This window comes from Mytilus edulis, chromosome 6 (genome assembly GCF_963676685.1).
Source record: "Mytilus edulis chromosome 6, xbMytEdul2.2, whole genome shotgun sequence".
NCBI classification, from domain to species: Eukaryota; Metazoa; Mollusca; class Bivalvia; order Mytilida; family Mytilidae; genus Mytilus; species Mytilus edulis.
In genome coordinates, this window is record NC_092349.1 from 23,844,358 (window position 1) to 23,903,717 (window position 59,360).

At 31.5% G+C, this 59,360-nt stretch overlaps 2 protein-coding genes across 2 annotated transcripts; one reads left to right on the forward strand and one right to left on the reverse strand.

Annotated features, from left to right (window-relative positions):
* Positions 1-7,282: 7,282 nt before the first annotated feature.
* LOC139526288 (serine/threonine-protein phosphatase 6 regulatory ankyrin repeat subunit B-like) lies at positions 7,283-14,729 on the forward strand. The gene is made up of 3 exons (XM_071321418.1): positions 7,283-7,286; positions 9,123-9,167; positions 10,627-14,729. The coding sequence occupies exons 1-3, from the start codon at positions 7,283-7,285 to the stop codon at positions 14,727-14,729; spliced, it is 4,152 nt and encodes a 1,383-aa protein (XP_071177519.1).
* An 11,867-nt stretch (positions 14,730-26,596) lies between these two features.
* Positions 26,597-30,783, reverse strand: LOC139527378 (uncharacterized). Its single transcript, XM_071322792.1, has 3 exons — positions 30,499-30,783; positions 28,261-28,403; positions 26,597-27,224 (listed from the first exon to the last, which is right to left on the reverse strand). The coding sequence occupies exons 1-3, from the start codon at positions 30,773-30,775 to the stop codon at positions 26,772-26,774; spliced, it is 873 nt and encodes a 290-aa protein (XP_071178893.1). The 5' UTR covers positions 30,776-30,783; the 3' UTR covers positions 26,597-26,771.
* Positions 30,784-59,360: the final 28,577 nt, after the last annotated feature.

The window sequence follows — 59,360 nt, forward strand, 5'->3', positions numbered from 1 at the left end:
CAAATATATTTTTTTTTTTTAACTTTTTATTTTTTTATTTCCAACAATTACAACATATACATGATATACATACAATATAATACATATAAGATAAATACAATGTCATTTTTATAAATAAATCTTAATTGGAAATATTTTACATTTTCTATTGAAAAGATAAAGAAATAAAAAAGAATAAAAAAATGTAAAATGAAATAGAAAATAAATAAATAAATAAAGAAGGAATAACAAAAACAAAAAAAAAACAAAAAATAAAAACAAAACTCAAAGGGATTATCCAGTTACATCCCTATCTTTATTTCTAATATCACATAATTATGCTGAAAAAAAAATTGAAAATTTACGAGACATAACATGGCAATAATATTTTCTTTAAAAAAGATTATAAATAAGTTGTCATAAGTAATTGTAACAACAACAAAAAAGACATTAGCCGGTATACAATAATAGTTTTTCAAAAACATTCCATACATTGTCAAATTCAGTTATCTTTTTATTTTTTACAGCTATCATACTCTCTAATTTATACATGTCTTTCAGTTTCAATATAATTGCTTGCAATGAGAGATTCTTTTTAAAGCATGTAGAATTATACATATATTGTTTAATATAAAGAAAAATCATGTTATATGGGTTGTTGGGAAATATCTTGGATAAGTCTCCAAAAAGAAAGTTTAATTTATTCATTGGGAGACTTATTCCACCGGAAAGGAACCAGTTATCAACATCCTGTAGAAAATCTTGTACAGTATTGCAATTCCAAAATAGGTGTTCTATAGACTCATTATCTGATTTACAAAATGTACAAAAAGGATCATCAGTCAATTTTATTTTAACTAAATACTGATTTGTGGCAATAATGCAATGGTTAATCCTATATTGCAGCCACTGTAATTTACTATTTTTAGTAACAGCAAAAGGCAGTCTGAAAATCTTTTTCCAGTTCAAGTTCTGTTCACCTAAAATTTTAACCCACTTAAGCTGTCCAGTAGGAATAACATTATTTTTTGTCAGTACAGAATACATATCTTTTGATCCTTTACAATGTTTTAAAAATATTTGTAGACATGATGGTATAAAAGGACAAGCTAATTTGTAAGATCCTTTAGGGAAAGATTTGGATGCCTCTTTCACTGCCGAAATAACACTGCTAAATTTAAGAAAATCTGTGTTAATGTTATATATTTGCTTAAATTGATCAAATGAAATAAACAATCCATTTTGGTCAACTATATCATTTACAAATATAATACCACTTTTGAACCAATCTTGATAAAATACTGATTTATGACCAATCTTAATATTATTATTTAGCCATAGTGGATTTGATAAAAATGAATCATAAGTAAAATTTCTTTCTTTTTGAAAAATCATTTCCCAGGATCTTAGTACATCTTTCCAAAAATGGTTGTTAACTGTCATATACAGTTGTCTAATATAATCAACACCACAACTAAACAACTTTCTTTTATCTATATTTGACATGAAAATATTTTGCCATTTACTATCTCTCTGCAAAATCCTCCTAATCCATGTTGATTTAAGTGCTGTAATGAGCATATTCAAATCAAGCATTTTCAAACCACCCTCCAAATAGTCTTTGATTAGAATATCCTTCTTAACTCTATGTATAGGTGAGTTCCATATGTATGAATAAATAAGTTCATTTATTCTCTTAATAATATCATCTGAAGGATTTGGCAGAGAGATAATGAGATGGTTTACAATAGGCAAGACTAGAGTCTTAATCACAGTTATTCTCCCTATAACAGTTAGATTCCTTTTAGACCATTGTTTTAAAGTATTTTTAATCTGTACAATTCTTTCAGAATAATTTATTTTAACAATTTTTTCAAGATCTACATCAAAATTGATTCCTAGTAATTTAAAAGAAGTTTCACCCCAGGACAGATTTCTGTTAGGACATAAAGTATCTGTACTATATTTTTTGCTCCCAAACCAAATAACTTGTGTTTTTGTGAAGTTAATATTCAGTCCAGATATTTTTGCAAACCAGTCTAATTCTAATAATGATTCTTGTAAAGATTTTTCACTCCCATCCAAAATCAAAGAGGTGTCATCAGCAAATTGTGACAATTTATGCTCAACCCGTGTGACCTCTATACCACTAATGTCGCTATTTCCCCTTATTTTCAATGCCAGAATCTCAACACATAAAATAAAAAGATATGGAGACAGGGGGTCCCCTTGTCTACAACCTTTTCCAATAGTAAAAAAATCTGAAAGGTTCCCCCCCCCCCTGGATGACAGCAGAGTTGATATTATTGTAAAATACTTTAACCCAATTGATGATAGATTCGCCAAAATTGAAAAATTTCAAAACATTTATCAAAAAGTCCCATGATATTGAATCGAAAGCTTTTTCGAAATCAATCAAAAGTAATAACCCTGGTATTTCATGTTCCTCTGTGTACTGTAATATATCATAAATGAGTCTTATATTTTCCCCAATATACCTCCCACTAATAAAACCAGTCTGATCAAAATTGATCAATTTATCAAGGACACTCTTAAATCTGTTTGCAATAGCTGCTGATCCAATTTTGTACACAGTGTTCAGTAAAGATATAGGGCGCCAGTTTTTTAAAAAGTGGCGAGGTTTATTACCTTTTGGTAAACAAGTAATAATCCCTTGTTTTTGTGTAACAGATAGTTCCCCTGTTTTTGCACCATAATTTAAAGAATTTACAATAAAAATTTGAAGATCCTTCCAAAAAAATTTATAGAACTCTGCTGAAAAACCATTCGTTCCAGGGGTTTTGTTGTTTTTCATTTTTTTCAATGCTTCTCCAGCTTCTTTAACAGTAATTGTACCTTCCAAGCTTTCTCTTTCCTGAGATGAAAGTATAGGAACATTTAAATTTTTCAAGTCTGTTTTAAGATCATTTAAAGTACTTTTAGTATCCCTTTTTTTTATAAAGATTGTCATAAAAATATTTAACTTCATTCAAAATATCTTTTTGTTTTGTTATAATTTCCCCATTTTCTTTCTCTACTTTGGGAATAATTTTGCTCATAAAATTTCGTGATTCTAAGCCACAGAAATATAATTAGTAGGTTTTTCCCCTTCCTGTATCCATTGGACACGGGATCTTACTAATTTCCCTTTTAATTTTTGTGTTCGTAAACTTTCAAGCTCATGTTTTTTTGCTTCTAATGCGTTAATGGAATGTTCATCAACTCTTTCCTCTAATTGAGTTATTTCATTTCGAAGATTTTGTTCCCTTTTTTCGTCTTGCTTTTTTTTATAGCTTGAGTATGAAATTGTCTTCCCCCTAATTTCCATAAGAAGAGTCTCAAGCAAAAGCTGACAATTAATTCTAAAATGAATGTCTGTATTATCTATTTTGTCAATATTTTCCATATTATAAACTAAAGCACAATATTGTTTTTTCACTTCCTGAATTTTTTGCTTAATAGTATTTGTATAGTCTATATCATATAATAAAGAGTTGTTAAACTTCCACAAACCTTTTCCCCTAATGAAAGGGTTAAATTCTAAATCTAGCAAAATCATAGAGTGATCTGACCGATAGCTTGGAAGTATATTACAATTTTTTAGACTGTTTAAAAAATTTTCAGTGAGAAGAAAAAAGTCTAATATAGCCTGTTTAAAAGGATTTCTCTTCCTCCAGGTGTATCGCTGTACATCTGGAAAAAGTTCTCTATACGGGTCTATCAAATTTCTTTCTTCAATAAATTCCAATACTTTTTCCCTAGCTTTCGAATTGTTAATATTCACATAGTTGCAATAATCTATACATGGGTTTTGGACAAGATTGAAATCACCACAAATAACAAAGTATTCATTTTCAAAATCATCAATAACAGACATAATATTAGAAAAAAAATCAGGATTGTCTGTATTTGGTCCATATAGACATACAAGAGTTATCTTTCTATTTTCTACAAGAATATCTAAAATTAAATAGTTTCCATTTATATCTTTTTTTTCTTTCAATACTTTGCATTCAAAATTATTATTGAACAAAATAGCTACACCTCTAGAGTTTGAGCTAACAGATGAAAAATAACACTCATAACCCCAAATAGATCTCACTATGTTTTCTATATCATTTGTAAAATGAGTATCCTGAATACAATATATATTACAGTTCTTTGACTTCAGCATATCAAATACGTCTCTTCTTTTTAATGTGTTACGAAGACCTTGACAATTAACAGACAAAATCTTTAATGAACTCATTGATAGTAAAATGATTGCATCCAAATTACATCAAGTAGTTGAATGAAAGAAATAAAAATTATTTTCCAATAATGATGTAAACACAGAAAAGTAATAAGAATGGGGATGTCAAACAGGATAATTTTCAAAGGAGTGTTTAAAAATAAATGAAAAAAAATAGAAAAATAAATGAGAAAAAGTTTGAAAAAATATTCAATGGATTGAATATGACAATTGTGATAAAGCATTTTCATAATTATGAACAATGTTTCACAATTTTTTAGTTTTTACAGAATAATATCTTTACATTAACATTTGCCATAAGTGTCACTTATAATTGTAATTGTGAGAAGTATATATTTACATTTTCAATTATAAGAATAATAGAAATAAGTGACTCAAGGGAGATAACAAAAAATACAAGTTAAATCACCTTAAACATTATAAATGTCATGATTGTATATATATGCCTAGGTTTTAAGAATACTAATTTTACCATAAAGTTTCTATATAATATAAATTATCATCAATATTTCTTATTATAATAAAATAGTTATTGTATAAACATAATCTACAGCAGAAATACTTGGACATATTGATTCAAGGGAGATAATACAAAATTAAAACAAAAACAAACAAGAAAACATTGAGTCACCAGTATTCAATATAATTTTAATTTTCATTATTTTGTTTGAAATCCGTGATAAAGAATTACGTTTAATTTTTGAAAGTGACTTATAGACCCAATGGGTCGGGTGTATTTTATTGTGTATATAATATATTGTACTTTACTGAAATGTGATTACACATGTCACTATAATAAAAAAAATACTTACTTACTTACTTACTATAAGTAGTTAAATTATTTCTTATTTCTAGATATAAATGTGTATAATTTTACAGTTACTAGTTAAGGTGTCAATATTAGTACTTGTAAAAACATTTTCTATTAATTTCAGTTAAAACCAAGAATTTCAATACGTTTTGTCTATTTTCTGTTTTGTAACCTTGTCCTTATATTATCAAATAAGTTAAACTTCAGTTGTAAACCATCTTCCATTCTACCATATACTCCAGAGTTGTAAAACCATACAGATTCAAAACAGTTCATGAAAACAAATATATTGATATTCGCTTCTAACTTAATAATACGATCTCCAGGCATGATTTCAGAATGTAAATAAAGTCAACATTATACTCAACTCCGTCATGTGAAAACATGTTCCTCTCTCGCATCGTTTCTTTTCCCCCGTCTAATGCCTCCAACGCCTGTACGTACAATAAACATAGCAGCAACTGCACATATACCTATGTGATCAACTTCAATCCGACGTAACTGCGAGCACCTTCGATACTAATACATTTAAATCCCAAACTTTATATAGTACCTTTAAACCCCACCCATAAAAACCGCCAAAACTTTCCTCGTGCCTCCTGCACCTAACATCAAACTTATAAATAGTACATACTGTTACAAAACCAGTATCCGAACTAGTTACACTAGTTCCAATCTGTAAATATTAACTACAAATAGCAAACGGGAAAAACCCTATTTCAAACGAAATAAAATACATATACAACATCTTCTTATATCTATCTTAAAGATTTAAGGTTAAGATTTAGAAATTTAATTATCGTGAAAAAGTTACGCCCTCTTTGATGCCCCACCTACGATAGTAGAGGGGCAATCTGTTTTCTGGTCTGTGCGTCCGTTCGTCCGTTCGTCTGTTCGTTCGTTCGTCCGTCTGTCCCGCTTCAGGTTAAAGTTTTTGCTCAAGGTATTTTTTGATGAAGTTGAAGTCCAATCTACTTGAAATTTAGTACACATGTTACCTATGATATGGTCTTTCTAATTTTAGTGCCAAATTAGAGATTTTACCCTAATTTCACGGTCCACTGAACATAGAAAATGATAGTGTAAGTGGGACATCCGTGTACTGGAGACATTTTCTTGTTCTATTTTAGTTTTAGAACTGTTGGATTATCAACAAATCAAACATACAGGGCAGACAATCTGCTCCCGGTAAAGTGCTGTATAGCACTTTCAAACATTCTAAGATATCAACTCAATTGGAAGGGCAGTTTTTCTTTTGATTGATACTTTATTGACCATCAGAACAGAGACACAACTACATATCCAACATTCTTTCCCAGATTGGCAATAGACAAACCAACTTTCTTTAAGTTATTGTGTATTTTTAGCAGTTATGTACGTTATTTTATCTTAAAATGTAATTCCAAAGTGGATTGTGTCATTGCAACAACATGGCAACGATTTATTACGGTATGCAAACTTAAAAAAAGACAAGAAAATCTAGTGTTTAGTTTCAGAAAATTTGCACTGTATACAAAGAAAAAAAATAATTGACGGACAAACTGACGGACAAATTGAACGTCATGTAGACGAAGAACGAACGGACAGACGAACATCGTGATACATCTACTCTTGTGACTGGCCTATAACAAAATAAGATGATTAACCTAACTCAACTTTTAATTTTCTAAACCTACCCTAATAAGGAGAGCTACACGTCTAATATGGGTTCAGCATAACCATGGTTTTGAAATGCTTGATTTATGGCCTGTTGAAAAGTAAAAAATTCCGATCGCTTTGAAAATAAAAAACGGAAAGTCCCTAATAAAATAACAAAATCAAAAGCTCAAACATATCAAGTAAATGGATAACAATTGTTATATTGCTGACTGGGTACAGGTATTTTTTTCTGTAGAAAATTGTTGGGTAAACCTGGTTGTATATCTAGCTACACCATTTAATTGTTTGACAGTCGCATAAAAAACTATTAAAAAAGCATCCAAATGTACAAACCTGCGTTGCAAGTTCTGTATTTGAAGAATTGCAATGTATATATGTAAGCAAGAACACTTAGACAACTTCTCAATTATAAATATTTGCTCACATCAATCAATATTACCAATACATCTATCAGAACATGCATAATGTACCATGCAGATTTTGATTTGACGAATTGAAGAGGAATTTAGTCTTTTTTTCCTTTTTCAGTGTTAAAGGTTCTGTCTTCAGGATTTTCCACAAGACATATACATAGACACTAAATGGGTAACTGAGGCTATAGTTAAGTCATTTTCAAAAGCCCCGAAAAGTAACTAAAATATATAAGAGAATACAAAAAATAAGATCCCTTTAAGAAGATATCTCAGACGATGTCTTACAGTGTTCTTTGTTGCGTCTATACCAATAATAATCAAAGCCTGATACAAGAGAAATGAATCAAATGTATCAAAACAAATTTACTTGTTATGGTAAAAGAGGTATATCAACTGTAAAAGATGAGTAAAACAACAGAGGCTACTTCAGAGGAAAAATTCAAGTTTACTTGGTTTTCGCTCTCTATTTTCTTTAATTTGTTTTTAATTTTTAATATTATTTTTCTAAATAAACTTGACCCCTTTCCCTTTTAACAGATTCCATGATTATTTCTTCATCCCCCTACTTTTTTCACAGTCGAAATGTAAATGAGCAATGACTGGTCCCTAATTACTTTACATATTCTCGTTGGACTGTACCAATTGCTGTACATATACTATTTTCTCATCCAGTTTAAATACATGTACATTGTGTTTAAAAGTAGTTTCAATAGATGTATCACTACATTGACGGGCGGAGCTATGACTTTTAAGTTTGACTTCTCAAAATATTCATTGGCTCATTCAACGTCAACTAACATAGTGTCAAAGATTTGTTTTATATAAAAAAAAATCAAGTGGCTATTTGTCATAGGTTTTTACTTTCTCAATGATACTAAAAAAAGATGTAGTATCTTTAATTGTGTAGACTGATATACCCTTTATAAAAAAAATCATTTTTGTTGAATATACTGAATGTTTTTATTTTTTTGTGAAATACTGGTTATAATTCAGCTATGAAAGGACTCGACATGACGACCAAATATGAGATAATTTATACGACAAAAACAAACGATATGATTTATAAGTCTCTAGTATTAGTTTGTTGCCCTAAATTGTTTCATTTTAATCAATTTGAAAAGATTTGTCTGTTTTCAAGAGTATGAATTATTCTAATAGCTAAGGATTTTCCTATGCTTAAATTATAATTACCTTAGCAGTATTTGGCTCATTTTTTTTGGACTTGTTGGTCCTCAATGCTTTTCTACTTTGTACTAGTTTTAGCTTTCTAACTATTTCCATCTGAGCGTCATTGATGAGTCTTATGTAGACGAAATGCGCGTCTCGGGTAATAATTCAAAAGCCCGATACTTTTAATAACTGCATTCGCCTTCATGTAATACGCCACAGTAAATGGTGACCAAATTTACAGACGGCAATTACAAATGCTTGGAAACTACCAAGTTATAGGCTATATTGCTTTTGCACTCTTTTATAAAAAAAAGTATTGGGGTTTTCCATAAAAAAAATTGAGGACATTTTACTACTTAATGCTTTCTGATTTCAATTTTAAGGTGTTTTTATTTTTTTATCCGATTAATAAAGTATAAATCATTGTAACTGAAAGATCTCCAAACATAACTAAACCAAAGTGGAAAAAAAAGTATTGGGGTTTCTGTTGGTAGCTTGCTCGCATCAGCAGAAACATCATTAAATTTGAAAGACCATTGATAATCTGTTGATCTCTTCTTTTCATAGTAGTATCAATGACGTAGGCTAATGGAGTCATTCATTCGGTTTAACTCAACTGAGAAAATTCTATATTACTCAAGTAGCGTGATATGCAAAAAGTAATACAAAAAGTATCATATTTTAGTAGGATAGCGGTAAATCGGAATTCAACAGAAACACTGTATTGATGAATCTGGGAAATCTGAATTTGAATGTCATGAAATAATGGCTTTTCTTTTTTAGATATACATCTGCAAGTAACATGTACATAATGTGTATTTATTATTTTTATTTTTAGGTGGTACGATGAATCATGATGAAGTTATTCCCAAACATATACAAGGTAAGTTAATTGATGTAAGACTTTGGAACATTACGTAATCATAATACAAAGCCTGTTTAGTACATATAACTAGAAAATACATATGTTTTGCTTGAAAAGGGCTCGTATCAAGGAAAAATGAGTTCGATAGTTTTCATTTTGTCTGTCCATCTGTCAACTGATTTAACTCAAAATTTAAAAAGAAAGAACAAACTATTTTTAAGCAACCAAACAACAAAAGCAAAAGAACAGCCCATGTTTTGCAGTTCCATTTAACACGGAGCACTAGCCTTTCAACACGGAGGCTGTTGATTCGTAACTTATTCGAAGGAGGTGCAGTTGGCTCTTAATTCATTAGGATAGTCAGTTTTCCTATCAAAGGCCATGAGGTTCTCTCTCGACACTCCTCTCTCCTCCACCAATAAAACCTTACCGCAACGAAACAGTCAATAGTGCTGAAAGCGGCATTAAACATCAATCTATCAATTATGAATAAAATAAAAAGACAAATATGATATATAAAGGTAGAATATTATATCACAAATTGATAACTGGTGTCAAAAAAGGCATGTGAACTATTCTTCAGCACAACATGTATTGCTTTGTCTGTTGAGTATTTAGGATTTGTTTATTGTCCAGATTCATTTTGGAAGCGATGTCAGTTTTCTAGTTTGTGTTCATTGACTTCTTTTATACAATTTGCATTTTGACCCAAGAGTAGTATTTAAATGATTGTGGATGCTTTTTGAGATCTGCTCCACCAGCTTGGAAACAAAACCTTTAAAAATTTGCTTTGGAATGAGAAACTTAGCACTTATACATAAATCATCAGGAAAAAAAATGGTCAAACTATAGGTATCGGCAGATAATCCTATCGTGAAAGTGCCAATGTGGATACAAATATCAATATCTGTACCAATAAAAACAGTATTCAAAATGATATTTCAATTTTTCAGAATAAGTTTATTAAAAGACTTCATAAGTTAACTCATCTTATATCTTTTCAGTGAACAACATTACCGTATATACAAAATGGACTATTCCGTTTCACATAATTTGTTTACAGATACAGCAAAACTTGCAAACTGATTCTTTGTATCTTTCAAAGAAGGTATTGCTGCTATTTTGATTTATTTAAGATAAATTCTGTGAATTTCGGCAGAATTTTTGAGAGAATTAACGAAAACAAATAATTATGAAAACGGTTTATTTAGTTGAATTTGTCAATTAAATGGCGAATCTTTACTGAGTTCCAACCCTTTTCTTATTTACAAACATTGGTATCCAGGTTATCTCAGGCTTCAAATATTTCATAGGACCACTTTAATAAAAGAATTGTTCTTTGAAACAAGAAAATGACTTGCAACTATATGTGGAGTAGGCTTTTTTGGTGTAATCAAACCTTGATAATTAAACTTTTAAAAATTCCTTATTAAAGTCATTTGGCTGTGTCTCATTTTTTATTTTATATTTTTTACAGAGCAGTTTGAAAGACGCTTGGAACAGTGGAAGGAGGCTGATCAACTGTTTGTTAGTACTGAAGCAGAGAAACATGTAATGCAAAAAGTTTTGACACAAAGTTCAGTTACCTTGGTCGGAAACTCAGGCACTGGAAAAAGTTTTCTTTCTAAACACATTGCCCTCATATTGAAGAAACATGGCTATACTGTAATTCCATGTAATAAACCTGAAGATATTGGTAAATGGTTTAAACATGGAAGGAAAACATTATTTGTCTTTGATGATGTTTGTGGCAGATATACTCTTAATCAACAAATCTATACTGACTGGAAACAAAATATTGATTCCATTACATCTCTTCTCACAGACCAATGTTGTAAAATAATATCTACATGTAGATTGGAAGTTTACAACGATGAACGTTTTAGATATATCTCTATTTTCAAAATGTGCAACATCGATTTAAGTTCACGAGAATATAAACTTAGTGCCGCTGATCAAAATGCTTTAGCTGAGGCGTACTTTACGGACAATAATGATGAAGTGAAGGAACTGTCAGAAAAATATGATTTTTTCCCACTTTTGTGTAGCTTATATCATAAACAGAACCTTCAGAAAAATATTAGCATTAGCTCTTTTTTTAGCAATCCGTTTGATTTTTTTAAAGATCAACTTGAACAAATGTATGGCGAAAGTGATGCTGGTAAGATGCAATATTGTAGCTTAGTAATTTGTGTGATGTTTAACAACACATTAACAGAAGAAAACTGGTTCATAAAAGATGAGAAGATCGAACAAGTTTTAAACGATTTCCTCGCTGAATGTGAACTATCTAAAGACACACCTATCAAAAGTTTAAAGAAATCCCTTGAAGCACTTAACGGTACCTATGTAGTCAAGGAGGATAGTACATACAAAATAATCCATGACAAGTTGTTTGATTTCCTGGCTAAGTACTTCGGGGAGAAGATGTTAAAGCTCTTTTTTTATCATGCGAATACTGATTTCATTGCTGAGAGATTCATTTGGAAGATTACAGATAGCATGAGCACAGAAATAGAGTTTGTGATACAAATACCTGATAAATATATAGATAAATATATAGAAAGATTGCTGAGAGACTGGAAGAACGGTTATGTGTACAGTGTATGTCATAACAGAAATATGAATTCTATTATATTTACAGAAATTTTTTTAACACATTTAAATCAACTTGATCCATCAAAGCAACAAGAACTTGTTTGTACTAAAGATATTCACAGTAAAGATATAGCACTTAGTGGAAGTTGTTATATGGGAACAGTTAATCTTGTCAAATGGTTGATAAGTATGAATAGTGACATTAACTACAGTAGAGAGGATGGTTCGTTTCCTTTATTATGGGCAAGTCAGGAAGGACATGTTGATGTTGTTAAAGAACTGATAAAACATTCAGCTGATGTCAATAAGTGTGACAATGAGGATATATCACCTCTGTATGGAGCAAGTCAGAATGGACATGTTGATGTTGTTAAAGAACTGTTACAGCATTCAGCTGATGTCAATAAGTGTAACAATGAGGATACATCACCTCTGTATGTAGCAAGTCATAATGGACATGTTGATTTTGTTAAAGAACTGATACAACATTCAGCTGATGTCAATAAGTGTGCCAATGATGGTACATCACCTCTGTGTATAGCAAGTAATACTGGACATGTTGATGTTGTTAAAGAACTGATACAGCATTCAGCTGATGTCAATAAGTGTGCCAATGAGGATACATCACCTCTGTATGTAGCAAGTCAGAATGGACATGTTGATGTTGTTAAAGAACTGATACAACATTCAGCTGATGTCAATAAGTGTAACAATGAGGATACATCACCTCTGTATGTAGCAAGTCATAATGGACATGTTGATTTTGTTAAAGAACTGATACAACATTCAGCTGATGTCAATAAGTGTGCCAATGATGGTACATCAACTCTGTATATAGCAAGTCAGAATGGACATGTTGATGTTGTTAAAGAACTGATACAACATTCAGCTGATGTCAATAAGTGTAACAATGATGGTAAATCACCTCTGTATATAGCAAGTAATAATGGACATGTTGATGTTGTTAAAGAACTGATACAACATTCAGCTAATGTCAATAAGTGTAACAATAATTGTACATCACCTCTGTATATAGCAAGTCAGAATGGACATGTTGATGTTGTTAAAGAACTGATACAGCATTCAACTGATGTCAATAAGTGTACCAATGAGGATGTATCACCTCTGTCTATAGCAAGTCAGAATGGACATGTTGATGTTGTTAAAGAACTGATACAACATTCAGCTGATGTCAATAAGTGTAAAAATGATGGTACATCACCTCTGTGTAAAGCAAGTAATAATGGACATGTTGATGTTGTTAAAGAACTGATACAACATTCAGCTGATGTCAATAAGTGTGAAAATGAGGATATATCACCTCTGTATGTAGCAAGTCATAATGGACATGTTGATGTTGTTAAAGAACTGATACAACATTCAGCTGATGTCAATAGTTGTGCCAATGATGGTACATCACCTCTGTATGGAGCAAGTCATAATGGACATGTTGATGTTGTTAAAGAACTGATACAACATTCAGCTGATGTCAATAAATGTAACAAAAATGATGCATCACCTCTGTATATAGCAAGTGAGAAAGGACATGTTGATGTTGTTAAAGAACTGATACAACATTCAGCTGATGTCAATAAGTGTACCAATGAGGATATATCACCTCTGTATATAGCAAGTCAGAATGGACATGTTGATGTTGTTAAAGAACTGATACAACATTCAGCTGATGTCAATAAGTGTACCAATGAGGATACATCACCTCTGTATATAGCAAGTCAGAATGGACATGTTGATGTTGTTAAAGAACTGATACAACATTCAGCTGATGTCAATAAGTGTACCAATGAGGATACATCACCTCTGTATATAGCAAGTCATAATGGACATGTTAATGTTGTTAAAGAACTGATACAACATTCAGCTGATGTCAATAAGTGTGACAATGATGGTACATCCCCTCTGTATATAGCAAGTCAGAATGGACATGTTGATGTTGTTAAAGAACTGATACAACATTCAGCTGATGTCAATAAGTGTGACAATGAGGATACATCACCTCTGTGTATAGCAAGCCATAATGGACATGTTGATGTTGTTAAAGAATTTATACAACATTCAGCTGATGTCAATAAGTGTGACAATAAGGAGACATCACCTCTGTATATAGCAATTGCGAAGGGACATGTTGATGTTGTTAAAGAACTGATACAACATTCAGCTGATGTCAATAAGTGTAACAATGAGGATATATCACCTCTGTATAGAGCAAGTCAGAATGGACATGTTGATGTTGTTAAAGAACTGATACAATATTCAGCTGATGTCAATAAGTGTACCAATGATGGTACATCACCTCTGTGTATAGCAAGTCAGAATGGACATGTTGATGTTGTTAAAGAACTGATACAACATTCAGCTGATGTCAATAAGTGTAACAATGAGGATACATCACCTCTGTATAGAGCACGTGAGAAAGGACATGTTGATGTTGTTAAAGAACTGATACAACATTCAGCTGATGTCAATAAGTGTGAAAAGAATGGTGCATCACCTCTGTATATAGCAAGTGAATATGGGGATGTTGATGTTGTTAAAGAACTATTACAACATTCAGCTGATGTCAATACGTGTTACAAGAATGGTGAATCACCTCTGTATATAGCAAGTCATAATGGACATGTTGTTGTTGTTAAAGAACTGATACAACATTCAGCTGAATTCAATAAGTGTGAAAAGAATCGTGCATCACCTCTGTATATAGCAAGTCATAATGGACATGTTGATGTTGTTAAAGAACTATTACAACATTCAGCTGATGTCAATACGTGTTACAATAATGGTGAATCACCTCTGTATATAGCAAGTCAGAATGGACATGTTGACGTTGTTAAAGAACTGTTGAATCATTCAGCTGATGTCAACAAATGCGACGACAAAGGTCAGAAACCTCTTTATGTGGCACATATGAATGGTCATTTGAAAATAGAAGAATTACTTTTAGGAACAAGTGCAAGTCAACATTGATGTCACAATGATTAATTCCACATTGCTATTTTCTTTATTTCGTGTTTTGACAAATGCTCATATTGCAATTTTGTCTGTATATTTCCTACTTGAAGCTAATATATGTTAAGGAGTCTATGGTTAACTAATTAACAACCCTTTAGACTTACACCTGTATCTTTTTGTTAATTTTAAATTCCCAACTAGATGCACAATGGTATGTGCTCTAATGAATCGTGGATTATATACTAGAAAATCCGCTAAATTATAAAATATTCTCTATGTGTTTAAAATTGATTAACTCCAAATATAACATTTAATTATTTGTACTTTCCTAAATTAATGGTAGAAACCATTTGATAACGTGTTACTAAGTTATCGAACCGTACTGCTAGTAATTTTTACATTACTTTTGAATTGTTGGTTCAGTTTGATGTCTGACTGATGTGTTCCCATTATCTTTTTGTTTTTCAGTTTGATATTTGATAATGTCGACTTCGGTGAGCCATATATAATGTAACAGTTAGTATACAATTTAAAAAGATATGCTATGCTATTAAGTGACAATTCTAAAAAAAATGAGATTATTATAAAATCTTAAACAAAGATAATGCTCCAAATAAGCCTAATTAATTACACAGAAGTAGAAATAGTCATCAGTATGCCATCATTCACGATTTACATGGGAAACGTATGCCAATCACAATTACCAATTGTTGAAATAATTATCAAGTGTACACAGCTAGTGTCAATGACAATGTTCTCTGATATACTTAGGGCAGTAACTGGTGTCATATTAAAATATACGTTTTTTTTCGAAAACAATTGTCTTTGCTTTAAAAGTAATACACGGCACCGCAGAAAACATTCTATCACATTACTGAATGATAGAGTATAGTAATAGATAGTAATGAAAGAAAATAATTAAATACTAATACTGTAAACCTCTTTTTGTTTGTATAGATATTTAAAGTGTAAAAGACGTATTTTTTCTATTTTCTTTATGTAAAATTGTTTATTGAAATTTAAGCTAAATCAACAATGATGATTTTGATTTTGAACAATTTTGGTTAATGAAAGATTACTATTTTTCTTGGGACAAACACTAAAGATGATAGAAATTGACAACAGAAAAAATACCAATAACTCAAGATCAACAAGATTGTTTTTGTTTGTCTATTCTAGTCCACTTTGTTGAATATTGACCATTGTTGACATGATAGGTTTGCATAGCGCTAGGTGAGCAAACAAGCTTTTTCTGGAGCCTTTCAATTTCTAAAACATAATGTAAAATGCTTTTTCATGTATATTTACATATTTATTTCTGTTATCTCTCATTGAGTAATTTCCTGATAGTTTGTATGAACTACTATTTTGTTGAGTGTATGTTTTGTAGTATATTGTTTCATTTTATTATTTTTGTTATTATCATTACTCATGTTACATATCTATTGTCTGTTTATTGCATATGTTATTGTTTATAATAATATTGTGTGTATGATATATGCCCTCCTTGTGCCCACATTTTACATTACATATATTCTTTTCTATTCTATTCTACATTGTATAACATTAAGATATTATTGTTTCTTTCTAAAGAATTATTAGTATGTGTCTTAAATAGCTTTGTAAAATATTTGCAGAAGACAATAACAATCAAAACCAAGGAGTAAACAGTCTCACAAAATCAAAGGACATTAAGTATTATAATGATTTCTATTAGCATTATTATTTGACTTATTGAGTCCTTCTCGTTGCATTTAAAGAGGATTTTTCCTGAGAAGGACAAACACTTTTGCTTTGTCTACATTTTTGGTTTTAATAGAAAAAAGATCAACAGACTTCTTTATTCCGGATATATATTTTAGACTGTTCGACAGACTTGAAATGTTAGAATAGGTGTACTCAAATAGTTAAAACCTTTCTATCTATTTTTTCAACAGCAACAAAGATAAAATGACAAACGAGTTCCAGGTTGTGTTTCCTTTATGCAAATTGAATAATAGAGACCTTGAGGATCATTTAAATTTACGGGTTTTTCTTCGCGGTGTAGATAATCACCTCCGTGAACATCCGCTGTAACCCCTGTTTCGAGACTTGAACCATTGTGATGGAATTTTAATATAGAGTGCACTGACGATGCAGGGGTAGAGTCATTTTCAAAAGGGGATTTCAACCCAAGATAAAGGGGGAGGGGTCCAACTATATGTCCCTATTCAAAAGCATTGATCGGCAAGAAATAGGATGTTACAACCCCCGGAACAGCCCGTGATCTCTCTGAGATGTTCATCATTTCAAAACAAAGCTAATACGCAAATCTATTCAATTGATTGTTAGGGATAAAAAATGCAAAAGTGTAGCAGGTGAGGAGAAATTGTCCTTATACATCCTTGTGTTCAAATATTCGGCTGTGTGCGGTCCTGATTGTAGAACCAGCAAAGCTCTTCGGACGCATGTAGTTTTAACGTTTTGCTTACATATTTTTTTTTACAGAAGACACCTTTTAATTATTTTGTATCTGTATTGTTGTTTTGTTTTTGTATTATGAGATGCATCTTGTTTTTGTCACCTGTAATCGTAAGTCTAAAATGTAATCCTAGGTATAGACCTATATTAGTGTTTGCAAATATCTAGAAGGAAGAACATTACATAAATTTGTAAAAATATGCTTATTGTGACTCATTGTTATAAATTTCTTGACAAATTGATAAGACATGCATGTGACAAGTGTCAATTGCTAAAGTCTATTTTTATTTTTAGATGTTCTTTGTGTGTAATGAATTGTTGAGCTTGAATTGCTCATGAATATTTACTCCACATTTTTGGTGATATATTATAAACAATTTATACATTTACATAAAAAGTAGGTCAATGTGATTTACATGTGTGTACTTTATTGACTTTGATAACTTGAAAATCATGTTTAGGAGCTCGGTGACTTTACGTAATCAGCCGATCATCACAATTGAAGTTGATGCATAATAAATACACTGTGAATTCAAAGGTCAGCTCCCATACGAAATAAGTCAACATTTATTATTTTTATTGTTCATGATCTTGTCTAATTTTTAAGTTTATATAGCATAATCTGTAGATAGTCATTTATACTTTTACAAGTACTAGTATATCACTTTTATTATTTTTTTGCATGTCATATCAATATATTACCAATAATTTGACTGATCTAGCTACTGTTGATACCGAATTGATTTCAATATTTTGTTTTCATGTTGATTTTAGTTAATGTGGGTACAATTTGAAATGTAGTTTTTCTTTGTAGAGAAACTGTATCCTTTGCTGCAAAACATGCAAATTATGTAAAAACTGTTTGCTTGAAGTATTACATTTGTGTTACAAAAACTATAAAAACAGAAAAAAACATCATTTCCTGTATGTATAGAATACTTCAACAGAAAATTACTTAGGTCATTTACCTTCACATTTCTGCCAAAATTAGAAAAAGACACTTGTATGTACATGTGATAACGTGTATTTTAAGAATTCAAAATTTCATAAAATGTGCTTTTAGCCATGATGATTTTTTTCTAATACCATTACAGTAATAATGTAAATATATGAATCAGCGCATAGAAATAATTTGTAGATCGAGACTACATAAATATATGTTTTGCATATTATATCAATAGCGTGATATCTTAAAATTGTTTTCCTTGTGCGCAATCATCCCTATAAAATATAAATAAAAGTTTGATTATGATTCAAGAGATGACATAACACACGTTCTGGATGAAATGTTTTAGTATTGTGTTTTTCTTCTTTTTGTCGACCCTTCGACTTAAGTCGAAAAAGCGAGACTAAGCGATCCTACATTCCGTCGTCGTCGGTGTCGTCGTCGTCAACGACGGCGTTCAAAAATATTCACTCTGTGGTTAAAGTTTTGGAAAATTTAATAACTTTCTTATATACAAAATATACTTGATTTCTACCAAACTTGGACAGAAGCTTGTTTATGATCATAAGATAGTATCCAGAAGTAAATTTTGTATGAAAATAAATCCATTTTTTCGTATTATACTTTAAATGGACTTAGGTTTTCTCCCAGGAAACAACACTTTCACTCTGTGGATAATTTTTTCCAAAATTTAATAATTTTCTTATATTATTTTTTTATTTGTACCAAACTAGATACTAGCTTGTTTATGATCAAAAGCTAGTATCTAGTATTTACTTGTAAATGGACATAGTATTTCTTCCAGTTAAGATTACATACAGTCTGCAGTTAAAGTTTTTAAAATATTTATTCGATTCATAAACTATCCTGAATTTTTTTACAAACTTGGACAGAAGTTTCTTACCATCAAAAGTTAGCATCAAGAGGAATATTTTTATTTATTGTTTCCCTCATTTTTGTTAGGGCTGGGAGTTACAGCAAAAGTAGGCGAGACACTGGGTTCCGCGGAACTCTAGCATTTTTTTTTATTGATAATGGTCACAACATGCACTCATTGAGCCATTCTCTCGTATACTGTAATGAAAAGAAAAGAAAAAAAAGACTGTAGATATATATTTTTTTCTAGAAAATTGTAAAAATAATTCAGCTAAGTACTTTAATATAGAAACTGTTTTGGCTATTTTTTTTAAATAAGCAATCAAAGTAGGTCGAAAAATATATTCCCTTGAATTTGACAATTGTTTGTAATTAATCCTATATTTTTTTGCAGTAAAACATTTCTGTGTCATCAACATATTATCTTGGGTATTTCAAAACACCATTATTTTTTATTTTGGATTTCTATAGAAAATTTTGTAATCTTGAGGTTACATGGTGACTAAACCTTGTACACAGATAAAATAAGGGGAGAAATTTTATTGGTTAAATTCTAATGATGGTTATTCTCTTATATGTAATGCAATGTTATGTGACTTTTTTTCTATAGTACTGGAAACGATAAAACTTTACTCATGTGCCAAGTATTTGTTTATTTGAAACAAAGATAAATTCTGAACTTTTTTTTAAAAAGTGCAAATTTATCAAAGACTAATAGGGGGAAATCAATGGGGGTATTACACCTTTAAGGATTTTGTTCCATTTGGAGTAGGTCCTTCAAAATATCTGAATTAAAAATTCTTGTTTTTGGAATCTTTCAAAATTGTAATTTGACAAAATCTTGTATATCTTGATAGAAACTTTTTGGGAACTTTATGCATTAAAACATATGATACATGTACATAAAAAGTAAGTCACTATGATTTACATGACTGTGTTCACTCTATTGACTATGTTTACTTGAAAATCATGTGTTGGAGCTCGGGGAATAAAGTAATCAGCTGAACATATAAAATAAATTTGATGCAAAAATATAGAACGTAACTGTGAACTCAAATGTCTGCTCCAATACAAAATAAGTAAAAACAAAATAGTTTTCTTTATTGTTCATGACTGGTTTAATCTTAAAGTTTGGCAACGTTTGTAGTAAGTCTTTTACACTTTTATTATAGTTTGCATGCCATATCTATATATAACCAATCATTTAATTGATACAACTACTGCTGATACCGAGTTGATTTTAATATTGTGTTTTCATGTTGATTTTTGTAGAAGTGTGCGTGCTTATAATGTAGATATTCTATGTAATGAAATTGCATCCTTTACTTCAAAACATGCAAATTATGTAAAAACTTTTTTCTTGAAGTATTATATTTGTGTTACAAAAACCATAAAAATAGAAAAAAATTATTTCCTGTATGTATAGAATAAACCAACAAAAAAATACTTAAGTCATTTGCTGTCACATTTCTACCTAAATAAGAAAAAGACATTTTAATGTCATAACGTGTATTTTAAGAATTCAAAATTTCATAAAATGTTCTTTTGGCCATGATATTTTTTTTTCTAATAGCAGTACGGTAATAATGTAAATAAATGAATTAGTGCATATAAATAATTTGTAGATCTAGACTTATTAAATATATGTTTTGTATATTATATCAATAGCGGGATATCTTAGAAAAGTTTGATTATTATGTTGAAATGATTATTATGTTGTGTTTTTCTTCTTTTTTTATTGATAATTGTCACAAAATGCAAGCAATGAGCCATTCTCTCATATACTGTAAGGAGAAGAAAATAAGAAAAATAGGACTGCAGATATATAGTTTTCACTAGAAAAAAGTAAAAAAATATCAGCTCTGTACTTCACTTTGTTTGGCTATATTTTTAAAAAAGCAATCAATGCAAACAGGTGAAAATAATTGTTTATGGATTTTGTACCATTTCGAGAAGGTCCTTCAAAATATCTGAATTGAAAATTCATGTTTTTGGAATCTTTGAAAAATTTGAATGCTACAATATATCTTATTTCTTAAAAGACAACTTTTGGGTTTTTTTTCTAACACATAAAATAAATGACATACTTCTTAAACCAGTTAATTTCTAATACCTAGACATGCAAGAATTATACTGCAGATCATAAATAATGTTGTAGTTGTTCATTCAGATATATTCTTTTTAATAAACTCATATCCGAAAGATTGGTTTATTTTTATTTTATCACGTTTGTTTCCGATCAAAACGTTTGTTTAATCATCGTTTCTGGTGTAATTTGTTGTCGAGCCTGCAACTGTTTTGCAGAAAGCTCAAAATAGGGATATTGATCCGGCGGTGGAGGCGGCGGCGTTAGCTAACTTATTAAAGGCTTTATATTTTAGATGGTAGAAGACCTGGATGCTTCATACTTAGTATATAGATGCCTCCTGTTACGAATTTTCCGTCAGTCACATGTCAAATGTCATTGACCTCATTTTCATGGTTCAATGACTACTTGAAAAAAGTTAAGATTTTTTGTAATGTTAAAATCTCGCTTATAATAAGTAATTGGATAACTATAATTGGTATGTGCGTACCTTGCAAGGTCCTCATGCCCGTCTGACAGTTTTCACTTGACCTGGACCTCATTTTATGGATCCGTGAACAAGGTTAAGTTTTGCTGGTCAAGTCCATATTTCAGATACTATAAGCAATAGGTCTAGTATATTCGGTGTATGGAATGATTGTAAGGTGTACATGTCTAGCTGACAGGTGTCATATGACCTTGACCTCATTTTCATGGTTCAGTGGTTAAAGTTATTTTTTTTTAGTTTTGGTCTATTTTCTAATACTTTATGCATTAGGTCAACTATATTTGGTTTATGGAAATATTTTATGATCTATATGTCTGTTACACAGGTTTTATTTGACCTTGACCTCATTTTCATGGTCCATAGCTTTGAGTATTTGTTTTTAGTCTGTTTTTCTTAATCTATAAGCAATAAGTCAACTATTTTTTTGTTGAATTGAATAATTGTTAGCTGTACATGTCTGTCTGGCATGGTTCATCAGACCTTGACCTCATTTTCATGGTTCGTTGATCAATGTTTCGTTTTCTTGGTTTATGTGGAGTTTATGTGACAGCTGTAATAAAGCTTTATATTTAGGTATATCAACATAATATCAATGATTAGCAAAGAAGGCGAGACATTTCAGCGTGTGCACTCTTGTTCCAAATACATATCGAGACTTTCCTGATGTGTGTGTAACACATGTGTGATTTTCGAAAAATTGAAACTAAGGTTGCAGCTACCTCAGATAAAAATAAAACCTTCCTGTTAACAAAACTTGGATTTTTTCGAAAACTAAGGATTGTCTCATCCCAGGCATAGATTACCTTAGCCGTATTTGGCACAACTTTTAGGAATTTTGGATCCCCAATCCTCCTCCAACTTTTTATTTTGATATGAGCGTCACTGATGAGTCTTATGTAGACGAAACGCGCATCTGGCGTACTAAATTAAAACCTGGTACCTTTGATAACTATTTATGTGGGATTGTCCCATTCGTGAACCTTAACTAAAATTGATTAACGAGTCCGAACCCTAAGTTCATTTTACCAACCTGGCCTAACCTTAGCCATGTTTGGCACAACTTTTTGGAATTTTGGATCCTCAATGCTCTTCAACTTTGTATTTATTTGGCTTTTTAACTATTTTGATCTGAGCGTCACTGATGAGTCTTATGTAGATGAAACGCGCGTCTGGCGTCGACTGATATGGATACAAACAGTTCATTATTTGTGTCAAGTATGTCATAAAATCACCAACTAGCAAATTGAACTTACAAATGCAGACTTATTTCAGTTCATATATTTTCGTCCTATATCATAAAGAGGAGATAGTGTATAATTACAAATGTGACAATTACCCTTTCAAGTCAAACAATCAAACCAACATCGATATACACAAATCTGTGAGTATGTGATGTACAAAACAATGATGTTGGATGAATTCTTCCTACATTACACCTAGTGTGTTAGCTAACCTGACCAAAATAAACTTATTATATCACTAGGCGTCTGTTGTCGTCGTCGTCGTTACCTATTATGATAATCTTCTCCTCTGTAATTAATGGACCAAATACTTCAAATTTTAACTGAATATTCCTTCCGGTATCTTGTTTATGAATTGTTTCTCTAGTTTTGATCCATCAACACACATGGCCGCCATGAAGTATAGGGAGTAAATGCAGTTTTTGGCTTAGATCTAACAAACAAAAATCATTTAGAGTTAATCTGATATTAGGGTAAAACATGTAAAACGTTCAATAGGTCAAGATCTATCAGCCTTGAAATTTTAAATGAAGAACCCAATTTGTATTTTTTTATTATTATCCAGAATATCATTAAAGATAATGATAAACTTTTACCATTGTTTACAGCTAAACTGTTAAACAAGTCTACAAAAAAATAATTTACTGCAGAACACAATAATAATGCATTTGAAATAGGTAACAGACATTATGAATCCCCAGGCCATTAGAAATATTTTGAATAAGACACACAAAGACACAGTTGAGAAATATCTACTTTTGTGTTGGAAGTAAGTCTATCGACTGGTTAGTGTTTATAAATAATGATATATGGTTGTATATCCAAGTATACAATTTACCTTGACTGTACAAAAGCTTTTAATAATACTGTGTGGATATAGCATCCGTGGATCCATATTGGATAACAAAGTAAAAAATAAAAATACTGAACTCAGAGGAAAATTCAAAACGGAAAGTCCCTTACCGAATGGCAAAATTCAATGACAAAAGAATAACTGACTTTTTTCAAGTACTAGTGAAAAGAGGCCGTTTGAAAGGTAAAGGGTTACAATTGGAGTACTCCAAGGCAGAATAGTATGACACATCCTTGTGATTTTTGGTTTTAACCAGATGTTCTGGAGAGTATAGAGTATTTTCGCAAATTACATCAAAATGTCCGCAAGCATAGCTGGAGATTATCGAAGCCTTGATGTAACACAATATTCCTTTTGAGGCCATTTTTAAAACATAAATTTGACAATTGAAATGGGGAATGTGTCAAAGAGACAACAACCCGACCAAATAAAAAAACAACAGCAGAAGGTAACCAACAGGTCCTCAATGTAGCGAGAAATTCCCGCACCCGGAGGCATCCTTCAGCTGGCCCCTAAACAAATATATACTAGTTCAGTGATAATGAACGCCATACTAATTTCCAAATTGTACACAAGAAACTAAAATTAAACTAATACAAGACTAACAAAGGCCAGAGGCTCCTGACTTGGGACAGGCGCAAAAATGCGCCGGGGTTAAACATGTTTGTGAGATCTCAACCCTCCCCCTATACCTCTAACCAATGTAGAAAAGTAAACGCATAACAATACGCACGTTAAAATTCAGTTCAAGAGAAGTCCGAGTCTGCTGTCAGAAGATGTAACCAAAGAAAATAAACAAAATGACAATAATACATAAATAACAACAGACTACTAGCAGTTAACTGACATACCAGCTCCAGACTTCAATTAAACTGACTGAAAGATTATGATTTTATCATATGAACATCAGGCACAATCCTTCCCGTTAGGGGTTTAGTATCATACCATCATAACATATATGAGAGGAACATAACCCGTGGCATGCCAACAACTGTTTTTAGAATAAATGTGTTTAGTTCCGACGCAAAGACCTTATCAGTGACTCAATATTAACGCCAAAATTTGCAAACTTTAATGACTTGACAACAAAATCGTAATTATATCCCTTCTTAATAAGTCTATTCAAAGGTTTTGTAAGTTTCTGAGGTGAATACTGACACCTTCGTGTTTTATAAAGAATATTTCCATAAAACATTGGATGTGAAATACCTGAACGTATAAGAAGTCTGCATGTTGAGCTATATTTACGAATGATGTATTTATACCGATGATAAAATTTAGTAAATATTTTGACTAGTTTGTGATATCGAAAACCCTGGTGTAATAATTTTTCAGTAATACATAAATTTCTCTTGTTAAAATCCATTACAACGCATGATAAACGATTAGAATAATCTACTACTTGACTAAACATATCTAACGAATGGACAACAACTGTAATATTCCTGACTTGGAACAGACATTTTCAAATATAGAGAATTGTTGATTGCACCTGGTTTTATAGCGATAAACCTCTCACTTGCATGACAGTTGTATCAAGTTGCATCATATTTACAACGATGCGTGAACAAAACAGACATACTCACACCACATCTTCCTATATCTATATAATACAACGTAATAGGTAAAATTGACAATATAGGGGTACACAGCAGTGATCAATATGTCACAATTAGAACTAACACAAACAAATATTTAACAAAGAAGCACAAGAAGCATCTATCAAATATAACAACTACATTCATTGCTTTCTTATATATATATATATGTATATGTATGTTTTTGTTCATATATATAAAGGATTGAATATTTGAAGCCCTGTGAATGAATGGCACAGTCACATTGACGATAGTGTAGAGTGGCGTGTTTGGCGTCAGAATATTAAACAACGCGTAGGAAGAAATATAAAATAATTTTGTTATTCAAAGTACTTTCTAAATTATAATTTAAAATGGAGAATGGTGGTATTTAGGGTTGACAAATCAAAAGTTGAGTTAAAACTCATTTCAGAAAAAAAAACTTTGTCTTCTATTCATGTGTGTATCAGTATACTATACTGCGTGTGTCCTGTTAAAAATTTAGTAACCTATACATCGATGAGTATGTGTCAACATGAAAGTGACTAGAATAGTTAATAGTAAATGATGAGTGATAAGTGAAGTATCAGACAAGTCCTGCACCAAGTCGGGAATAGGATAGTAGATTTTCCATTCCTGTCGTCAGTTAATCGGCCGTTTGGTTGTTTTCTTTTACATTGTATGGACTTCCCCTTTTTTGAATATACCCTGTAGTTTGTTATTTTTGTTAGTAATTATTTAATTTTGGAAGTAGATTGCGTTTTATTTCATTCGTTCATTACAAATGTAAACACTGTAATTGTATAAGTGGTCTTCAGATATAACAGAGCCGATATTTATCAAAGGTTCCAGGCTTATTATTTAGTACGCCAGACTCGCGTTTCTTCGACATAACGCCAAACAAGTACAAAGTTGAAGAGCATTAATAACCCCAAGTTCCAAAAAGTTATGAAAAATACGGCTAAGGTTATCTTTTACCTGGAATGAGAAAGTCCTATTTATACTTATAATCCTATTAATCAAATTTGGAGACATATAGATTCTTACATTGTTAGCAGTGGATTATCGTGTTTCTCCAATCGAGATAGTTAAATTATGAAATTTTATGTCCGAGCCTTGGCGAGGACTTACAATTTCATAATTTAACTATCGAGATTGGAGAAACACGATAATCCACTGCTAACAATGTAAGAATCTGTTTCTCTTATGACCAAAAAACCTATTTTAGTTTCATAAAAAAATAAATTCTCCCAACCATGCCTTAAACTACGTCATCCGGTGTTACGCGCCAGCATATTTATACGCACATAAGTCTTTTGTTTAATTTCAAGTATTATCTAAAAAAACACAATCCAATTCAATTTGAATTCCAACATATTCATATTTAATCACAAAAAGAACATTAAAATAGTTTTTATCAATTGAACGTTGATAAGAAAAAAGAACTTTTTTCGCGTAGAATGAAGTTCACCGCTCACTGAAATAAACACGAGGAGAATGAATGAAGTTCAAAACGGCTGACCACAGTAGTTTATTCATCTTGTGAACTGTCACTCTCGATAACAAATCGGCGTTTCTTCTGAGGAGGCTGAACTGATGGTGATGTATTGTTAATATTGATATTAAATGTCCCTCCATAAATAGGTGCCCCAAAGATATAGTTCATTCCTGAACGCGGTGCATCGTGACTTTGGCTTTGCCCAACCACGAGTTGTGTCTCTGTTTGATGAACTGCTTGGCGTCCCATCGTAACCGTCCTCGTTGTCTGCGAAGACTGTATTTGTTGCTCATTTTCATCCTGGTTACCTAAGATGCATTGACGTCCCATCGTAACCGTCCTCGTTGTCTGTGAAGACTGTATTTGTTGTTCATTTTCAGCCTCATGATCCTGGTTACCTAAGATGCATTGGGCTATCTGTTTATGTTTCTGAGGGTTCAGTTTTGAGTAAGTGGTGATACTCTGTATGTTTTTGTGTCCAGATATCTAAAAAATCAGTAAAGAAATCATAAACTTTCTAGTATGAACCATATGTGAATTTTTATGAAATAGTGTGGATCTGAGGACGAAGTAAAGGTGGACTAGAATTTAGAATTGTGAAATATTAAAAAAGGGTGTCTCATTGACAGATTGAGGGGTTCTGATCCTGGATCCAACTTACTGTTTTGTCAAATTCCTGTATCCGCTTACACTATGTATGTAACTTTGTAAGCAATTCTCATTTTTTGTAAATTCTTGTGTCCCCCCTAGTCCAAATAATTATGACGTCTCGTTAGGCTATTTTTTTATATTTTTTTTGGGACGCTGTACATTGATGTACGGCGTCCAAAAAATTATAAAAAAATAGCCTTTCAAGACGTCATAATTATTTGGACTAGTGTCCCCCTAGACTTCCTAACACAGTACAGTACAATAATTTGACTAACATGTGTCATGCTCTCAAAGAGTTAGCAATTCAGGGTTGCACTTAGACCCTAATGAGATCCACAAATAAAAAATAAATAATCCGACAATTTTAAAAAGGATTTCTTCAATTTTTGTGCTATTTTTACATTTCCTGACCGGTGTGAGAAAAAATATTTCTCCTCACTAGTGAAAAATCTGTTCTTGGCAAGTGATTGATTGAATTTCAATGGTTCAAATTTTGCCGTTATATAGCCTTTTTGTGCTAATGCGGCGTCAGCTGTGTGGCGTAAAGCAACTAACAATGAATCAATGAATTTAATCTTTGATAAAATTAGAGAAACAAATTCCACCGATATGTGTTTCCACTTTCAACAGTTAAATTTTTAATATTGAAAAGCTCAGCAAGCCTTGTGTTTTAAATTGTAAAATTTAACGTTAACTGTCTCGAGTGGAGAATTTCGTAACACTCTGTGAAATCTATATTTTCATATCTCCAGTTACAAAATTTTCTTATCAGATGATTGTTCAAAATTCAATCATGACAAAAATTGAGTGGATGAAAACTGTAATTAATGTAGTCAAGTGGTGTTGTAGTAATATTTTTATGATTAATAACCTGTTTGATATGATTATGTTCAATTCCCTCATCGTCAAGCTTCTGAAGCATAAACCTTCTAGCTGAATGGTTGGTTAGGCGCCTGTTTGTATTGTCATCTAGAGGTTGGTTCTCATCATTTTGATTGTGTTCTTTAATAATACCTACAAGTATATGTACAGTATTAATAATTAAAAGCAGTGATTAAAAGAACATGCTGGTTATACACATGTACAGTGTTTATATGGGGACATTCAAATATGGTATCAAATTTTCTTGATTTCTTCTGAATTTCCTATTGTGACGTCATGAAAAAAGACAACCATGATGACGTCACTTACATGTATGCCTTCAAATTGATATTTTATTGTGTGTTTTTCTATGTTGTGATGTTATACTATTCAGTTTTGTGTCAGTAAAAGGGAGAAGGTTTGGTACCATTAAAACATTTAATCCCTCTGCAAATGTTTGCACCTGTCCTAAGTCAGGAATCTGATGAACACAACAGTAGTTGTTGTTTGTTTATGCAATTTTTACATGTTGCTTGTTTCACTTGTTTTTATAAAAGACCATTGGTTTTCCCGTTTGAATGAATTTACACTTTAAATTTGGGCTCTTTATAGCTTGTGTTATCCAAGGCTACATGTTGAAGGCTGTACCTTGACCTGTAATGGTTTACTTTTATAAATTGTAATTGGATTGAGAGTTGTTTCTCTAGTTTTCGTGCTATTTTCACCTTTCTCGACCGGTGTGAAAAAAATATTTCTCGTCTCTAGAGAGAAATTTGTTCTCAGCAAATGATTGGTTGAATTTCAATTATGACATCAAAATTTCTTGCATTCTTCTGAATTTTCTATTGTGACGTCATGAAAAAAGGTGATTGGGTTGAGAGTTGTTTCTCTAGTTGTCGTGTTATTTTCACCTTTCTCGACCGGTGTGAGAAAAATATTTCTCGTCTCTAGAGAGAAATTTGTTCTTGTTCTCAGCAAATGATTGGTTGAATTTCAATTATGACATCAATTGTTTTTGCTTTCTTCTGAATTTTCTATTGTGACATCAGGAAACTAGGTGAATTTAAAAATTTAACTGTTTGAGTGGAGAAATATTGTAATACAGTCTTGATGCAGTTGTGAAATCTATATCTCATTGGCACTCATACCATATCTTCCTATGCATGTACATTGTACCAATAAAGAGCACAACTTTCAGCAAATCTCTCAAAAGGAATATCTCGTGTATTATATTTCTCCAGTCTTGACAGTTAAATTTTAAATATATGTAATCTTTTTTTTTAGGTTAAAGGATAGAGTTAATTTTGGATTTTTATCAACCTTAAACAAAATTTTAAGACGGCAGGGTTGAGGAATTTTCTGGATATATCGAGAATTTTTTATAAAAAAAGGGGGGAAACATATCAACCAAAGTATTGAGTATTTGACACAGATTATTCTACATGTACATGTATTTAAACTATCCTTGTTAGTACAATGGTCAGTACACTCATCTACAGATGAGGGATCTGGGTTCGATTCCTGGACTTGGAGTTTACATGTAGAGTCAAAATGTGTCTATTTACTCTTGCTTAAATTTGAATAAAAATGTACAAGTAACTTAATTTGACCATTGTTGAAATTTTAATTATCAACATGTTGTTCACAGTTCTACCTTCATATTGGTAAATACTCAATGATGACTTTCATTTTTTTTTTAATTTCAAAACTAAACTGATTTATAAAAGAAACAGATTAAACAGTTATCTGTCACTGTTGACAAATAGGTTTCTCAAATCTTTCTCCAATCAATGAATTTGGGAAAACCTGCACATTTCTTGAGTGGTGTGAGTAAACTATTTTTCACCACTAGTAAAATATCTGTTCTAAATCAAAATTGATTATGACGTCATCATGTTTTGTTTTTTTCAGAATTTTCATATTGTGACGTGGGGGAAAAAAGGCGACATTGCCTGATGACATTGCATATATTAAAGGAACACAAGTTTCTAAAAATCTTTGAAAAAGAATGATACAAATCATTAAACAAACTAATTTCGACACTATAAGTTATAACTCGTGTATTACAATATTTCTCCACTCTCGACAGTTAAATTTAATTATTTAAAAAGCTCGGCAAGCCTCGCTCTTTAAATAATAAAATTTAACTGTCTCGAGTGGAGAAATATTGTAATACACTTGTTGCAGTGTATGAATCAATATATACATTAATAACAAGTAAATGTACCTGTTTACAATATTTTATTACCTGTATTTAAAGCCATTTTCTTCATGAATTTTCCTAATTTATTGATACCAATTCTTTGTGCCTTAAACCAAAGGGCTGACTTGTCAGGGTTGTTGTTCTCCTGAATGTAGAAGGGATCTTCAGGCTTACTATATTTTGTAGGTCTTTTTGACTTGTAAAGCTTGTATGCAGCTACAGGACATTTTGTTTGATCAGTTGTGGCCCAGGCCCTTTGAGGAATTTCTCTTGTGTTTTTCAGATTTGCTCCAGTTCTTGTTTTAGTATTTCTCTCGTTCATTTGCAAGTATTCCTGACATTTAGAGTCTTTACATAGTTGGACATCCCCCATGTCATCTGATAATGTTCAGTTACACCACGTAGGCCAAAATATATTGTGTTAAAAAACCAGAGAGTGTGCAATAGAGTTGTAGGATTGGACAAGCCCAGCTGCCCAGTTTTAAACATTGCTTCAATGTCATCATCAGTGAGTGTTTCAGCTCTTTTATCACCATTTCCTTTACCCATTTTTTTTTAACGCTATCAGTTTTGCCGTAAGAACATCTCTGGTTTTAGCAAATTCTACACTTTTACTTAATTCATAGCCATAATCATTGCTCCTCAGTATTCTATCAAATGAACACATCATTCCACGTAGTGAGGATGGCTCATACTCTTCTCCATCAGTTTTTCTCACAGAGAAAAAGTACTGACATAAAAGACTGTTTAATTCTTCAGGTGGAATTTTATAAATTTCTCTTTTTTCATTTTTCTGTTGTAGGAACTGTGTAAGTGTGCGCATATCACTTATATTTTTTCTGGCATTGCCTTGATTTTCCTGATCTTTAACAAATTGTTCTACAGTTGATTCATCAACTGGAACAAACTGTCTTGGTTTTGATGCTTTTGAACTAGGCTTTTGTGTAGGTGCTTGAGGTGGTGCTGACACATTTACAGGAGCTTCAGTTGGCGTTTTATCAACTTCATTCAACTCTGGCTCAAACAGATACAGGAGTTCATCAGGAACATGTGGTGGGGAGTCATGTTCTAATGGGTGTGTGACTGTTCTGTCAGGCTCAGAAATAATGTCAAACCTGTATCTGGCCTCAGTTACAAGTTTACCACCTTCTAGCTGAATTTCCCACAACGGAAACCCAAAGTTGTCTGTTTTACCTTTTATAACTCCCATTAGCCCCCCTACAAGTCTGACTTTTTGTCCCCTTGTCAAGTTTTCGTTGAGCGACATTTCTTTCTTATAATGAAAATTGCAGACGACGAGTTCTCGATAGTTTGTTTACACGTTACTAAGATGTTTATCGAAGAAGGCCGAGAATTCTTGTTAACCTTGAAAAAGTAGTTCCGACAGGTCACGAACTTTGATTATCCAATCAATTGCTCAGAACAAATTTCTCTCTAGAGACGAGAAATATTTTTCTCACACCGGTTGAGAAGTGTGAAAATAGCTCGAAAATTAGAGAAATGTAAATCTCCCTTTTCACCTATACGAGATATATTGGTTATAATTATAATTATGAATATTTGGGCATCACACTTATACCGAGTAGGAAATTGGTTTAATGTAAAAATGAATTGTACAAAAATTCTATGAAAGAATTTTTAAATTACAAGAAAGTGTGTCATCTTCTATCCCTAGTGCTTCAAATTTACTTTATTTATACGACCACATTTTAAAGACAATTTTAACCTATGGATGTGAAGTCTGGTATGTTTTTCTGTAAACTCAGCTGCATGCAAGAAAACTGGTCAATATATTTTAGAAAAAAGTTTTATCAAAAGAGACATCTGAAAAGTTACATATCAAATGTTTGAAATATATAAAGGTATAAACGAAACAAAAAGTGATCTTGCTGTGATTTCTGAACAAGGGAGATACCCAATGTACTTTTATATCATATTAATGTAGCAATGTTAAAATATTATCATCGACTAGATAATTCTTAAAACATTTTATATTATGATGCATACATAAGTAGTAAGGAATAATAAAGTGAAAACATGGTTTTCAAGCATAGACTGTATTTTTGAAAAGCTGAGCATACAATCATGTAACTAAAAATACCGGTATCTTCTCTGAAAAAAAATATAACAATAAGATAAAGCCAAACTTGATTCTTATTCATCCTTAAAAACTCTAATTTGTTTCGATAAGTATTTGGATCTAAGAGATTTTAGATTTTGGAAATCTATCTATAGGATTAGAATACGCGGTAATCCATTCAGGATTGATTCAGATATATTTTATTTAAATCGAACACTTAGAAAAAAATTATATTGTAAAAGTTGAGAATTAGATACACATTTTGACTTTATGTCCACTACTTGCTGATAACAGAACTGAGTTTCTATACTGAGATTTCATTAACCCTGTAGTCATTTTCAATCCTTGGACTACCGTTCGATGTTAACATTGCTATGTAAACGTTTACAAATGACTCATCAGTGACAATACATTGACCCATAATGGTTTACTTTACAAATTGTAACTTGGATTGAGAGTTGTCATATTTGCACTCATGCCATATTTTCCTTAATATACGTATTTTACTTGGTACATTTTGTAGAAGTTATTTGTCGAATTTAGTTCTGTCGTGGCCTTACATAACTGTAAAAATGTTATGTAAAAATATGTTGTTATGTGTATAAATTGCAGACCTAGAGTATTTGTATGTATTCTGATAAATGCCTTATTATATATTTAATAGGTCCCTTTAAATGGAAATTAAAAAAAAACGGATGCTAAGCTATACTATTTTAGACATGTGCTGTCTGTTTAAGGGTATCTTTACGGCATATGTTAAATAAATATTTGTATGATAGACGATTATTAATAATACACATAACATGAGACTCTTACAAGGTCGGTGCAACCAGTTTTTCTCCTCGGTTCTTGCTTGCTATTTTGAAAAGTGTCTTAATTATTATGTAATATTTGAACAATAGTACACTTTTTGTATAACTGCCTTATAAAAAGACAACTAAAGGCAACGGTAGTTTACCGCTGTTCACAAGTCATCAATCGATTGAGAGAAAAGAAATCAGGTTTACAATCTAAAATCGAGGGAAACATATCAACTGCATGAGGAAAACAACGTAAGTGAAACAAAAAACAAAAAAAAAACAATCATGCAATAGTGGTAGAAACGAACCATTAGGTAACCACTGTCATATTTCTGACTTGGTACAGAACATTTTAAGAAAACAAAATGGTTTCGAGAACCTTTTTTTTTTGGCTAGCTAAACCTTCGCGCTTTATGACAATGTTAAATAAACAATATCATAGTACATTCCGACATGTTACCAACATAATAACAACGAATACTTAATAAATCTAGGCCAGTGCACAAAATCACCTTGTTAATATAATTATAAAGTGTGTGTCTGTAACACGAATGAATCAACGCCACAAATAGTAACGTCACAGGTAAATTTCTAAAAATTGGATAAAAATCAAGATTAGGTTTCTAATTATGTTTCTAGTATTTAATGTATTTTATAACAATTATAAGAATATTAATAAAGAATTGTGTTAGTAATAGTGCAACGAACTATGTCGGTCTTTCTTCAAATCAAACTGTGTAAAACAAATGAATCATGTGCATATAGTTGCTTTAAACTAAAATCTTACAAATGAACTAGGTGATTATTTATCTTTACTTTTACATTACATTACAAACCGCTGAATGTTTGGCTGAATTGACCAGTTTTTGTGCTCGACCAGTAAAATAGAGCACACATTTTACTTGACTAGTCTCGACATTATCTCGACTACTAACTGAACCTAAGTGTACTCGACTAGGTCTCGACTTTACTTAATTAATCTGATTCAGAACCTGATGATCTTGGTGTAAATGGTCGTGACCAAGGCTCGAGCTGTCTCGACTAGTCATGACCTTCACATTTAGTTTTGACTGGTGTAAATCAGCCTATCTAACTATATTGAATATTTATCTTACAAAATTCAAGCTTATTTGTTAGTTTGATGTGTTGCTGTGAAATGTAAGAATTTGATTTTACAATAGGTAAAAATAAAAATGTATTTGTGGTTCACCTTTTGCTATGAAACCCAATAAAATTGGTATCCAACAAATAATAAAGAATCCACAGTAGTCATGCATATAAATCAAATTTCCGCTTCCAACTTCCATAATTTTTAGTGACATTCTGCATCGGTCTTTTTCAGTCGCTTGCAGTCCAAAATTATGGAAAACACTGATAAAACAGATAAAATTTATACTTATCCATTTATAGTCTAGACAAACTATAAGACGAATCTCTGGCAGCAAATGTCAAAACATCCAAATTTCCCTGATTTGTTGTAACAAATTACAAAATATTATACTGATTTCAAAGCCATTTGTAACTTCTCTGCTTCTTTTGATAACTCTGAAGGTGTACTGGACAGTTTATTGTCAACATCATTTTTTTAAAGATATCAATGCCTGACCATTTGATTTTATGATACATATTAACAGATCTTAAGACAGAATGTGCGTTGTTCCTTCCCATATAGTTAAAACCTGTGGAAATAAAAGGAAACAAGTTGAATTATATTTCCCTATTTTTGCACCTGTCCCAAGTCTGAAGCCTCTGGGCTTTATTAGTCTTGTATGTTTTTTTTTTAATTTAAGTTCATGTTTATGGTTTGAAGTTTAGTATGATGTCCATTTTCACTGAACTAGTACATATTTTTATTTAGGGGCTAGCTGAGGCTCACCTCCGAGTGCAGGATTTTCTCACTGCATTGAAGATCCATTGGTAGTCATGGACTGTTATCTGCTCTTTGGTTGGTTTGTTGTCTCTTTCACATATTCCCCATTTCTATTCCCAATTATATAGCTTATAAAAGCAAATTTGTATTACCAAATTGTTAATTTCAAACAAAATTCTAATGGATTTTTCAGAAATTTTCCTTTTAGTGATTTCAGGATTGTAACACTTCAAATCATGGTGTTTATTTTTTTTTTTAATACTGATGTTTTTCTAGTTATCTTCTGAAAATAAAAGTTCTCAAATACTCTTGAAAGTACGCTGAGCATATCAATAGAATACAGTCAAAATTTCAAAACAATACAAATTATACTGTGATCAATCTTTTTTTAATGTCTTAAAACCGACTGAGAAACTAAACATATCTATTTTTTGTCTTTTATTATCTACATATAGGAAGATGTGGTGTGAGTGCCAATGAGACAACTCTCCATTTTCGTAATGACTTTTTCATTTCTAGCAAAGTATATTATGTCTTGACATAAAAATCAAGAAAATTTGGTAACCCAGTCTCCTCTATATAACATTGACCTCCAAATCTTTCCAAACCTTCTGAAGAGGGACGAAAGATACCAAAGGGACAGTCAAACTCGTAAATCTAAAACAACGCCATGGCTAAAAATGAAAAGACAAACAGAAAACAATAGTACACATGACACAACATAGAAAACTAAAGAATAAACAACACGAACCCCACAAAAAACTAGGGGTGATCTCAGGTGCTCCGGAAGGGTAAGCAGATCCTGCTCCACATGCGGCACCAGTCGTGTTGCTTATGTGATTACAAATCCGGTAAATAGTCTAATTCGGTAGGTCAAATTCATGAAAGGGAAGGGGAATGTAGTTATGACGTAAGGAACATATCCGATATCATTTGTGAAACGGTTATTCCATAACGGTCAACCAACTCGTGATGACGTCCATAAAATTTACGAAGAGATGATTTCAACTTCACCATTTGGAACTCTTGGTTTAATAGCTTCCTTGTGAGCAGTAACCTTCTATCAAGAAAATCATGATAGGAAAGGCAAGCACGGGAATATCGTATCAATTGGGAGATATATACTCCGTATGCAGGTGCTGCTGGAATGTTGCTACTTAGAAATGGAAAGTTCACAATTGAAAAGCTGAACTCATCTCTTTTGTCGTAAAGTTTTGTCTTCAACCGACCCTCATTGTCAATTTCTAGATGTAAGTCAAGATATGAAGCCGACTTAACTGTATCTATAGTATCCTTTATCTCCAATTCGATGGGATAGATGCGATCCACATAGTCACCAAATTTTGAATTGTTTAGTGAAAGAACGTCATCTATATAGCGGAAAGTAGAGTTAAAGGATATTGCTACCTTCTTATCTTTCTTCCTAAGAATTTCCTGCATAAAATCAGCCTCATAATAATAAAGAAACAAGTCAGCAAGTAGAGGGGCACAGTTTGTTCCCATTGGGATGCCGACAGTCTGTTGAAAAACACGTCATCTGAACGTAACAAATATGTTGTCAATCAAGAAATCAAGCATCTTGATAATATCGGTTTCAGATAATTTTTTGTTTGAATCAGAATGATTCTTTACAAAGTAGGATTTATCCCTCCCTAAGACAAGATACTTGTATCTACGTTGGCCATTCTTTTTTATGAAGCAAAGTTCTGAACTTACTGACATAGCCTCAAATAAATATTAAAGTCAAAATAATTAATTCAAATCTGCTGCATGTTCAACAATGTTTGTCTTGATATGGGGGTTTAAGATGTATTTATCAACAGCTGAGATATATATATATAAAAAAGTACTATCAAATACATGACTGGCCTTTACTCTGGTATCAAGATAGTAGAATTGTTAATTTTGCAGGTGTGTTAGACTACAATCTGAATTGACTAGCTATAGAATATCCAGATTTTCTGCCTGAAACCATGTAGAATAGGAGTCATACAAATAGACATATTTTTCTGCTTCTTTTTCTAAACTCGGGCCATCTAAAAAGAAAGAGCTCAAGACTAACCAGCACATATTCTGAATGCGGAAAATGTGTTTCCAACTGACTGATACCTTGTAAACTGACACCTTAAACAATTGCTCAGAGTGACAGATAAGAACAAAGCAAGGTTTATATTCATATCCCATTATCATTTTCTTTTCTTGAAGATACATTTAACTTTCTGCTGAACCTTAAACAGCCATCCATCACTGCTATCATTATCAGTGTCATTATAGATTATCATGTACCTCAAGTTGCAGCCTTACAAGAAGTACTAGAGAAAACTGAGCTCAAATCTAAACATATCAATAATGTAGAATACCACTTGTGCAGGATACCTTCCCTTTTTGCAGGACAAAGCAGACAGACTTTTCACAATAAAATAGTATTATTTACAGCTAATTATTGAACTTTCAAAAATACCAAAATAAACTCCAAAACAATAAAATAACTATAAACAAGACATTTGGTAGTTTCATAGATGCATCAACATTAAAAAAAAAAAGACATCGGTCCATCAATGTTGGATATGTTGATATGGACACACAATGATAATAAGCAGGTTCAATCAATAATTTTCTTCTGTACCAAGTCAGGAATATGACAGTTGTTATCCATTAGTTTGATGTGTGTGACCTTTTTAGTTTGCCTTTTTGACTAGGGACTTTCCGTTTTGAATTTTGATTGGAGTTCAATATTTGTTTGTGATTTTTTTTTGTAAGAATATGAAACATTAGATGGTCTATATGATCAAAATATGGATCTATGGATGGAAGTGGTCATTGATTATTAGATAACTTATTAAAATCAATATCTCTATTTATAAATTTTAATTTAAGAATATGCCGTTAATGATTTACATGTTTATACTAGGGAACTGCCTTTGATGACAAGAGGCTGCAAAAATACAGATGTGTAATGCCTGTATTACTTGATTTATTTCACTTTATTGGGTGTGGTTTTACCAGTTCGCTAATTAAAGACCAGTCAATCTTTAGACAAGTGTTTTGGGATATACTCATCAATGACGTGTCTTGTTATTCGTCGCATATCATACACTCAGTTCATTTGTATATTTATTTGATGACACTGATAGGTGATTATAAATCAATAATTGTAATAACGGAATTCATCCTTATCACACACATCTTCTACTAGGCTGTCCATATGCAAATTAAAATGTAAGCTCCGCCCAATCAGTTGAAATAACACTGGAAATACATGTGGTCAGGAATATGACAGTTGTTTCCAATCAGTTGATGTGTTTAGTCATTTGAGTTTGCCATTTTATTATGATTCTTTTACAAGTTGATATTCCTCGGAGTTCATTATTTTTGTGATTTTACTTTTTTCATACAACTGGCTAAAAATGGAAATATTACCACGCTCCATAAACACATTTAATTTACTTATTGGTATATGACTCAGTTAGCACTACAAAATTAAACATCTGTCGACAATACTGCAAATACCTTTCTTTGATTGTAATTCACTTTGTAAAATTTCAGCGTTTATACACAACCTGCTGCTATATACTATGGTCTTTATAGTGATGGATTGATAGTAAAAAAGAAAAAACGTTCATGCGTTCGAGGTACTTTTCTGTATTGACCTTCATTAGGAACACTTAAATACATATCCGTTGAGGATTTTTATAACCAGAATGAATCTATAAAAACATTGCCAAATCTAAATTAGAACAACTTTGCCTATAAACTAACTAAGGAAACAGATAACAATATTGGAATAGCTTCTTGAAACTCTCAACTTCCCTTTTTTGTCGCTCAGGTTTTTATGAAACTTTCTTGTTGCTCTGTCTTTAATCTTTAATTCGTATCTTACCTTGCTTAAGGAACTTGAATTGTCAATTTTATTCTTATACATCTCGTCATTGTGTTATTGTTATAAGATAAATTTGTGTATATAAAAAAGAAGATGTGGTATGATTGCCAATGAGACAACAATCCACAAAAGACCAAAATGTATGCTTGTCTTTAATTTTTGCTAAAACGATTGGTCTATTAGCCATTGTGAATCTTACAATTCCAATTGTATTTGCAATTCTTCAACAAAACAAAACGTTTTTGTCAAAGATGTTTAAAAATCTATATTACTTTAAATTGTATCGAAACAATCAGTTCAATAGATAATTTAAATCTTTCATATTACTTGTACACATAGAGGACAACTCAATATTCGAGAACATCATGAAATTTTTAAATTTTACTTGATGGTTAGAAAATGGGAAGAAGGGGGTATACTGGTAAATACATCGGAATATTTGATTTCGTTTTTATCTCAGAATCTACAATTAGCTTCACTCTGCTTACAATTAAGAACATCAAAAGTAAAATCACAAAAATACTGAACTGTGAGGAAGTAAAATTAAACCATGGAGGAATGTGGGACACAAGAAGAAAGACAAATGAAATGCAACAATCTGCAGAACACTTCAATCAAACTATAGATGGAATGGAATCGAGCGTCACTGATGAGCTTTTTGTAGACGATCCGTGCGTCTGGCGATAATACAAATTTGAATCCTGGTATCTTATTATCTAGATTGAGTATATTTATGTAAATTGAAAACTGAACTAACTTGTTTGTCCCGCAAGTGCCAATATAATGAGTATTGTAGGTAAAGGTCTATGATAAGTTTGATTTTTTTTATCATGACATATAATACAAGCTTGTCATAAAAAGAAGACTCAACACAGACATTGCAAAGTGACATATTAATTAAAGCACATGCAGCAAAAAAACTTATAATGAATTTGTCGGGATCAAATATTACTGCTGTAATTATGTTGCCCGACGGATTCATACAGGGATCACAACGTCACAGCATTAAACTAATCACAAATTCATTATTTACCCGCGGTGCGATAAGAAGAGCTATGCACTGACAATCTGACATCACATCAATGTCAACCTCAAAATGTTTCATGACATCATACAAAGACAAGTGTTTACCACGTTGGTAATGACATTGGATTTACAAACGTAGCACATAAAGAGATAAAATTAGGAGATTATCGACCATTTGAACGTTGCTATAAACACATACTATAGACATACATGTAGAGCAATCTGTTCAAATTCTCTGGCATAAATAAGTTAGCTATCTCATTGGGCCAAATGCCTCAAATGTTGTTCTAGTATTTTCTAGAAAATTGAAGTACTATCAATATGCATGGACTACAGAAGATTAGACTTAATTTGAAACAACTAAATATAATCTTTCATAAATTTAAAAGTCAACATAATAAGATCAGTAGTTATTTTGGTTGATTTCTTTCTATGTTAACTGTAGTGTATGCGTTACATTTTAGTTAAGTATATGTGATATGTGTGTCATGTTAATACTGTATTTACATTACGCTGAAATAGTGCATGTACACATTATCAAAACTGGAATATCTGATTCAAATATCGATTAATATTTAGCAAAATATCATCAGCAAAAGTTTTGAAGTTAAACCTGACTTCATTTTCTTCTTCGAAAATTGCCTATACCAAGTAAGGAATATGACATTTGTGTTTCGTTCCTTTTGTTGGCTGATATTTTCAACCGTTCGATTGATTCCGTGGTGTTTTATGCACTGTCCGTATTTTGAAGTTATCTTTGTATTATTTGTTAATAATTTCAAATGTAGTTACGTGATCGAGTTAGATGTGATATATACATTTCCGTAAAACACTAAGAAAACTGAACCAGTTTAAACTTATTTCATAAAATTTCTTTTAAATGATGTGGAGTTATATCCCTTTGTACACTATGTATGGTTTTAATGCTATTTGTGTTCTTTCTGGTTATTTCTTTATGTTAATTTAAGCATTTGCGAGCTAGATTACTTATAGTACACATTACATCAGACGCAAACACGATCGCAGCACATAATTTTGCAGCTAGCTAACGTTCATGCGATTCCCTCGGATATTGAGTATTACCTTGAAGTTTCTTCTTAATTAATTGATGTCGTTCGACTACTGTTACGTAAATTTTAAATCCACAAAATAAAGAGATGTAATTTAAAAAATGCCCTTAACAAAACGTCTTTGTCAAGGATGTCTTAAATTCTATACGAAAGGAAGATCGTGCGTCTTGTATCGAAACTATTATTTCAATAATTAATTTAAATCTTTCATATAACTTCTACACATGGAGGACAACTTAGCATTTAGGTAATTATAGAAACATCATGAAATTCTTTAAATGGAGTATATGGTTTGGTAATTGTATTGATATGGTGAATAAGCAATTACAGTAATATGTATACATTCTAAGCTGTGGAATACATTCAATAGGAATATTTAATTATACAACCGTTTCATTAAAAGGGATATACTGCATGTACTGGTTTACCTTTTCCGTCGCTCATCAGAATATTTGTTTTCATTTTTTTCTCAAAATCTACAAAAAAAGTTCATCTGCTCACAATTTCAAACAAGAAGTAATATTTAATCATGGAGTAATACAAGAGAAATGTGAGACACTATGTCAAAAGAGGAAAGACAAAATGAACTGCAACAAACTGTATATTTCAAATATAACTAAAGATGGGAGTATGTGAATTGAAAATTGAACTAACTTGCCCCGTTAGTGTTAGTAATTTCGGTACCACTTTGGACAAAGAACATGTAGCTATCTTACAATTTTTGAAGAACCGTACCCTGTAATATAGCCTAACTTTACTGATACACAATATCATGCATATTGCTGGTAAAAGTTATAGTGGTCAACCATGATTATGAAAGATTTTCTTTATCATGACATATAAGACATGCTTGTCACAACCAGACACAACACAGACATTGCAAAATGATATAATATATGAATTAAAGCAAATGCAACGCAACACCAATTATGAATTCCCATTCAGAGAAGAACATAATAGTCTAGTCCGGTCAGAAACTACTGCTCTTATTGCAGCGCCCTTTGTGTTGCTCACTTTAAATCAAATCAACATATAAATAAAGAGACGAATTTACACCATTCTTATTACAACAATCAGAGATATCATCCGACAATCTTCTATCACTCAAATTTCCTATTCAATCAGATTCATCATGTCCTACAAATATATTTGGTTTGAAGCATGATTATAACATTTGACATGCCAATTTAGCACTAGATAATGTTATTGAAAAAACGAGCGTTAAAACATTGATCAATACACAAGCTATATATATTAATTTCTGTGTCATTTCGTCTCTTGTGAAGAGTTGTCTCATAAGCAACGATACCACATCTTCATATTTTTATACTGCATTCGTTCTTTCACTAAACAATTCAAAATTTGGTGACTATGAGGATCGCATCTATCCCATCGAATTGGAAATAAAGGATACTACAGATACAGTTAAGTCGGCTTCATATCTTGACTTACATCTAGAAATTGACAATGAGGGTCGGTTGAAGACAAAACTTTACGACAAAAGAGATGATTTCAGCTTTCCAATTGTGAACTTTCCATTTCTAAGTAGCAACATTCCAGCAGCACCTGCATACGGGGTATATATCTCCCAATAGATACGATATTCCCGTGCTTGCATTTCCTATCATGATTTTCCTGATAGAGGGTTACTGCTCACAAGGAAGCTATTAAACCAAGAGTTCTAAATGGTGAAGTTGAAATCATCCCTTCGTAAATTTTACGGACGCCATCACGAGTTGGTTGACCGTTATGGAATAACCGTTTCACCAATGATATCGGATATATTCCTTACGTCGTAACTACAATCCCCTTCCCTTTCATGAATTTGACCTACCGAATTAGACTATTTACCGGATTTGTAATCACATAAGCAACACGACGGGTGCCGCATGTGGAACAGGATCTGCTTACCCTTCCGGAGCACCTGAGATCACCTCTAGTTTTTGGTGGGGTTCGTGTTGTTTATTCTTTAGTTTTCTATGTTGTGTCATTTGTACTATTGTTTTTCTGTTTGTCTTTTTCATTTTTAGCCATGGCGTTGTCAGTTTGTTTTAGATTTACGAGTTTGACTGTCCCTTTGGTATCTTTCGTCCCTCTTTTAGTGTACATAGAAATACAGAAACATAAATACAAAAAAAAACGAAGAGGTTCCATAGCCCATATGCCTATACGGTTGTACTAGTAAAACAAAACGGATCACTGTGAGTATGCGTGGAAAAATATATTAAACCTGGATTGACTTGATATGGTCTTCCACAGTATTTTGAAATATAAGTATAAAAGCAGTGATTTCAATTGCACTGTTTCGTCGGTATCTGTTTATATTATAACATGTTAACAAAACATAAACTGGAAAATTCAATTTTCTTAAATCGATGAATGATTAACATAATAGTATAAAACAGTATGCAACATTTAATCATTCTTTTACTTATATTTTGACATTGTTTAAACAAAGAAAGAAGTATGGTAACGTAAAGCTCCTTTTTTTGTTAGGTTTAAAAGACAGACCTCCTATTTTATGAATTAACTTTTTTTTTTTATTATTAGTTTTCATTAGCTAGTATATGATCGAGTTTTATTGATTAAATCCTATCAGCTATATACATTGATTATAAGGGTTGCATTCAGATAGAAAAGTACCAGTTTATACTACTTCCTAAATTAATATCCTCTTATATTCTTTATTGTGTATACGATGTATTTCATATATGTTGAATAAGCACCTAATCATACACATTATGCCAACTGTTACGCCTATTGGAGCCTATTCGATTTCCTCACTTATTGTTTGTGACCTTGAAATTTCTTTTATTTAAAATCCACAAACTTATTAAAAAATAACCTGAACAGAAAGTTTTTGTCAAAGATTTCTTTAAATCTATACAAAAGAAAAATTGTATTACTTTAAATGAAACAGATCGTTCATTTCAATTTTTAAATCAGTAACTTTTACACACGGAGCACTGCTTTACATTCCAGTAGTTATGAACACTTCAGGAAATTTTTGATGAGGGCTTGATGGTTTAAAAGTTGTTTTGATAAGGTAGGTAAACATTTATTATAATATGTATACATTTATTCAACTACTATGTATGATAAGTTTGGCAAAACGGTAATTGATACAGTTGAAGAAAGTAAACTGGTTTGCTATTTTTGCCGCCTTGTGAATAAATTTTGTTGACTTTTCCTCAAGATAAACAAATCAAGAATAGCATGCATTTAGTTTCAGTTTTTCATGTTAGTATTTCTTTGTTATCTGACTATAATCATCCATCTATTTACTATCATTTGATTAGAAACTTTCCGTTTTGTACTTCGTCGGAGTTAAGTATTCAGTAAATTGGTTTTACTTTTATTTTTTTATTTGCATACAGTTGTTAGATGGTATTCTATATGTATCCATCCGATGAGTTAAGCTGAATTTTATAGTTCGTTCTGATGTTGTAACGTTACAACAATCTCCCAGGTTAGGGGAGGGTTGGAATCCCGCTAACATGTTTAACCACATCACATGCTGTATGTATACATGTGCCTTCCCCTAGTCAGGAGCCGTTAATTCAGTTGTTGTCGTTTGTTGATATGTAACTTATTTCATTTTTTTATTTTTTTTGTACTTAAATTAGGCCGTTAGTTTTCTTCCTTTATTGTTAAATATTTGGGGCATTTGTTAGCTGAGTAGGCTCATTGTTGAAGACCTAGCGATGGCACATAATTGCTTATTTCTGTTTCATGATGTCTCTTGTGGAGAATTGTCTCACTCGTTATCATACCACATCTTCTTTTTTTATATGACTTTTTGTATGAAAGTTTGTTTCTTTTTTATTATTACCAAATCATAGTACACGTTGATGATAAGTCGAAAAAAAAATTCCCTTGAATTTGACAGTTGCAGGAATTGGTCCTACCTTTTTATTGCAGAAAATCATTTCTGTTTCATTGACATATATCTTGAGTATTTCTAAGCACATTATTTTTGTTTGTTTTTGGGTTTCTATAAAATATTTGAGAAATTTGAGGTGTATGTCATAATATTTGTGATTCACCGTGGTAACACTGCTCATACAAGTGGATGACGATATATCCGCAAATACAGAATAGTTTAGATATTACATTTAAATTACTTACAATAATTATGTGTATTGAAGAATTTGAACATTTGATTCTGAATATCTGATTAAGAAGTTTGTAGTTGAGTCAGTTATTTTACACTTGAATTACTCCCACACGAGGTTAATTTTTTGAAATTATAAATAATAAACAGTTTTATTTTTATTCATCGTCTACATTTATGCGTATTCAATGAGCTCAGTTTCGTATGTTAAAATGGCTCTTAAAATATCATGTATTTTTAAAATCCTACCCCGAGAAATGCCAACCTATTCATTTTATTTTCTTTGACTTATTCTTTTTGACTAATTTCCCATTTTAATTCTCAATTTGATAATACTGTTATTTGATGATATCATTATTAACAATGTGCTTACCAAGGAAAGTATTCAGTAAATTGGTTTTACTTTTATTTTTTTATTTGCATACAGTTGTTAGATGGTATTCTATATGTATCCATCCGATGAGTTAAGCTGAATTTTATAGTTCGTTCTGATGTTGTAACGTTACAACAATCTCCCAGGTTAGGGGAGGGTTGGAATCCCGCTAACATGTTTAACCACATCACATGCTGTATGTATACATGTGCCTTCCCCTAGTCAGGAGCCGTTAATTCAGTTGTTGTCGTTTGTTGATATGTAACTTATTTCATTTTTTTATTTTTTTTGTACTTAAATTAGGCCGTTAGTTTTCTTCCTTTATTGTTAAATATTTGGGGCATTTGTTAGCTGAGTAGGCTCATTGTTGAAGACCTAGCGATGGCACATAATTGCTTATTTCTGTTTCATGATGTCTCTTGTGGAGAATTGTCTCACTCGTTATCATACCACATCTTCTTTTTTTATATGACTTTTTGTATGAAAGTTTGTTTCTTTTTTATTATTACCAAATCATAGTACACGTTGATGATAAGTCGAAAAAAAAATTCCCTTGAATTTGACAGTTGCAGGAATTGGTCCTACCTTTTTATTGCAGAAAATCATTTCTGTTTCATTGACATATATCTTGAGTATTTCTAAGCACATTATTTTTGTTTGTTTTTGGGTTTCTATAAAATATTTGAGAAATTTGAGGTGTATGTCATAATATTTGTGATTCACCGTGGTAACACTGCTCATACAAGTGGATGACGATATATCCGCAAATACAGAATAGTTTAGATATTACATTTAAATTACTTACAATAATTATGTGTATTGAAGAATTTGAACATTTGATTCTGAATATCTGATTAAGAAGTTTGTAGTTGAGTCAGTTATTTTACACTTGAATTACTCCCACACGAGGTTAATTTTTTGAAATTATAAATAATAAACAGTTTTATTTTTATTCATCGTCTACATTTATGCGTATTCAATGAGCTCAGTTTCGTATGTTAAAATGGCTCTTAAAATATCATGTATTTTTAAAATCCTACCCCGAGAAATGCCAACCTATTCATTTTATTTTCTTTGACTTATTCTTTTTGACTTATTTCCCATTTTAATTCTCAATTTGATAATACTGTTACTTGATGATATCATTATTAACAATGTGCTTACCAAGGAAAGTATTCAGTAAATTGGTTTTACTTTTATTTTTTTATTTGCATACAGTTGTTAGATGGTATTCTATATGTATCCATCCGATGAGTTAAGCTGAATTTTATAGTTCGTTCTGATGTTGTAACGTTACAACAATCTCCCAGGTTAGGGGAGGGTTGGAATCCCGCTAACATGTTTAACCACATCACATGCTGTATGTATACATGTGCCTTCCCCTAGTCAGGAGCCGTTAATTCAGTTGTTGTCGTTTGTTGATATGTAACTTATTTCATTTTTTTATTTTTTTTGTACTTAAATTAGGCCGTTAGTTTTCTTCCTTTATTGTTAAATATTTGGGGCATTTGTTAGCTGAGTAGGCTCATTGTTGAAGACCTAGCGATGGCACATAATTGCTTATTTCTGTTTCATGATGTCTCTTGTGGAGAATTGTCTCACTCGTTATCATACCACATCTTCTTTTTTTATATGACTTTTTGTATGAAAGTTTGTTTCTTTTTTATTATTACCAAATCATAGTACACGTTGATGATAAGTCGAAAAAAAAATTCCCTTGAATTTGACAGTTGCAGGAATTGGTCCTACCTTTTTATTGCAGAAAATCATTTCTGTTTCATTGACATATATCTTGAGTATTTCTAAGCACATTATTTTTGTTTGTTTTTGGGTTTCTATAAAATATTTGAGAAATTTGAGGTGTATGTCATAATATTTGTGATTCACCGTGGTAACACTGCTCATACAAGTGGATGACGATATATCCGCAAATACAGAATAGTTTAGATATTACATTTAAATTACTTACAATAATTATGTGTATTGAAGAATTTGAACATTTGATTCTGAATATCTGATTAAGAAGTTTGTAGTTGAGTCAGTTATTTTACACTTGAATTACTCCCACACGAGGTTAATTTTTTGAAATTATAAATAATAAACAGTTTTATTTTTATTCATCGTCTACATTTATGCGTATTCAATGAGCTCAGTTTCGTATGTTAAAATGGCTCTTAAAATATCATGTATTTTTAAAATCCTACCCCGAGAAATGCCAACCTATTCATTTTATTTTCTTTGACTTATTCTTTTTGACTAATTTCCCATTTTAATTCTCAATTTGATAATACTGTTATTTGATGATATCATTATTAACAATGTGCTTACCAAGGAAAGTATTCAGTAAATTGGTTTTACTTTTATTTTTTTATTTGCATACAGTTGTTATAGTCCAGTCGATTTGTGCAGATTTTTGACAAAATTGCTCAGATTGTGGTAAAAGCATGAAATTTGGCATAGTAGTAGTACATGTCATGGACAACGTTTTAAGCTATGGACCCACTCTGAAAGTCGTAATTTGTGGAGGTGGCGGCCATTTTAAAATGGCGGCCGTTTGATGTCTGTATATTAATAAAAAAATTAATGAAAATGATATAGAGAAGATATTAACATTAAACCTGGTTAATAGAACAACTGCTGAATTCAATTGTCTTGTTGAACAAAAGTTTTGGAAATATTACCCATATTGAATGGCGGCCATCTAGAAAAATCTAGATTTTTTAAGCCAAAATATGTAGTCATTTTTCGATAAAAAATTTGTTTAAATGCATTGTCGAAGATATACAAATGTATTTGTTAGAGCTATATAAACAAGAAAAAAAACGTGAGAATATCCCCCTCCCCGAGTTATTCTTCTGTTTCGTATCGGGTATAACAGCATTAAAACGCGGACCACGAAGAGGATCCTAAAATGAACTATTACTCTAAAAGTAATATTCGTTCCACCGCTTGTTCAACATAGAATTACAGGAGATTTTATTTTACAAGTACAAATAAAGCAAGAAAATATGTGTATACCTGTCGTTTATAATAATTGTCTGATTACAGGATAAATCGTTTTGTTGATATTGTTCATTTGAAACAACTTTCAAAAACCTTAATTGCAGACATAATGAATTTCATATCATGCAAGTAATGTTAAAAGAACATCAATTACTCAAATGCTTTCAATTGACGTTAAAAATATCTAATAGTAAATAAGATATACATGTTATGCAAACCACACTCTGTCTATCAAATTCGATCACATTGTCATCCACATTTATATATATCGTAGTACTACTTAATACTGCCTTTACACATTTGCATTTCCTTAGTAACCCTGTTCACTTTGACTTATAACATGTATAAGTTGAGTGCTTACTGCAGGAAGTTATTATATAGTCATATGGTATTTTCATCACACATGTCAAGGCCTGTCATCTGAGAACTTCATATATATTGATTTTTTTGGGGTAGCCATCTTGAATGATGGCCATTTTGAAAACATGATTTTCAAATATATCATTATTCGCTAATCTTATTTATTCACTGTTTGCATTCATGCATTTTTTTACTAATCTATATTTGATATTTATAAAGAAATCAAATACGGTATTCACATGTTTACAAAATAAAGATATCAGTATCAGAATTTTTGTTTGCCTAAGTAACTTTTTAAAACAGAAATTGCGTACATATGATATAATTTATGACGAAAGTTTTTGTTAGAAAAGATCAAAATTGTAGATTTAGAAAACACTGGGGCTAGATATCAGGAGAACATTATGGGCGGTTAGACGACAAGAGAGGAAATGTGAGGGTTTGCAATGCCAAGCAGATACACATGGAACAGACATAGACATAGACATTTGAGCTGGCAATCACTCTTTTGATGCAAACATATCAGGATGTTGGGTTTTGAAATGCTTTTCCTTTCGTTCAATTCGAAACAGTTGAATGAGGGCTATGGAAGTGCAGAAGCACTCCAGAATCACAAGGCATATGTGGTGATGTATCTGAAGATCTCCATGATACATTGACATGCATTTTCAAATCGATAAAAATAGGGCATGACTGTGCACCTGTACTACAAGGCATATTCCCCTAGCCAAAGTAAGAGCTGAAGATGTCAATTCACTAATATCCTGCTTATGATTGATAACACTTGGCAACATAGCAAATCAGAGAGTACAAGACACAGAAAGAAAGCCAGAAATCGTTTATCCTTGGAGCTGTACTTTCCAAAATAATAAAAAAAACATTGATGGCACACGGTCTGGAAGAAGTATATTACTAATCTCCAAGCTTGAAGATCACGCTAAATTGTACAGTAAACGCCTGGAACAACTTGGAGTTAACATGAAAGGAAGAACTGATACAACGCTGTTAACAAAATTGGAATGTAGCTGCCATAACAAGCATACAAGCAATATAAATTAGTTCTCTTGATTTTCAACAAAGGTTATCGTGACGCTCTAAAACAGACCTCATAATAACAGGGTAAAAATAAAGGCATCACCATAGCCATAGCAGACAAAATATATATGTTGTCTGCTCTATGGTCGGGTTGTTGTCGCTTTGACACATTCCCCATTTCCTTTCTCAATTTTGTTGATAATAAAAATAGATTTATAGGGACACTCAGTAAACGCTGTTGACACGAATCAGTTCAACAGACATAAGTTTCCTCAGTAAGAATGATACATGATGGCTAAACATCGCGACACAGTTCAGTTATATCGTTGAGTAGCAGACAAACATAGCATTTCTCAGCTATAATAGTTCAATTGTGCAATTCGTAGTCGAAAGAATACAAATGCAACTAATCAGTCCTCAGATAGAGAATAAGATGTTTCAAAGATTGTGGAACAGTTTCAATTTGAAAGCCTATATTCAAATTGAATTTCCCTGTAAACCTTTTTATAGTAGCAAGCATAACTCTTCATACTATTATTGTTACTTTGACTATGAAGAGGTCTTCACCATCACGACTAAAAGACATGGCCTGTTACAGAACTTCCCCAACTTATTCGTTGAGAATCCGGAGAAAGACGCAACCATTCATGTGTGCTTGCAGTTCATCTATGGCAGCTAGTTTTCAATTTTTAGTAGTGTTGAATGGATCATTCCTTTCATGACAACTCATATTTAATAAGAACATTTACAGATATCATCAATTTCAAATATTAAGACATTTCCAGACTGTGAGCCTTCACTGTTTTCTATCATTTTGGCTAGACCCATTCCATATATAACAGGTTCTTGACTTTCTTTCTGTGTCTCGAATTCTGTTTAAATGTCTTGTTGTGTAGTTTAAACAAACATTTAGCATGTTATTTGCTCTAGAAATTTTAATCTCCAGCACTGAGTCTGGCTAAAAGAACAATGGTTAGCAGTTCAAGTGACAGTAAAGTACACTATCGTCGATCACAATTGTCGATGCTTCATGATGAATGATAGTCAGATACCTCATAAAATAAAAGAAAAACATAACACCCTGCAGTCATTGTTCTTGTTGATTCATCACAACTGTGGCTGGTTATTTTACGTTTTTTTTCAATCCGTGACTCATCTTAGACTTTTTTCGTTTTTCCTGACAAAATATATTTTGATATTAAGATTTGCCTTGAAAGGATTAATACCTTTTGCAATAAGATTCTCCCATTACATGGCCTTCATCAACTTAGAACAGTTGTATGCTTACACCAAATGACTGATTACCAGCTCAAATGTATATGTCTGCTCTTTTTGTATTTGCCTGGCATTGTAAATCCTCACGTGTCCTCTCTTCGCGTTACGGAATTCTTTCCAGTCTATTTTTTTATTATTTTTTTAAGCTCCAGTGATTTCAATAGCTTAGCAGTTTTCCTTTTCAACATACAGTGGTCATAACTCATATTGTATATACACATTTTTTTGTGGTAAAAAAGTAACTATCAGCCCTATATGCTTAACTGCAATTAAAAGAAATTACGGTTTTCTTTACATACATTTATTTGTTAACCATGTTAACCATGTTAACATACGCATGGCTTATTTCAGCACTTGGTGAATATATCCTATATTAACAGTCATAAATAAATGATTAGCAAAACTAGTTGTAAATGCAAATAAAACTTAGTACTAATGCAAAAGACAATTTAGGATAGCGAATAATGATATATTGGAAATTTACGTTTCCAAAATGGCCACCATTCAAGATGGCCACTAAATACTTCAAATGTCCTCAGTTGATATTCTTTGTCATAAGAATTACGAAAGTTTAATTATCAAAATTGGTAAAGAAAAATATTTTTCATATTTTTTCTAATTATTTTTATTATTTTTTTGGACATGATTTCAAAATGGCCGCCAAGAGCCGCCATTTTGATTTTCTGAATTGGGTCCATAGCTTAAAATGTTAGTTATCACCTCAACTAACACTCTGCACAGTTTGATGCTTTTACCACAATCTGAGCAATTGCTTCACAATTCGACTGAACTATTAGATGGTATTCTATATGTATCCATCCGATGAGTTAAGCTGAATTTTATAGTTCGTTCTGATGTTGTAACGTTACAACAATCTCCCAGGTTAGGGGAGGGTTGGAATCCCGCTAACATGTTTAACCACATCACATGCTGTATGTATACATGTGCCTTCCCCTAGTCAGGAGCCGTTAATTCAGTTGTTGTCGTTTGTTGATATGTAACTTATTTCATTTTTTTATTTTTTTTGTACTTAAATTAGGCCGTTAGTTTTCTTCCTTTATTGTTAAATATTTGGGGCATTTGTTAGCTGAGTAGGCTCATTGTTGAAGACCTAGCGATGGCACATAATTGCTTATTTCTGTTTCATGATGTCTCTTGTGGAGAATTGTCTCTCACTCGTTATCATACCACATCTTCTTTTTTTATATGACTTTTTGTATGAAAGTTTGTTTCTTTTTTATTATTACCAAATCATAGTACACGTTGATGATAAGTCGAAAAAAAAATTCCCTTGAATTTGACAGTTGCAGGAATTGGTCCTACCTTTTTATTGCAGAAAATCATTTCTGTTTCATTGACATATATCTTGAGTATTTCTAAGCACATTATTTTTGTTTGTTTTTGGGTTTCTATAAAATATTTGAGAAATTTGAGGTGTATGTCATAATATTTGTGATTCACCGTGGTAACACTGCTCATACAAGTGGATGACGATATATCCGCAAATACAGAATAGTTTAGATATTACATTTAAATTACTTACAATAATTATGTGTATTGAAGAATTTGAACATTTGATTCTGAATATCTGATTAAGAAGTTTGTAGTTGAGTCAGTTATTTTACACTTGAATTACTCCCACACGAGGTTAATTTTTTGAAATTATAAATAATAAACAGTTTTATTTTTATTCATCGTCTACATTTATGCGTATTCAATGAGCTCAGTTTCGTATGTTAAAATGGCTCTTAAAATATCATGTATTTTTAAAATCCTACCCCGAGAAATGCCAACCTATTCATTTTATTTTCTTTGACTTATTCTTTTTGACTAATTTCCCATTTTAATTCTCAATTTGATAATACTGTTATTTGATGATATCATTATTAACAATGTGCTTACCAAGGAAAATAAATCCTACCTATAGACTGTTAACGTAATTGTTAATTGAAACGGTTGGTGGAAAGCATAATCGAGTACACACAATATCGTTTGTTACGAATAGGTATCATATTGACATGAAATTTATCATCTGCTTGAAAAAATTCGTCCCTTCAAATATTATTGGTTACGATTAATAACACATGCGATGACATTACACCGATTATTATTTTCAAAGTTCAATGACGTCTCTACACAAGATCCCAAGCTGTTTATTCAACATAAACATTTCAAGCAGTCTTGTTCTAGTAATTCTCGTCAACATATCATGATACAGTTCATTCAAATTCAGCAATTAAGCCTCATATTTGTATATGAATAGTTTTTGCTCACCATGATATAAATGATTTTTTTCTTGAATGTTTAATATATTTGGAAAACAGATAGCATTCACAAAAATGAGTTTGACCTTGAATATAACAATGAAGACTGTCAAAAATTAATAGATAAAATTATAGAAGTGAAATATGTTTTTCTTCCAAACTTACCTTATAGATTGCCTCAAATATGTACATCACAAAAGAAATAATTAAAAAGAATAAAACTCTAGTCTATAAGAGTAAACGTGCAACTCTTTGTAAAGACTATATAAAAGATGAGATAAAAATGAATATAAACACTTCGACCACGCTGGATTTTAAAAATTAAACAATACTCTGGCGATAATTAGTCAATTAAACCCAAAGCTAACCTTAACAAATTGTGTACCAACCGCTTGATATTCAAAAAGAACATTACAAATGTTTACATCTAAGACAAACAAATTAGTTGTATCCCTTCCCCTAGTAATTGTTTATAACTTAGACTAATGTAAAGGATGGACAGACAAAGATCCAACAAACCTTTTTATAAATCTTCAATGAAAACTCATTCGGGTAAAGTTTATCCTTGGCGTACGACTATTCTGTTAATATGTTTTCGTTGTATATGCTCTGGAAACCTGTATAATTCCATTATAGTATATGTTCATTTTAAAAGGGGACTAGCTGCGAGATACATAAAAAATCAAAGTACGATGTTCTTTGTTCGAACATTCGGTAGTGTTCGGGGTCATCTCGATATTGAATCAGATTGCATCTAAACTCAAATACACACGAAATTCGGATATATATTATCTAGTATATGCACTGCTATCTATTTATTTAATACTTGTTATAGTTAAAATATGTGTTTTTGTGTGTTATGAATCAAATATGTGCGTTTGAGTCAAATGGATGAATTTGATTTTGACATCTATTGACCCCCCTCCCTAAGACATTGTCATCGCGTGCGGATATACATTTGGGATCACTTAATAAGTCCACGCATTGCGAAATCGATTCCTTTGCAGTTCATGCGAAACCCTATCAGTAAGCTACAGTCACGTTTGTCTGACAGCAATTATACCAATATCGTATACCACCTGTTGACACTGATCTATAACATATATTCTTGTTCGCTTTTTCTCCAGTAATTCTGGTTTATTTTCATAAAGAGACACACCTAGAATAATAACATTCCAAATATTCACTTAAATGAGTCCATTGAAGAAAACGAGGCAGTGATCTTATATAATATAGACAAAATGGTGCATTATTACAAAACTTTTATGATTGCTTAAAACTTATTGCAAAAGATATGTAAACTGTACAGATCAGGTCAATAATTTTAATGACAATGAATGAGACCCTCGGATTTTCTTTTAACATTGTGTATGTCCGAAATGAAGTTATTGTATCAGATGTCAATATCTCAATGTTTTGTTTGAATAAAACGGCGTCTACAAATAGAATTGCAAGCATTTCTAATTGCCTTGAGGTCATTTTAAACCCTTCACATGACATTTAATACAAAAACGGGTTAAACAATTAGAAATATAAACTTATTCGAAATTAAAATTTATCGATAACTTAGTGAAAAAGGAATGCATTTGTTTGGATAACAAATGAATTGTAAACTTCTATTTAAAAACCATCTGACAAATTCGCTGCGTTGGGTTTCTATCTATTCTTATAGAAAAATGTAAAAGAAATTTATTTGACTTCTCTTAATTGATTGTTGCAAAATTTGTAAAAGTTTAAAGAGACATTTATGTGATATTTCGTCTCTGCTCTAATAATGGGTTTGTCAAAACCTTTTATCAATATGAAGTAGGAATTCATATTATCTGGTCTTTATTGTAAATGACACGACTATCAAATTTCACTAAAATTGAACATGTTGAATTTGCATGAAAGTATTTAAAGTCTGAATAATGCATTGTTCACCGCTTCAGTAAAACTGTCTATGTAATATTGTTGAACTGTTAAGACTTACAACAGTAAATGGGAAATAAAATTTGACAAAAGTTTCATAATTGGCACGTATTCAATATTGAATATCTTACCAAGAATTACAAAGTTTATGTAATACGAAAATATGAGGTACAGAGAATATTGCCAAACAATAAAATTTGTTAAGCAGAAAATTGCAAATGTGGACTGTCTACTTATTTATCTATTTGTTAGTAAACAACTAATATACTAATAACATTGTTATATTATTGTTCGTTTCTGTGTGTGTTACATTTTAACGTTGCGTCGTTTGTTTTCTCTTATTTTCGAGTGTGAATTCACATTACAATAAGACGTGTCACGTTACTTAACTATCCCAAATTCATGTATTTGGTTTTGATGTTATATTAGTTATTCTCATAGGATTTTGTCTGATGCTTAGTCCGTTTCTGTGTGTGCTACATTTTATTGTTGTGTCGTTTCTCTCCTCTTATATTTAATGCGTTACCGTCAGTTTTAGTTTTAGTTTCGTGGATTTATGAGTTTTGAACAGTGGTATACTACTGTTGCATTTATTTACGTTCTAACATTTTGGCGTTGTTATTGTTATATATGAATATTTGTATCCGGAATCAATAAAAATACAGGGTACAATAAAAAAAAACATATATCTGTTTTGTAAATAAACATGATAAATATCAATTATATCGATCGGAAACATTCACTAATAAATATTTTCTATAAGGAGATTACATATACATATGATGAAGACATATTCTTTCTACATTGGCTAGAGGTATAGAAGGAAGGTTTAGATCCAAAGAAAATCATTGATTGGTTAAATATTTCTCAGTGTGTTTGAATTTGTTTGTTAGCTTTTTGGTCATGAATGTTTGTCTCTAATATTTAATTTACTGTGCATTTGTATTCAGATATCGCAGATAAAATTTATTCGTTCATTGTGTAATCATACGTTTTTTGATTGAGTTAAGTCTACCAATTGATATTTCATTGTATGTTTGTCTATGTTGTGATGTTATGCTATTGTTTCAGAAAAAGGGAGAAGGTTTGGATCCATTAAAACGTTTAATTCCGCTGCAAATGTTTGCATCTGTCCTAAGTCAGGAATCTGATGTACAGTAGTTGTCGTTTGTTTATGTAATATAGACGTGGTTCTCGTTTCTCGTTTTGATTATATAGATTAGACCGTTGGTTTTCCCGTTTGAATGGTTTTACGCTAGTAATTTTGGGGCCCTTCATAGCTTGTTGTTCGGTGTGATCCAAGGCTCCGTGTTGAAGCCCGTACTTTAACCTATAATTGTTTACTTTTTAAATTGTTATTTGGATGGAGAGTTGTCTCATTGGCACTCACACCACATCTTCCTATATCTATTAACCCTGCCGCATTTTTGCGCCTGTTCCAGGTCAGGAGCCTCTGTCCTTTGTTAGTTTTGTCTGATTTTTAATATTTGTTTTTTGTGTAAAGTTCGGAGTATGACGTCAATTACCACTTAACCAGTAAACATATTTGTTTAGGGGCAAACTGAAGGGAGTTTCTCGCTGCATTGGAGATCTATTGATGGTCTTCACCTGTTGTCTGCTCTATGATCGGGTTATTATCTCTTTGACACATTCCCCATTTCAATTTTCAATTTAACATTAAACTTTGATACATGATATACCCATTTTAGTGCAAATAAGTATTTCAAATATGAAAAAAGGCCAAAAGATACCAAAGGAATATCAAGGTGGTATGGGTGTCTTTGTAAATTGGCCTTTTAATGAGAGGTGACTTTAAAACAGTGCATTTTCTGAAGGAATATACATGGAACTTTTCTATTTTTTATTTTAGACCGTCTGTTTGTCTCTTTATATTCTCAAAGCATTGTTTGAAAACTATATTTTCCTAATTTATTTGATAATTCTATCATTTTGTTTAGTTTCTAATCCCGAAATATTCCTTTGTCCTATATAATCCATACAAAAATGTGTCATTTTATCACAACCTGTAGTTTGCGAAAATGCGCGATTACCTATCATTTTTTTTATATTTTTGAACTTATATTAATCGATAGTCTCATTGATTTCCCCTATTAGTCTTGTCAATTTGCACTGTTCAAAAAAAGTGTAGAACTTATCTTTGTTTTAAATAAAGAAATACTTGGAATGAGTAAAGTTTTATCCTGTCCAGTTCTATATGTAAAAATTCACATAATATTTCATTGCATATAAGAAAATAACTATCACTCAAAGTTAGTCAATCAAATTTCTCCCCTTATTTTATCTTTGTACAATGTTAAGTCACCATGTAACCTCAATATTACAAAATATTCTATAGAAATCCCCCCCCCCCCCCCCAAAAAAATGCTTTAAAATACCCAAGACATAGGTTTATTACCCAGAAATCATTTACTGAAATAAAAAGTAGGATTATTCATTACAACTGTTGAATTCAAGGACGTATTTTTCCGACCTATTTTCGTATAAAACCGGATGTGACGTACCATGATTTGGTGGTATGACACCTTAATCTAACAAACGTTTTGGTTTTTTTTTATAATCGAGACGATGAATCAAATATTCAACTTTAATGATACGTGTGTATCCAAAAACAAATTCAACAATCTTAGAGAGTGTCTGTCCTACCGGAAATTACATAAGATTTCTTTTTAAATACACATTAATATTAAATCAAAGAGCTGAATAGCTCTGAGGGGAAAGACGGCCCTCGTTTCTATTTCATTTTTTTCAAGGGGGGGTATCTTTTGATAGTCTTCATATAAAGAATGAAAAAAAATGAACAGCTAGAACATGTGGAAGGTTGACACTATTGGAATCAATTGTTGTTTAATGTAATTTCGTTTCTTTAGTTAAGGATTCAATTTAGACCAATGGAAGAGATCTGCATCTTCTAAATCTAAATATTCAATTAAAGTTGATAGTTAATTATCAACTAGTTGAATTCTGTCATTTAACAACAACTACAATTATTTTTGAAATCTTAATAAGTGTACGACTGAACTGCAGGCTAGGGCCATTTTCCATTTTTTGTGACAGTACTCTTAAGATTTTTTATTTTTTTCTTAAGAAAGTTAGGACTGAAAAATCTATTCAGTTTTAAATTTCCATTGATAAAGTTCCCAGTTACATCTCTCATCACAGGGATACAGGTACTAATTGAAATAACAATATGATTGATGTAAACTGTGTGAAGCTTGTTTCCAAATCCTTCATTTTGAAATATTTGTAAAATTTCATGAATAAATAGGTTTAAACTACAAAATGCAACATTGTAAATATTTTTGTAACTATTACAATGATTATGTTGATAAACAAAATTTAGTTTTAATGGAAGACTACTTATCATATATTAAATGTCACATTGTAAGTGTTTATTTTAGTGGATAATTAGCTCATAAATTGAGGTGCTCCTGAATTGGAGGAAGATTCTTAAAACAGAGTTTTACAGAAAAAAATGGAAAAGATCGTTTCTCTCCCCGATCTCATGTAGCCCCTCGGACTTCCTGTTTACTTTGAAAGTTGTTGACCTACAAATTAAAGTATTGCATGTTGATGTTTGAATCATCTAAAGCAAACATCATTATGTTTAAATTTAACAAATACTATTTTTTAATAAGTGCACAATCTTTGAGAATGGTTTAAATAACCAGTGAAGGATATCCCTGCTTATGCGTAGTGTGGCATTCCAACAATGACGTCACTATAAAATATAATGTAGGTTGGATATATTTAGAATATCTCGTCATACTGATTTTTCCGGATTGTAAAAGAAACGTAAATACTGTAAAGGAGAGCTCGATATACGAT

Coding starts and splice junctions, on each gene's coding strand:
- LOC139527378 (XM_071322792.1), bottom strand. CDS start 30,775: ATGAACGAGAGAAATACTAAAACAAGAACTGGAGCAAATCTGAAAAAC. Junction 28,404..30,498: donor GAAAATGGCTTTAAATACAG/GTAATAAAATAT, acceptor ATATACTTGTAG/GTATTATTAAAGAACACAAT. Junction 27,225..28,260: donor AACATAATCATATCAAACAG/GTTATTAATCAT, acceptor CTGATTTTTTAG/ATATCTGGACACAAAAACAT.
- LOC139526288 (XM_071321418.1), top strand. Junction 9,168..10,626: donor TATTCCCAAACATATACAAG/GTAAGTTAATTG, acceptor TATTTTTTACAG/AGCAGTTTGAAAGACGCTTG.